At 39.5% G+C, this 72,089-nt stretch overlaps 2 protein-coding genes across 4 annotated transcripts; one reads left to right on the top strand and one right to left on the bottom strand.

The window, feature by feature from the left end:
* Nucleotides 1-4,760: 4,760 nt before the first annotated feature.
* Nucleotides 4,761-8,703, top strand: ECRG4 (ECRG4 augurin precursor). Its single transcript, XM_084306066.1, has 4 exons — nt 4,761-4,891; nt 5,334-5,381; nt 6,354-6,511; nt 8,440-8,703. Exons 1-4 carry the CDS (start codon nt 4,801-4,803, stop codon nt 8,599-8,601), a joined length of 459 nt encoding a protein of 152 aa, XP_084162192.1. The 5' UTR covers nt 4,761-4,800; the 3' UTR covers nt 8,602-8,703.
* A 4,858-nt stretch (nt 8,704-13,561) lies between these two features.
* UXS1 (UDP-glucuronate decarboxylase 1) lies at nt 13,562-70,177 on the bottom strand. 3 transcript variants are annotated; one of them, XM_084284622.1, is made up of 15 exons: nt 70,047-70,177; nt 58,670-58,697; nt 55,995-56,043; nt 53,976-54,019; nt 50,452-50,512; nt 45,608-45,788; nt 39,273-39,377; nt 37,794-37,853; nt 35,913-36,034; nt 26,230-26,349; nt 21,279-21,322; nt 20,024-20,084; nt 18,539-18,596; nt 16,404-16,507; nt 13,562-14,394 (listed from the first exon to the last, which is right to left on the bottom strand). In XM_084284622.1, exons 1-15 carry the CDS (start codon nt 70,141-70,143, stop codon nt 14,263-14,265), a joined length of 1,266 nt encoding a protein of 421 aa, XP_084140748.1. In that variant the 5' UTR covers nt 70,144-70,177; the 3' UTR covers nt 13,562-14,262. The 3 variants fall into 3 exon arrangements, with proteins under 3 accessions (XP_084140748.1, XP_084140749.1, XP_084140750.1); XM_084284623.1 differs by having other exon boundaries at nt 70,058-70,166; XM_084284624.1 differs by lacking the exons at nt 53,976-54,019; nt 55,995-56,043; nt 58,670-58,697; nt 70,047-70,177 and having other exon boundaries at nt 45,608-45,847; nt 50,452-50,507.
* Between the last annotated feature and the right edge of the window lie 1,912 nt (nt 70,178-72,089).

The following is a 72,089-nucleotide window of genomic DNA, read 5'->3' as shown; positions in this document are numbered from 1 at the left end:
GATGGTGCTGTGTCCCCGGACCAGCTTTCTGGTGAAGCACAAAGGAGGAAATAATGATCTCATGATGAGAATTTGGTTGGGGACCTGGAAGGACAGGAAGACCATGGCAGGTGGGACAGAGCAGCTATGTGGGGAATGGTTTGGTCACCATGAACAGTTAACTGGCAGCAAATCGCAGCACAACATCAAATGTTTTATTATATATATATATATATATTATTATTATATGAGTACCACCCACCCCATGAGTAAGTCCAGAGTTTTGGGGAAAGAGCGGAAGGGTGTACAAACCATTAAGACAGCATTATAGTGTGGGAAGGGGATGCTAAAGGCAAACCGCTAAAATTAAGACATCTAATACTTCGCATTTACTAATCTTTGAGGATTTGCAGTGTCTCTTCTTTTAACAGTGTACGTGCATTCTGGATGGGTATAATAAAAGAAGGGAATGAATATAAGTCAAAAATAGCTCAGAAATATGAGTTCAGAAAAAAAAAAAGTTCTAAAGCATTAAGAGAAGAGCCCTTGGAGACAGCAGTAAAAGAAAGAATGATTTGAAAGAGATCAGTCTGTGGTAAAAAGACACATTTAAATGTACTACAGTCTCTCTCCTTTCCTGTTAGACCCAACTTGCAGACTTGCTATATGCTTGCAAATATGTACTGGAGGCAGTGGACGAGAAAAAGGAGAATGATTTCTTAGGGAGAACATTTTTTGTATCTCTCTATTGTGTGTCACCTAACGAAAGGAGGCAGTTGTGGCCAGATAACATTGCTGAACTAACCTGTTTCTCACTGTGCTCATCATGAGAGCAATAAGGTTAATTTTATAGTGAGGGCAGCAAATTACTGTCAGTAAAGGGGGAAAGACAAACAGACTGACAGACACAACCTCATATCTGACAGAGTCAGCCAGAAGGTGCAGAAAGTACCAGCAGTAACCAAGGTCGGGGGGGATGGGGGAGAGGAATGAAATACTTTATTTTAATCTATTTTCTATAGAAAATATAAAGGTTAATGTTTATTAATAACATTGATCAAAGTACTGCTGCTACCAAGCAAGTTGCAATAGATCAAATGCTCTTGTTCCTATCAGTCACAGACCATGCATCAAGGCCAACAAAACTCGTAGCCAGTGAAAAATAAAATTTCCCTGAAGCAAAAGGGTTTGTCCTGGGACTTGGGGCTGGTTCTGTCACTGTTGGGAAGACCCTGGAGCAGGAAACGATTTAGTGTGAACCTCAAAATATTTTGGGAGTAACTGAATGATGACTTAAATGTTCTTCCTTCTGTTTGGCAGAAAAACACGACTCCTGTGGTTTTCTTGGAACAGGCTCCAGAAACAATTTGGAGTGCCAAGTGCCTCCATCCTAAGGCTAGCTACTGGGGCAAGATGGTTGGGATGTTTTGTAAAAAACTCATTAACAGGAAACAACAATTTTCTCAGTGTTGGAAAACTTTGGCTCTGCCATGTTCTCAATCCAACAGGTCTTGTCAGTGGACCATCAAAATTTTCGTGGTGCTTCTCTGCATGAGAAGAAGTGTTGCCTCCTGCAGTCCTTGGCCAGCGTCCACCCTGTCTATTTACCTACTTAGTTATGCTGAAGCCAGGTCTCTCCATTTTATCATGTCTCATTATATTTATTGGTTTTCCTCCTTGAAAATTCAGCCTCAGGAGTCCTTTGATTATAAAATAATACACTATATTCAAAAACATAACTGTGTTGAAAATCTGGAAAACACGGAGCCTAATAAAGGGAAAAGGAAGGAAACCAAGATCAACCTTTTCACATTTTTTTGTGCATTGTATTTCTGGATATCCTTGAATGGCAATACTGATGATCTCTCTTACATTTTAATGAACATAACGAGTTCTATCAACAGCTGCTGTGATGAGATACAAAAGCAGGGGTGTCTCTCTGTTATTCATGAATCTGTCTATACTTAATTTTAGTACAAATGTACAATAATAATAAAGGAATGTAGATGCTTTAAAACCCAATGATGCTTCATGACAGAGATATGTCCATGTCACGTTAGGTAGAAGCCGCTGGGTATAAAAACATTAAGCATAAATGTAGAGGTCACACAGATGAAACAAGGTCACTCAGACTGGTAGCAGACTTGTAGTGAGCTGCAGAACCATTATAAAAATAAACAGAAAAAAATCAGATGGGATCTTATTTGCTTACCTCCTGAAAAGGTACACGGTGTGCCACAGGCTCTGAAGAGAAGGCAAGCTGGCAGGAGGCAATTGGCAGGAGTTCCTCAGACTCCAAACCATAAGCTGGGCTGAAGAAAAGGGCAATTTAAAGAGAGCAGTGCTGTTGTTAATGAAGAGAACCCTGAAGAACACTGCACTGTCAAGGCAGCATGCAGGGTGATTGTGTTTTTAAATGGCAAATACCAGAAAGGGGCACCACAGGTGCATCAATAAACTTGAGTACTCATCTGAAGGTACACAATTCCAGTAATGTTGCAGTAGTCACAAGCTCAGCAGAAAAGTGTGTCTTACTGCAATGCCAAGACAACAATGTGTTAGTCCTTAAAACAACCTGGGAGAGAAATAAAGATTGCTGCTGGAAAAAATAGTGGTCACCTTTCAGCACTGGCTTTGAAAAGAAACTGTGTTATATTTTTAACAACTTTTTTTTTTTTTTTTTTTTTTAAATGTTGAAAACTTCTATCCCCTGAACTGAGAAAGTGACTTTTTCTGGAAAGATGCAGCATTCAGTTTAACCTTGAGCATTATATTCTTCTGTCAATCATTTCTTCCACCAATGGAGCAATGATTTTCTACAATAACCTTGTACTCAAGTCAATGCATTCTCTGAGTTTCACAAGATACCATTTCATCTGGGCAGTTTCTTGAGCCATGGTGATATATCCAGTGCACTGATGAGATTCACTGCGTTGTATTCCCTTGCTCCGGATGCACCAAGTACCTGAAATTCTGCAGAGAATCAGCTCACACGCAAGACTTGTTGTGAACTGACCAGCTGGACAAAATAGTGGTTTGCCATTATCGAATATAGCAGCGGGATGTAAATGATTGCAAGTTATTGCCCAGTTTTTATAAATTATCTACTTCATGTGTATTTCATGCAGCCCTGCATATGTACTCTGCTTGTTGTGCTCCTAGCTATTTTCTGCAGCCAGCTTTCCAAGAAAAGCCAAACGGTTTTAGTAAAGAGACCATCAAAGTTAAGCTACTGAAAGAGCATATTGATGCTGAAGAAGAGGCGCTTGCTGCAACACAGCCTTACGCGCTGAGAGCACTGAGGCTCAAAACATGGAGCAATAAGGAAGGAACACTCAAAGACAGTGATAAAATGGACAATAATTTTGGTTCTCAGCTGTACAGGGGGTGGCCCAGGGGACCTGGCTCCTGTGTCAGCACCTCGGTCACTGGGATTGCTGCTTGGAGGAAAAGCTTTAGCCCTGCTCTTCTTGTTCACCCTCTCCTTTAAAACCTCCTGTATTCCTCCCTGTACCCTGGCACGGCTTCAGCAGGCAGTGAGAAGACCGTGACCATCTCCTGAGAGCTGTGGGTCTCTGCTGCAAGTCAAGAGAGAGGTTTCTGTCCGGGGCAGACAAGGATTTCACCGCGGTTAATCTGACGTGTTTTGGACATTTGTAGAGGAAGATGCTGAGAGAAGCTGAGTTCACTGAGGGGAACTTAAGCCTGAAATGGGAAAATGCACAGTAAGCTTAGGAGCCATTACAGATCTGGTCCTGCTGAGTGGGGACTTCTGGTTAGTGAGTTTGGATTTTGGACCCCCAGTTCTTATTACACGCTAAACCTGTCTATCTGAAGAAAAATAAATCCTAATGGTTTTTAAAGCAGCTCAGTTTAAATGAACTGCAGTCTTCCATGGACCTGGGAGGAGGAAGGGAAGGAGGACAGGAGAGGACAGAAAGCAGAAAAAAACTTAACCTTTGGTTAATTCTGATTTATTTTCCCACCAAGACAAGCTCTCAGTTTCATCCAGTATTACAGGCAAATGACAAACTGACTTAATACATAGAGAAATATTAAATGACATGTTACGGCCATTTTTTTTTTTCATTTCCGCTGTAACAAAAAACCTGTATGAATAGCTGAGAAGTCTTTGTCTGCTAATACTGGATTACATGTAACCACAAAAATAAATGCGGCTGGAAACTGGCAAGCTGTGCAAAGCTAAACAGAAGAGTGCATGCCTTGTGCTACTGAAACACAGTTAACTACACGTTCAAGCACAAAAGACACAAAATCACGTAAGCCCTCAATTACGGCTAGCAGCTGCTCGCACAGGCTGGAACAGAGCCTGCTGCACACAGAGCAGGCAGCTTGGTATGGGTGAGGGGGGACTTGGAGTATAGCTAGGGGAGGATGTCCTAAGTGTTGCAGTGAGAGTAGCTTTGGTTAACAATTCATTGTTTTTAAATTAATTAAATTAATTTAAATTAATTCTTTCTTTCTTTCTTTCTTTCTTTCTTTCTTTCTTTCTTTCTTTCTTTCTTTCTTTCTTTCTTTCTTTCTTTCTTTTTCTTTCTTTCTTTCTTTCTTTCTTTCTTTCTTTCTTTCTTTCTTTCTTTCTTTCTTTCTTTCTTTCTTTCTTTATTTATTTATTTATTTATTTATTTTTTCCCCTTTTTCTTTTCCTTCTCAGCCGGCGGCGGGGCCCCGTGCTGGGGCGTGGGCGTGGGCGCGGCGTGTGCCGGGCGCTGCCTCCCCTCGCTGCCTCTCCCCCTCTCCCCGCTCTCCCCTCGCTCTGCTCCGTCTCGTCCCGGCCCGGCGGGGACTCCGCTCTCCGTTATGCCTCCACCGTGTCCCCGCGGGGCCCTGCCCGGGGCCTTCCTCCTCTTCCTCCTCCTCCTCCTCCTCCCGCTGCTCTGCGCGGCCCCCGGTGAGTGAGCGCAGCTTTGTGCGGGACGAGCATCTCCCACCAGCACCTTGCTTTTGGGGCTCACTGAGGGTTTTGGGGACTGGCCACGAGGACACGCTCCATGACAATTCCCCAGGCTGATCGTCCCAGCCCAGGTGTTGTCACTGCTGGAGACCTTCTGCTGGAAAAGGCAAACTTTGTGTCAGGCAGATGAGGTATTGGGGCTCCCTCCCCAAAACTGCTGGGGAAAGGGTGTCGGAGGGTTGGAGGCTTCCCTGTAGCTCGCGGTGCACCAAGGCACGTAAATGGGAGCACTGGTGGAAACTTTCTCCAGCCTTTCCCTCGGTGGAGGGGAGTTACGGCATCTCTCTGTGTGCCCGTTGAGATACGACTGTTTTGTTGTTGTTATTTCATTGCTAAATAGAGTGGGTAGCTGAAATGTGTTTTATTTTTGCTTCTCCAGACGTTTCGAGAGGAAATAAGCTTAAACTGATGCTTCAAAAACGAGAAGGTAAAGAGACAGCAAATTGCTTTCCCTCTTTTATTTATTATTTTTTCCCCTCTGATTCAGCTGTCATCAATCACAGCTCTAAAAGTGTCCTCACTGCTCTAAGAGAGCAGCCAGAGGAGCGCTGTATGAGCACCTAGCCCAAAGCTGGCCGTGCACAAGTATGTGTGATGTGACTCCTGCGAGCACAGCACCAGCTCTATGGTCTCTGTGCCCACAGGTCCCTGTGGGTCCTGCTGCTGTCCCCTTGGGACACCTTCCCTAGGTGTAGGTCCTTGTGTGTTACCTGTGAATAAGTGACCGCTTGCAGCAGCAGCCATTCCTGCACTCCGGCATCTTTTGGCTTTTCTTCTGTCTCCCAGTGAGAGGAACAGCCCAGGGGGAAGCTCTTTGCAGGCAAGATGTTCCTCCTACCTCTATGCACGCTCCTGGTTTCTCAGGAAGCCCACCCTGCCATCACATGGCACTGTGCCACTTTGATGAGAGGATCATCACCGTGCTTAGCAGGGGAGGGGCTGTCCAGCCCTCACCAATGCACGTTTTGGATATACTTGCGCTCCTCCAGCAGCAGCAAACCCCTTATTTGTGAGCCTGGCATGCTGAGAGCATTCCCCCACGTCCCCTGAGCTATGCGTTTCTCCAGCTGCTTCTAGCTCTGTAACTTCACCTCCTGTCTTCCTTCCCTCTCCTGTGGCTGCAGCACACAGAGGCCAGTCTCCTGTTCTCTGTGTGGGTTATTGAGTTAAATTCCACCCTTAACATGTCTTCGGGCTCAGAATAGCTGTTACAAAGTCCAAGAGAATAGGAATAGCTGTGAAACTGTACTGTATCGCCAGTCCCTGTTTTTATTACCGCTACATACTCTGCACTGCCAAGGACAGAGGTAATGAGCACAACGAAATGTTTACAGTGGGGTACATTTCAGGCTGATTAAAAATTTTCCTGGCGTGTCTTTTGGGGGGGAATTAATTCCAGCCCCCGCCGCTGTGAAGCCCGAGGTGTCGGTGAAAGAGAAGGCGGCCAAGGAGTTCCTGAGCAGCCTGAGACGCCACAAGCGGCAGCTGTGGGACCGCAGCCAGCCCGACGTGCAGCAGTGGTACCAGCAGTTCCTCTACCTGGGCTTCGACGAGGCGGTGAGTGAGGCACCCCAGGAACGTCAGGGCTCAGGGTGAGCTGTTCCAGGGGCTGCCCTGCTCCTGGTCACGAGTTGGATGCTGAGATTTTGTTCATCTGGTTTAAATAGCAAACGTTGCACAGAAATATAAGCTCAGTATTTGTTAGAGACTTCCACGTAGTTATATTAACAGACAAAACAGTGTTAAAATCCTGGCAGGAATTCTTGCCTTCTACCGAACTTAAGCTTAACATGTTACAGACAAAGCTTGCCTCGAGAAATAGTCGGCCAGACGGGGTAATCAATTGCGTCTCAGGAAATGAGTTTGGCAGGCTCGACTCAATCAATTTGCTTCTAAACACGCTGAGAAAGCCACACCAGGCTGGTCCTGGGTGGTGTTCTTCAATGAAATTGCACCACCGTCACCTACCTCGCATGGCTTCCGGCCCCTGCCAGCACTGGCAGCTGTGCCTTGACTCTAAATGCGAAAGGAAACCTGCCTGGCAATGTGCTCCCTTCAAATGATAAGGATATATTTCCCTACAACAGTTAATTTGTATAAACACTGGAGTGGAAGCAAGAGTTCCCAGCTGATATGCACGCTACACAAAGCCCCGCTCAACAGACACTGAAAGAGAGTGGAAAACGTGCATTTACTTGCAGTCCCATGTGTGGAGTAATTTGTACATAAATAAGAGGTAAAAATAGATATAGACTTTGAATTCCTGGCTTCTGTCAGCTGCATGAATGTGTTTAATGAGACTGCACGGGCACAGGCAAGCTGGAGTACATTTTAGACCTTTGTGTTACGTGGATTGCTTAGAAGATGAATATACTCATTTTCAAAGCTGGAACAATTAAAAACAATCCTTTGCTTGGACTGCAGTAATGAAGGCTACGTTTCTTTGTTGCTCCTGGACATTATGCAGATACAAGTTACTTTTTAACAGCATGGCCATACCCCTGACACAATAGGAAAAATAACAAGCGCAGCATTGTGGATCCCCAACTGGAGACTGGGTGCAAATCCCAAGAGGTTAAGTAGCAAGGACAAGCCACGCAGATAAGATGTATTCCTCGCTGCACGTTGCTGTGTGCATTGATGAAAATGAAACGAGGCCTGTTGTGGGACACAATGAATCCACTTAGGAGCTTTTCTGGAGTATTAAGACACAGTTTTAACAATGAAATAACTGTTTGTTCCAGCCATGCTTTAGCAAGGACTTAGGCCATACTTACCCATTGTGTATTTTGCAAAACTTTTTTTTTTCAAATTTTGGCCAAAAATATTTCCAAAGAGTCATTCATATGGAAAGGCTTTGGCTTGGCAAGTATTTGATATCCTTGCATACTGTTTTTCCACTGCTGTCGTGTACAGAATTGAACTGCCTACTGCCTATAGCTGTATGTTTGATTAAAAATGGAACGTGAAAAATAAAATAAGTGAGACATCAGAGCCAAAAAGTGAAGGGTTCTCTCACTCATTTTGCAATTGGAGGCCTTGTAACTAAGGACATAGGGGAACAGAAAGACAAATTTTCATATTTTTAAGTGCAAAACATTGAAATGTTTCTATAGTCTGCTGTTGAAAGGGTAGCAGAAATATTAATGGTGCTCAGCGTGTGTTCCACTGGAAGATGCTCTCAGTTTAAGCACTGCATAGAGGGCAGGGCTGTGGGGTGGTGGGTCCCAGGCGGGGCTGGTCAGGACATCAGGACCACATCAGGGTCTGGATATGTCCCATAGAGAAAGTTGGTGCAGTCATAAAACCTCTTGGACACAGGGATTTAGTTTTGTCAGATACGTGATGGATCTGAATTTCTGGAGGAACAAAAGAAAAAAGGAATCTGTCATCTTTTTGTTTCCTTTTATTCTCTTCATTGTAAAGTTTTATTCTTGGACAACAAGTATTTATATTTATTTCTTTATTATTTATTTTTCTGGCAGAAATTTGAAGATGACATGTCCTACTGGACGAGCTTAGGGCGCGGTGGCAACGAGTACTACGGTGGGTACTACCAGCACCACTACGATGAGGATTCACCAATTGGCCCGCGGAACCCCCACACCTTCAGGCATGGGGCAGGCGTCAACTACGATGATTACTGATGTCATTTCGCCTCCCTCAGCTGGTATCTATAGGGCTGTGATGGGCAAGTTGGGTCTAAGTGGCCCCGCTTCCCCTGCTGTTTGTGTAGAACAGCAAGTGTAAAGGAGCTGCCAGATTTTGAAAAGAGAAATATGACTTTTTAAAACTATTGTTACTTAGTAGTACACTATATATAAAGTGTTATAGAAATAAAGCTTTTTTTTTTTTTTGATAAAATAAACAATTTTCCATTATTTAGTAGAGCTGAGTAGAGTGAGTTTCATTGAGCTGTATTACTAGAGATTAATTTTTAAAAAGGCTTTTTCATTTGCTTTCCTACACCCAATTGTAAAATTACATTATGTCATCTAGCTTGGCATATAGAGCGTATAATATATGCCAATACGTATCAGATGTGCTTGCTGATTCACATTTGTGTGAACAAATACATCCAATTATTCCTAGGGGAAAAGAAAAAAGAAATCCTCTCAAATGAAAGCTGCCATGTTGCCTCCTCTGATATTTCCATACCTACTGCACACAGCCTTACAAACTTGTGTGATACGGCACCCTTACAGCTCCTGTTGGGGCAAGGAGAAAGACGTTCACAAAAGCTAATTACAGCATAGAGAAGCTTGCTTGCCTCCAAAGCTTGTGCAAGCAAAGGATTCTCCAGGACAAGGGCTCCAAGGAGGAACCCGACTTCAGCCCTAGCCTAACATGCTCCAGAAACTCCACATTCCCCTAGATCTTGGAAGACTTAGCAGACTCCTGGCCAGTTTAATCGGTTTGAACTGGTTTGTTTCCTAGGGTAGAAGACCCTTTACTCCCAATCGGGAACAATCCTGTTCCGAGCCAAGCACTCCTTCGCCCAGTTGGAAAACACCTATTCCTGGAAGAACACTTCCACTTTGTGTCCTATCAAAAAAGTGCAAAGGAGTTGGCAAAGTTTGAACCCTGCTGATGATTTCCATCATTTCCCAGAATTTAAAACAACTGGGAATTCAGACCTGCCGAGTAAGAAGAATTAAAGAAAGTGCTGTAAATAAATACCATCCCTCCCTAGGCCTTTGCAAGCCGTGTCCATTCCTGCAGGCTGACTCAGTCCAGCAGCTTTCCGTGTCTTGAATGCTCCCAGTAGAGTCAGCAAGATCTGCATTCTCTAGACAAAAAATAAAATAATCTTTTCCATTACATTGTGCCCATACTGGGCAGGCTGGAGTAGGCTAAACCATGTCCCTAAGCACTACATCCAACCTTTCCTTGAACACCCCTAAGGACGGGGACTCCACCACCTCCCTGGAAGAGGAAGGAGTGGGGGTTTTTGTCTTCCAGAGTAGCTGGGAATCAGTTGACTTCTTGGAAATGGTGGACAGTTTTTGCTTTACATTTTTTTTTTTTCTCCCCAAGCAACAGCTCTGAGGGGAGGACACTGTCCTTCTTGCAGAGGACCCACCTGACATGAAGTCCCAATGTTGCAAAAGTGCATGCAATAAAATAAGCAGCAAAGCAAGCAAGCAGGCGTGAGCCATCACAAGTTTAGGCAAAAGGAGGAAAAATATTAATAACAATTTGTCAACAATGCATGGAGTGCTTCACAGTTAAGTACATTAGTAAAGTCAATTGTTTCCTTTGAATATTTCTCTCCCCAAACCCAGACAAAAGTCTCCACCCTGTCCCAGATTTCCTATTCCATTGCACAGACAGTGCAGGGTATGCATCACTTCACTAGGACAGAAGAGAAAAAAAAAAGTGGGAAAAAAAAATATGAAATTTGCTATTATGGGTAGGTAAGTAAGAGAAGGAAAGGGACTGTGAAGAGGAGCAGGGAACCAGAGTTCGATTTTTGCAAGAAATATGAATTGTTATTTCAGAAAAACCTCCATGTTGATGCAGCATCACATTCGGGAGCCCCCTGCCATACAGAAAAAGCTCTGCTTAGGTCCAGAGATTTTGCTGCCGTTCGTTGTAGCTCTAGGGAGTCAGAGCTGCCAATAAGAACTTTGACATGTGAGATTTTTTCACGAACATGGCATAAAAACAGGGTCTCGAGGCCACTAAAGGGATTCAGGTGGAGACAGGGAAATCTTGGTCACCCTGGCGCACATGAATAGTGTCTGCATGCCAAGTCCTATCGCAGTCCTGATCTTTTCCATGCCATACTCTTCTCCCACCACTTGTGATCCCAGCACTGGGAAATATTTAGAACAAAGCCACTATGGATTTGTGCTGGCTGCATTTCCACTGATTTCAAGGGCAGGATGTATGGATGTTAGGAACCAGCAATGCTGAGTACACGCTTCCCTTACTGGTAACAAAGCATTCTTTTTCTGTGGACAAGTCTTCTCTGATCAGCCTCTGACAACCTACAGGGACTTCTTGGCCTCGAGTAGCATTAAACTCAATACTAATGAAGGCCTGGGGAGCAGCTCAATCCATCAGACTAATCAAAGCCCTGTTTTGCCCTCTTTAGCCTGTTCTCTAAGGGTAAAAAAATGTATGCAATTGCATTTGTGTCTTCCCTCCTCCCCTGCTTAAACTCTGAAAGACAATCCCAAACATATTCAACAAAAGTGAACTTTAAAAAATATATATGTGTTTCTAAAAATTTCTGGGAAAAAATAAAAGGGTAACAAAGACATACGTAGATGCCCAGAGGTGAGATCAATGGTTGCTAAACCAGAATCTTAGAGGAGCTGCAAACACCTCAGACACAAGAAAAGGGGGTTAGATGACTCTCCCCAGAGCAGAAAATCTAACCTAAAGACGCGAAGCTTCTTTAGACTGTATGTTCACAGAACTACTTACTTAAAACAACCGTCTGCTAGGCTCTCTGTAGCTGTTTGTGGACCAATAATGTGGTTTACAGAGCTTCTGAGCAGCCCTGTGTGTAGAAATAGGTGTAGTCCATGTGGGGAAAAAAGGTCCTACTGCGGACCTCACACTGTGATAACTTCCCAGGCAGCAAGGGTGGTCCTCCTGGTGAGATTCATGACCCTGGATGCCTTACACACCTCTCCTTCTGTAAAACTGACCTCACTTGCTAGCACCGAGCTATGCAGTACACCACACACCTCTGCTAGTGCTGCATGTTCTGTACTGAGCCAGGAGGACTCACACCTAATGCCAGCAAACTGCCCTCTTGTGCAGCTCACTGTGACTAAATAGGGACCACGTAACATAGGTCATGTTAGTTTAACCCTGCCTGCTTGCCTGGGTGACAGCAGGAAATCCCAACTCCCAAATTTCCTATTTAAAAAAAAAAAAAAAAAAGCAACACGTTGTGCTTGGGCATTGAGATGAGAACATGGCTTGGCTTACCGCTGTACTCCACCGTCCTCTGTCAAAAGTGGCTCTGCTCAAGTGGCAGCAGCTGTTTCGTACCTGTGACTCCCTGCACACCCAACGCCTTCCTCCTCCTCGGATGTGTAGCACCAGGTGGGGACAGAGAGCACCAACACACAAACCTACATGGCTTTTTTGAAGGCTCAGACCAAACAAAACTTGAAATTATCTTAGATTTTCAGTGTTCAGCACCAGCGGACTCTGTTTTAACACCCACGACTCATGCTTTTCAAACTGTCTAGAAAGCCAGCCACTGGCTTCAAACACAAAGGGCAACACCACCTCGGCTGCTGTTTCTAGAAGACAGCATACAGAAAGGATATGGGAACTGAACCAGGAACCACTGCAACAAAAGCTAGAAATGGCACAAGAAAAGTGACAGATCAATACAGTCTGTCACTCAGTCCCAGCGGGAGGCGTACCACATACTGACAAATGGGTTGTATCAGCACCAGGCATTTGCCCTCTGACCAATTTGCCCCTTCTGTGAGGGAGGTCAGGCTGTGAAGTAAAAAGCTTTTAAATTCAGATCTGTAGCATGCAAACATTCAGACTTCCTGAGGGATTTTTTTTGAAAATACACATTTTATGCCAGTCTCCAGATGCATGTTTGTTCCAGTGCAGTTTACGTATTTCACACTAAAGCCATTGAATAAAATGAAAAGCAGCCCTGGAAACAGCAGCTGGTACCCAACAGTTCCTGTTTCTTGCTCAGTGGCTGCTCTAAATGCAACCCTGCATCCAGCAATTCTTGTGCACCACCTCTTCATAGATGCTTTGGCGTCCAACAGTGCAATTTGAATGAGAAGTAATTATGAGGAGAAAGAATACCTTTGCCCCAAATTGTTTGTGGAGTCCTGGGGAGCTTTGTCAGACAGCCTGGATGACCCTCCAAGCCTTGCAACCAGGAGGTTCAGACAGCTTTGGTGGATGGCATGCTCAGACAGGGGGACCTAAATACCACACTGCCCCCAGAGCCCTCCCTGGGTTTGGGTGACAGGTCAGCCCAGCAGGTAACTCCCACCTTGACCATCAGTCTGCAGACCTCAAAAACGTAAAGGAGCTGTTCCTCAAAAGCTAACGAAACATCAAGTTTTAACGAGATAAATTCAAGTCACTTTGCTTGATGAGATTTAGGATTTTCGATTTTGAGTGGCGCTAAGCCAAAATACCTTTTAAAAGCCCTCTGCCAATTCTTCCTTCTAGGTATTCAGCCTTTGGTGTGTTGCGCTGCGGAACTGGACAATTTAATTATAGTTTATTTCTTTAGGATGACAGGCATAGTTATTGAAGTTGTAAGCATTTACTGGCAATTCAATAAATGCTTAAAATAGAAACATTTCCTCAATTAGGGAGGGTGAAGTTAGCAGCCATGGCTTAAAGAAAATCTTATACTACTGCATCACTATCAACTGCCTGAATTGAAATAAATCAGGATGTTTTTTTCCTATCTGTTTCAACATCCCACATCCCCTCCTGTGTAGCTATTAAGAGATGAGCAATGCAAGACAAAATGCTATTAACCTTGAGCCAATTATTTACAATTATTTATGTTACTTCCTAATTAATTACACATCTGCGTATATATTGTGTATGCCAGAGATGTGGCCACAGTGAAACACAAACTAGTAAATAGAAGTTTCAATATTTTATTAAAATAGCATATTCAACCACTGTAACCAATAATACATTAACTTTATTCCCAGAGTACGCACAACACAGTAGTGATTCAAAATATCCTTATCCATGGTAATCAATGAAAATATCTCAAATTCAAGTGTACAACTAAAACTAAACCTTTGAAAAAATCTCTCATTTAAAGAATACATAAAGCTCTCATACAGAATTCTCTTAAACTCCTCTATACTAGGCGTCAGTGTCTCTCATCTGACAATACCACTAGCTTTTTTCTTATGCATAGTAACATCTCATATTTTATAGTACCCATTTTATAAATAAATTGGTATTTTCCATCCCGTTTGTGTTTATCTTCAGCTTCACAAAGAAACCAGTAAATAAAACTGTCAAGGACAGTCACAACAAAATGATCTCACAGCAAGATATAAAACTTGAAGATACTAAAAGATGTTTCTACTCTATTTTACATAAAAAGACAGATTTAAAAAGTGCAAGGCAAGATTTGCAGGGGAAGGGGAATATTTGTTTGTTATTTTTAGGCACATCCACTTCTTTAAAGCAAGCTTCAGAATGAAATTCCAGTTTGTTCTTCATGATACCTGTTTCAAAGTCTCTTTCAAAAAAAAAAAAAAAAAAAAGAAAAGAAAATTACATCCGTCAAATGTCAAGCAGGGCATTTCCTGTTCAACCAACAGTCTTCAATTATGTCTTGTTCTTCCTTTTTTCATCCTTGCAGGTTTTGGTTTGGGAATATACTGATTGTTCGCCTGATATTCAAGTTCTTTACGGAAGTAATGAATTGCTTTATTCAAACCTTCTTCCAATGGGACCTGTTCCCAAAAAATGAAAGAATCATTATTACTCTGAGTTCACAACAGCACCTTCTTTAATACAGCTATTCAAGACCGCTAGAGAGTCCTGTAATTCTTTGCCAATATAAGTATTAACAGCACCACATACTGGTTACATCTCTGCACTGCTAACGCATCTGTTAGCTTTCAAACATTAGATGTATTTTCTAATGTTATAAGGCAAAAAAACTAACAAACTTAAATCATATCAGACAGTTATGTTTTGACAGATTTACAGAATTTGAGCATTATACATTAAAAAAGAGAAGTACACAGAAATCTAAGTCCTTTCTGTTTTTAAAAATTAAAGACCACCTTTTGCAGAATCTCACAGAATGGTATATACCCTAGAAAGGTATAAAGGTGGAAGGATTTGTTTTTTGCATTGATATAAAGAAAGAAGGGATACAAATTAGCATTCAGTGTCATTTGATATCCTTAAATGCTATTAAAATAATTATATTTTTTCATATTCTATGCCTGTATTTAAACACTGTGATCTGTAGAGCAGAACAACAGAAATATTATCCACTTTTCTCAGGAGTCATATGCTCTGACATGCTTGCTGATACCATCTTCGATACAGGAGGATAGAAAAGCAGCACAAAAACTATGTGCCTGAAACTCAATGTACCAATACTGTGCTGCTACTTCAGAGTCAATGTTGGTACTGACGGCACCAAAAACAGGTCAGAGGTATAAAAGTCCACTGCTTTAAGCCTTTTATGATCATAACACCTTTCACCCTCCTTGTGCTTTGAGGCACGGTCTGTTAATATCTGGTGTCTCTGAATAATTTCAGAAGGGTCCAGAGCTTTTTCTATTAATAGCCTTGTACTTACTAAATGGGTTCACAGGTTTCCTGTAAAGATTTTTGTCTGAAAAAAATCCGAAAAAGCTTACAAATCATTATGCTAGCTAGAATGGGGAGCTGGCTAAGAAAGTCATGCTCTTTCTATGGATTGAATAGGCCTTACCTCACCACCAAAACAGCTCTTATCATCAACTCTGCTTCGCTATAGATTTGCACAATTAACTTCACCAGAAAGGTTGAGAAGGAAAGTAACAGTGATCATGGGAATTTTGCAATTCTTACATACCAGCTGTGCAGAATAATCACTATCATGGCCACCTCAGATAACTAATAATCAAGTTTCAGAGGTGGACAGACAAACTTTATTATGGATGGTAAGACAAGTTCAACTAGCCCCGAGCATGTTCCAAGCTTATCTACACTGAGAACAAGCCTTGAACATCTCTACATATGATACCTGTAGCCCAAAATGAGAGCTTCTTATTCTGGTTTAAGTTCTGTCCACCAGAACTTCAAACAATAAGGAAGAAAAAAAGAGCATCAGCTCTCTCTGATTAGGTTCATATTTTGCTTTGCCCGAGTTCCACATAGTTCCCTTTAAATGAACTCAAAACTAAACAGAACATCCAATTCTCGTATTTCTCCCCAATAATCCAAACAAATGTTTTGGTTGCAATGTTGTTATCAATCTTCTTAAAAAGAGTCTTACTCTGTAGATTTTCTAAAAATATTCTAATGAAATTAAAAGCAATCTTTTCCTTCCATAATGCACGTTACTCCAGGAAAACAGGAATGAGGGCAGCAAACTCACTAGGCTCTCATAACTATGTACAATATATTTCAAAGAATATGTCAGGCTTACAGGAGGCAACCACTTTAGAATATACATATTAAAAAGCTAAAATGCCTATGATATTTTGTTCCTACTTAAGTTTGTTAAAAATGCCAGTACTAATATGCTCTTCTGCATGGCAAAGGGCATGCAATCTTACCCAGCAGTTCATCAATCATGAGCAAGGGCAACTTATGACAGACTGTAGGCACGGTACAGCCTTTAAAGAACTGTCCTGGAGATTGCATTAAGCAAATATTCTGAAAACTGAAAGATATCCTTATCACATGGTACGCCTCCTTGTGTTTTCGCACACAAAGACAGTAATGCAGCTGTACATACCACAGGTTCCCAGCCAAGCAATAACTTTGCTTTTCTGATGTCAGGTTTTCGTTTCTGAGGGTCATCCTGTGCTTCTGAGAGAAACTGGATTTCACTCTCACTGCCTATCAAACAAGAGACTGCGTATTATCATCTGCAATTCACGATGCTTTGCATTTATCTTTTCTACCTACTGAAGCATTAGGTCTTTCTGCTGTTTTCTGCTTCATAATTGTACCACTGAAACGCCTTCCACAGACACAGCTGCATTGTATGCAACAGCTGGGTAAGCCAGCTGCCCTACAACAGCACGGATTCACAAAAACATTTCACAAAGATTTCAGCATGGTTTCACAAAAGGGAAGTCATGCTCGATCACTTGAATAACCTTCTTTGATGAAATAACTGCCTCTGTAGTTAAGGGGAGAGCATCCACTTTGACCTGTGAGGCTTTTGCTGTTGTATCCTGTAAGATCCTTCTAGACAGGCTCTTGACGTACAGCTAAGTGGCCAGATCCAGAGGGTGCTGGTGAGTGACACAAAGTCTAGCTGGAGGCCCGTAACTACTGGTGTATCCCAGGGGTCAATACCGAGTGGCTGGTACACCAATACCGGGACTGTGCTGTCGTCCAGCATTCTTGACACACTAGAAACAGGCTGACAGAAACCTCACAAAGCTCATCAAAGGGATGCGTAGAGTCCCGTATGGGGGAGGATCTGATCAATGTAGTTAAGTATCTGAATGGAGGGTGTCAAGAGGATGGGGCCAGACCCTTCTCAGCCGTGCTGAGAGAGAGGACAAGAGGCAGCGGGCACAAACTGAAAACACTGGCGGTTCCTTCTGAGAATAAGGAAACACTTTTACTGTGAGGGTAACTGATGAATGGAACAGCTTTCCCCAAGAGGCTGTGGAGCCTCACTCCTTGGAAAACTTCAAAACCACCTGGACACAGTCCTGAGCAGCCTGCTCTAGGTGGCTCTGCTTGAGGAGGGGGGTTGGACCAGATGGCCTCCAGAGGTCCCCTCCCACACCTCAACTGTTCTGTGATGCTGTGAGCGCTTTTGCCTTGTGAAAAGACTTCACTTGTTCTTTGCCCATACTTCTCAGTCTGATTGTTAAACATCCACAGTACTTGTCTTACCTCATGACAACACATATAGGACAACTTATATAATGAAATCTAGCAAACAGTTTACATGCCACTCTACTGTGAGATTTTACGGATGTAGAATTAAATTGCCTCTCCAGGCAGATTGAAACAAGTCAAGCTGTTTGTGAACAGACAAGGTAAAAATTATTTCATCTGCCAGGTGGGTTTGGTGCTGTGATTTTCAATTTCCCTCCCTGATCTGTAAACTCAAGCATTTTCCAGTGGGGATAGTCCTCTATTAGAAACATCACATGCATCAGCTTCTGTACTGCATGTTTGAACCTGTTTTTTTCAGGCACCTTTAATAGATCCCTCAGAAGGGCTGGTAGAGTCTACAGATAAAAACCCCTTGGCTAATGGCACCAGCATGCTTCATCTCACGAGGAAGCCACATTAGAGGACTGCACACAGCCATTTGCTTCCATTCTTGAGAGCTCTGATTCGCTACAGATATCAGAGCAAGTCTGAAGAGAAAGCCACAGTATTTTCTTCCAAGCCACAAACAAGGGAGGAGCTGGCAGTGCTTGCACAAGCCACTGGTAGATCAAAGAAAAGTAGAGAAAGACTGTCACCACAGCATGAAGCTTTTTAATAGTAATTGAAGGAGAACAGCCTGCATGATTGTGAAGAACCACCTTGCTGAAGTATCCATATTTCAGCTAGGATGTAAGATGTTTTCACAGCATGCAGTGAGGAAGACTTCACTTTTGGGTAATTATCTAGTAACTTGCATAAACATTATGTAAAATTACTGGTATAGATCATACAGATACACAAAGAATGCGTTCATTCAACTATTCATGCAGTCTTTTACATTCAGCTGAGAGGATTTGGATTATCTAGTTAGTATTTAATTATATGGTCAGGATACGATTGACTTTGATAAAGTTATTAAGAAATCCAGAGCCCAATTAAATTATCCATATATTACATATACTAATCAAAAAATAATAATCTTAACAATGAGTGCTTCATGAGCTTCATTGAAGAATTACTCATACTCACCAACAAGTTTTTTAATTAACTGGGCAAACTCTAGGATAGTGTGCTCTTCTGGGTTTCCCTAGAAAGGGAAGGTATATTCATTAAAACCGCAAGTGAACACCTTAAGACACGTTAGCTTTCTGATATTACACATTTCTAAAACAGGTCGTGTTAAAATGGAAAAGCTCAACATTATAACTCATTTCTATTCTAACCTTGACCAGCTGAATATTCATTAGAAAAGCTGCCGTCCATCACATTTGCCTTGGTAATTCAATGTGTGAATTACCCAAAAATCGATACATAATGAAAGGGCAAATGGACCTCTTAGTCACAGTAAAGCCATGAGCCACAATTCTGGAGACCACAGAACCACATCATTGTTTCAAAGCATGGACTCAAGAACTTTGCTGAGTTGAGGACAGACAATATAATGAAGACTTCATTTAAAGAAGAATACCAAGTTCTCAGTTCACCCAAATTGGAAAAACAACCAATTTCACTGCAAACAATTGCTTCTTAATTCACTGCATCTTGCATAAAAATAATTATATGATCTATCTGCTTTCCTATACAACACTGCCCTTCTTAACTCTCACATTTTTTTTCAACAAACCTGCACATAAGAAACATCTCAACATTTCAGAATAAAACGCTGAAAGCTTCCTGCTAGCATTAGCTCATCTTCATCAGACTCAACTCCTAACATTTCTAGCATTCCTTGCTTTACCACTCCTTTACTACATATAGTTTGATCGACAGCTCAACATTTAGCTACACAGATCTAAACGTTGAGTTTTCTGGAGACAAAACTTGTGATGGGGCTCAAGAATATAAAAATTTGGATGGAAACACAGAAATGAATCTAAAGCCACAATTAAAAATAAAAAGAAAAAAAAAGAGAAAAAAATCAAGTGAAAAACTGTCCTGCAGAGTTGAGTACTTGATTTGGCAAAAATAGACATATGTAGAAGTGATCTGGCATATGCATCCTTTTTCTACTGTTATATCCACTGCTGAGGATAAGGTGATAACAAATGGCACAAAGCAAACATCCTATTTAAAAAAATTAATTTCTAAGCGACCTTAACAATATTAGAAAATTACACAATCAAATACTATCCCATTTTCCTCCAATCAAAGCTAGTATGAAGTGATTTCCATTTGTTCAGAGATAAGAGCTTCAGTGTTTTTAGAGTTCAATTATTTTCTTGGTTGGATTTGGCATCCTGCTCTATTTTTTTCTTTCATATTCTAATTATGTGAATTTTCTTGCTAAACCAAAAAACAATATAGCAAATTTCTCATCTTCTTGAAACTATCACATCTCAACACCTAGGTGCTCATTCTTCATATTTATAAAGCGAACACAGGGTTTATTCATAATGGAAAGAGATTTTTTGGTTTGTTTATTTCTTCTAGAAGTCAGCATCAGTAACAAGGAGGAAAACAGAGGATGTTGGCTCCTGTACAGTAAACACAGAAGAGTGGAGATCTCATACTCACCAAGTTGACAGGGCTGCTGACATTGCTGTTCATCAAGGCCACCAACCCATTCACAAGATCACTATAAAAAGGGAAGAACAGATTGAGGCAATTTCCACTTCCCTATAAATAATATTCTTGTCTAAAAAGAGAGCTGCCTCCACAGAGCTCCAGTAAAGCAGATCAGTCAGCTGAGAAATGCTGAAATCAGATTTACAGCATATATTTCAAGGGGTGCATGTTTCCTTAGTTATTTATTCCACAGCCCCTGTTGTAAAATATGCTGAATTACAGGTTATTTTCAAAGGGTGATTATGTCTCTGATATAATGGCTACAATTCCTCTGAGCACATGAAAGAAAAATCAAGAAAAACTACGTTACTCAGAAACAATTAATACCTTCTCTTTGCTCCAGTACCCAAACTTATTAGAAGCCCATTTCAAACAGAGTGAGTTGTTAGACAGTGGCACATGACAGCACCACTACTTGCTTTGCAGTTTGTTTTTTGAATCGTCTTCTCACAAATTTTAAGACAATTTTATTAAAAAGAGTATTTTGGTGTTACTTTTCCCCAGAAAAATAACCCAAAGTTATTTTGGATTATCAGCTATTTATCAGCTTGTTCCTTACAGCTTATAATCATGAAAGGAGTGGACGCTTTGAACTGATACGGGTTTCCATAGCTTCTATCAACACTGTTACTACTTTCAGCAGAGGGAAAGAACAACATTTCCACCGAGTGCAGCATGATGAAAGCAACCCAGAAGCCTGGCCCTGAAATTTAGCTAGCGAGACAGAAGATTCTAAGGCCTAGATTCACTTTTCATTAGTTCAAGTACATTCTGGCCTTGCTTATGCTACAAACGTTATCTACAGCAATATCTCCTCAGCCTGTTCCTTCCCGCAGAAGGGAATAATAAAGCATATGTAACACACACATAGCATGCAGAAAAGCACAAGGTGGCAGTATTGCATTAAAACCCAAGGACTTGCAAACTGCTCAGACTTTAAGTAGCATCAAAAACCTACCTACCAAGTACTTGCTCTCCCTCTATGGGAAAACACATTAATATTTTAACTCAAAGCTCTGAACCAACTGATGTGTTATTTCCTTATAGTTTAAAAAACTTCAGTGTCTCCCTTCTAAAAAGTAAAGCTTGCCTAAAACTGAAAATAATTTCTTTTGTCGATTTAAATGAAGTACAAACTATGCAGTCAAGCTCAAAGAATCATCAAGTGAAGCAAATAAATACCAGCAGCATAAACAAGGCTTACCTGACGTACTGGAAAGCCCTTGTCTGAGTTCCAGGTCCATAGACCTAAAGCCAGATGAAAATTAGAGAAGTTACAGAAGTATAAAAGTCCTCTCTAGCACAATTATCTTTTCCTGACTATCCTAGTAAGAAGTCCAAAGGAAAAGCACCTGAAACACAAGCTTTGCGTTTCAGAAATGGAAAAAGATGTGTTTGCAGAGTTTTGGCAAAGCATCAATTCTTTGAAGGTCTTTTTGTTCTTGGAAGCGTCTCCGGTAAATATACCCTTCTGCATCTCATTAATGCAGACTTCTGCATGTAGGAAACATTCTTAGCAGTTGAGGACAGAGTGATGCTTTGTCCTCTGCTGGAACGCTGAAAGAGGCTGTAGCATGCACTCAACCAGAAAAGAGCACCAAATATTTAAAGCAAACCTCAGAATACTATGATGTGGTTATGACAAGCAATTTATTTGCTCTTTAACAACAGCCAACTTCAAAGAGACCACCAAAACATTTGTGGTCTTAAAAAAAAAAAAAAAAATAGTAAAGAAAAAAATAGCAGTAAGTGTTTCAAGGAATCAGGACACCACCAAAAAAAAAAATCACGCAGCTCTCTAAATATTACTATCTGGAGGTGGAATAATTTCTAGTGAATATGACTCCCCAAATCATCTGTACCGATTTTTTTTTCCCCCCAAAACCATGGTATGTGTGTGTGTGTGTGTTTGTTCTCTGTTATGTGTTAACACTTTGGAGCAAGAAGGTTGTTTAAGTTCAAAACAGACATTAAAGCATACTTAAAATGCGCATAATAGTATCAGACTTTTTTTTGTTTACAGCTTAATTGTGTGCTGTACTAAACATAAATAACAAACATACTTAAATTCTGAAAGCTATGTGCAGGCATACATAAATGGTGAAAACACTTAATTTTAAGTGAGGACACATACATCTCACCACCAAACTGCTACAACAGAAAAGCTTTTTGGAAGGACAGAATTGAAAGCATGTTTGTTTTCTTAGGGGACGGGAAAGACAGTACAATTGGTATACAAGCCATCATTTGTTGCTTGTTAAGCCCACTGTCTGAGGCAGATTCAAAGTCCAAAGAATTCACATTTCGGTAGGCACTGGGTAAGATCCTGAGGACTTGGGGGTTTAAGCATTTACTTAATAATCCATTGAGAGAAATACAGCAAGAGAACACACCAACAGCTTGGTAGCCTCTCAAAGCAAACAGGAGTTACATTTTGTGTACATATAAAGCTTCCTGTTTGCCTTGTTTTGGCTCATGGGGTAAGTTTTATACAACTAAGTCATTTGTGCATGATTTGTGCAAAGTCACCCAATGTGGCTACCTCTCCTACATGCAGGAAGTGGCTGGAAAATACGATGCAGTTTTCCCTTTTTAGTTTCTCTTAATAAATCCTTCCTTCACAACAATAAAATGCAATGATGGGCATGTCTGCATAGGCTGTAATTTCTTAAAGGCAGGTAGTTAAAAAGACGCAGTTAAAAAGACTCTCACTTTGTGAGATCAATTTACTCCACTTGAACAACTGCTTTGAACCAAGAGATTAAGTACATGTGGTTTCTGAAAAGGTCAATACTAGATACTCCTGTCAGCCAAATTCTGTGATAATACAAGGATATACATATTTTTTGGTCTCAACTACTGCTCCTTGATAATAATTCATTTTATTTGACCTGGTTAGCTAAACAACTCTTCCCTTAGCTCTCTTCTCATGTACAGTCACTTTTAATGGCAGAAAGTTACTCCCTATTGAACAGTGATCCTAGGCAAAGTCCTTTATTTTATCCTCTGTTACCTTCTTGATTAAGTCTAGACAGTTTTGCAGTTACAACAGAAAAAAAGAAGCCTCCCAAAGAACAGCACCGACTCTGTCTGGACTTCTTGGTGGTCTGAGATATCCCAAGGATTGCATGTTTTAAAACATGATAACTGCTCTATATTTAGTAATGGAGTAAATTTCTAAAAAAAAAAAAAACAACACACACACACACAAAAACAACAACAAAAAAAAAACACAAAAAAAACCCTTCCAGGTAGTGTTTTCACTCAGTTCTGGTTACAAAAGATTACAGGCTTACTTTCAATAAAAGCTGAGCAGTTTGAATAAAAAAATGTTTTAGAGGCCAAATACAGCAACAGCTCACTACATACATGCACTACGGGAGCAAATGTAACAGATGGAAGTACCTTCTGATCCTTTACAGGCTAGATAAGCTTTCTAAATATCATTTAGTAGCTCAAACTTTATGCCCCAGGACGTTATCCTGGAAGCATACAGTACTGGCAAATAAGTATATGGTTACACACACATATTTTGATACAACCAAGTTAGGAGTTGGACTCGATGATCCTTACGGGTCCCTTCCAATTCGGGATATTTTATGAGTCTATGATTTTAAGTCCTTCAACGACCAAAAGTCTCAAAGCACAAAGCTCCATCTTCTTGTCTGCTTTCATTTCCTTCTTGTCTTGCAACAAACAGAACCACCCTCAACCTGCAGCTTTTTGGAGATGCCTGAGTGGGTAAGAAAATTAAACTCTCTACAGGAATTTTTTGGATGAGGGAATTTTTTGAGAGGGAAAATAATCCCATGTGGATTTTTGTACTGTGCACTTGCTTTGGTTTAAGTTACTGTGATGGATGTGGGCAGTTTGATATGAAGTCTGATGGACTGCCTGCTGCACTGTAACATCAGAAGGATCACATCAAGAAAGGACTGGTTCAGGGACTTGCTTTTTACATACATTTCTCCTATCCCACAAAGCATTACAAATCAGTCCCAAATCTAGGGCACCATCAAACAGATGGAAAGAACAAAGCAGTTTTCAGGCAACTAATTACCCTGGTGGTATGGTGGCTGGCACAACATTCATGTTTGAAAAATGTATTTCTGTCAAAGCCTTGCATTTTTCATCAATAACTAGTTGTTCCTGAGACACAAGGAATGAAATTTTGAATGCTGCAAGCAAAAACAAAAAGGAAGCATCCCTTTAATTTCTTCCAGACAGACAGCCTTGCTAACGGATCCTCCAATCCCAAAGCTTACTAATTAATACACACCCTCAGTCTAGGCAAATTTACTGCCTGGAAAAACATTTATTCCCAAATAAATTACAGCAGCTGTGCTAATGTACAGAGAGGAAATGGAGTCTCACTATATCATAATTCACTTCATTCTTGCCATGATCTGAGGTGTGTGAGGGGGATCAGAATTTATTGTTGCTGTACAACACTCACATATTTCAGATCATATTATAGTGCAGTTTTGCCACAAAAAGAGCCCATGGGGTTGCTCTCTTGACATGAGCTTTCAGTAGTACAACATGTAAAATTCCAGCCAAACAAAAAAAATATGTAAGAGTCGACTACTTATTTTTGATGATTATTAGCAAATAACATCTCCTTCTCTGATTGCTTAAGATCACTGTCCCAGCACATAAACAGCAGAAATTATGTTGGCAAATGCTTATTTCCAAATAGGTAGGGCATAAATTTATGTGGCAGACTCATTTCCCCAGCACCCATACTACACGTGGTTGTGCAATCAGCCTATTCAGTGCTGAAAAGACTCCTGTCAGTACAGGCTAGGCACGCTGACTCACAGGTTTGTCACCTACCCCAGACTGAGCCCTGGCATCCGCAGTCTCAGTGCTGGCTTATACGATGGTTTCAGGTTTTGCTCTACAAGAACCAAAGTAGCGGGAGTTGCCACAGAATTTTCATCCTTTCCCTCCTTGATTGTCTTCAACTTCCTAGAGGAAGTCCTGGTTGAACTGTGGATTTTATAGACTCCAACAGAAGGAATGCTATCTCAATCTCAAGACAGTTGTCTGGTGTGTGTGTGTGTGTATAACTTTTTAGTTATTTATCAGACATTTATCAGTTAGCAGGTATTTTCAGTGATTAATCAGAACAAGAGTTCAGAAGCCTTTGAGTGGTGTCCTGGCACTTCACTCTTCTAATCTAGGCAGCATTAAGAAATGAGCATGAAATTCTGTTGTATGTCTCGCATACTGCAAATGTTTCCCTGAGTTCACAGCCTATCTCAGATTCCAAATTACTTCTCCCTATTTCAGGATGTCTCCTCACACTTATTTTACACGTATTTAATACTTTATAATAATAAACTAAACAGGATTAGGACAAAGAATAATTTAGGTGGGAAAAGTGTTCTAAAATCATTAAGTCCAACTGTTAACCTAGCACTGATAAGTCTACCACTGAACCATGTCCTGACAGAGGTCAGGCACTGTCTGTATTGCTAAACTACCAGCAGCATCTTTGGCAGAGTTCTGGCCCGTGCCAGCTCTTACTCTCCCAAACAATGCTGTGATATAGTTTAAATATTATCAAGAGCCAAGAACCATTCATTGTAAACAGTCTGAATGTGGCAACTTGTTTTGAAGGCATGAAAATTCAGCTCTATAGATGCAGGCCATCTATACCACACCAGTTGTCAATGGTAACAAAACCCAGTTCTGGCCTGCTTTCGTGATGATGTAGCTTGAAGGCCTTCAATGTTACGTTACTCATAGAAAATTTGATGATATCCGAGCTTCCAGAAAGACATTTTGACACCTAACTTCCAGAAATAGTTCGGATACAGTTCTTCGAAAGGAAAAAAATATAAAACCATGACTCTTTAAACCTGACCACATGAACGAGTTGTGACAGACAAGAGATTCAAGTTCAGGATGACTAAAATACTTTCTCAGATTGCATCTGGTAGCCTTGTTTCTTCCTGGGAAAGCAATATCAATACAGAACACACCCTTGCACATACAATTCTATATGCTTGAGCTTGATATATTGAAAATTTGTATATTTGGCGGTGGGGTAACCTCCATGTTTTCTGAAATCCAGACTCCCTCACAGCACACCAGCTTACGATACACAGACACAGGACTCTTCACATCACTGACAGGTCATTACTTACTGTTAGTGCTTCTCCTTGGAGGGCCTGTAGGATAAAATTACTGACGACTCTACCATCATTCATATGCATTCGAGGGCCAAAGGTATTGAATATTCTGGCAACCCTGACTTCAACTCCTTCCTGTGGGCAAAGAAAAAAGAAATTTAACTACCTTCATAAGAGTCTCTTTCTTCCTAAAATGCAAATTTACTCTCCCCTATCCAAAAGATTTCCTAGAATCCTTCCTACAGTTTTAAAACCCATTGTTTTCTCACAATGAAAGACTTCTAACATCTCATCAAGGCTACTGGAAACTGCAGTGCATACAACAAGACAATTTATGCTAGTTCTCGGTATTTGTAATGCAAATTTTAAATCAGTGTTAGAACAGCTGATGATTTCAGCACAGGCATTTTCTTCTAACAAGAACTTTATGATTTTCATTAGTACTCGTCCAACAAATTATTCCACCTGGGTCTTATGTAGTTGTTGTTTTTTTTTTTTTCTCAGGTAAGTGGAATCTCACAATCATCAGATTATAATACCAGGGTAGCATTTCCAAAGATTAGAAAAATTGTGTGCCTCAGGTTAAGTATCCTTACCAATGCTATACAGTGGCTTTGTAACCACAACCATAATGTTGCTTAACTCCCTGCTACTTATTAAGCTGTGTAAATACATGCATTATAATCCAGGTCTCTTCGATACCTTCGTTGTGTGTTTTTTTTTTTGTTTTTTTTTTTTTCCTCCTCCAAAACACATTTCTATTTCCCAGAACACCTTTCTGGAGGATATTGGAGGATATTTCGCAAAGCTTCAAAGCAAAATGCAATAAACATGAAATTGGAAACCGTCTGGACAAAGTGTTTTAACAACGGGAGACTGCAGGTGAGAAGTAATCTCTCTCCAAGTATTTTCTGTTTATTGACACTTACTCACTTGGACAAGACACAGTTCATGATAAAGCCTACAGGAAGGATGCTTGGCCTTTGTGAGCTAAAGCAAACTTTCTGCTGCTGATTCAACCAAACCAGTTGCACTCAAAAGCACAAACTTCTGAGTTACAAACACTCAGTTTTTCCTTCGGATGATACACACAACATTTTGTATTATCTTTTGGAGTTCCAAGTGATTCATAACCAAATTAACACTCAAAACAATTCTGTGAAACCAGTAGCATTAACATTTTACAAATGGGAGAGTCAGAGGGGCAAAGGCACGTTCAATGCTTTAGATATTACTTGGTGTTGACAAATGGGAAACACCAAGTAGTAAAGGCAAAGCCCAGCATCCCTGGTATGGAGAACGCCAAGCAACATCAAGCTCTGCTTACCTGCAAGTAAGGTTTCATGAGCAAATGTTATTTATATTTGCAGGCATATTGTAATCTAACACTAACCAAGCAGATAACTTGTGCCATATGAAAGGCTGCAGTCTTGGGTCTTGTTACATGTCAAGCTTGCATCCACAACAGAGCCAAAAAAATAGCCTCACGACACCCACTTCACCCTGCTGAGATACCCTGGGAAGAGCAGAGTCCCTTTCCACACATAATGCATTTTCTGGGAATATGTTCTTCATTTGCAATTATCAAATAAAAAATCATGTCAAAAATATACCTTCAGCAGCATGTTACAAAGCCATTGCCTCCACTGTATCTAAAAATATACTCTGATGGAGTTTCTTGTTCTTCTGCTTTCCCCAGCGCTCAGTATTAAAAGGAGACCGACTCCTCCAGGGAGGGATTGTATTTCACGTAGGTTTTCCAGATATTGCCATTACTACCAAGTACTGAAAATGAGACACTTGGAAGCTAGTACTCAAGATAAAAATAACTCATTAAACAATGCTGCCCAAAAAGCCTCTCTTGTACAGCACAAGCTACAGAAGCAGCCTTGTTTTCCAGTATTGGCTGGTAGCTAGTGAGGGATCTAGAAAATGAAAACAACACATGCCGTATAGGCACTTACTCATAGTCAAAGCAAATCCAGTACTTCCTCTCCCTTCTATTTATTTTTTTCTCCACAAAAAACTGTAATGTCTTTTAAAGTGAGTAACTTTTTATTTATAGTGTCATCTCATAAAGCTTTTCTCAGCAGCATACGGCTCTGAAAATCTCTTTTCTATGCAGCAGAACATTCATTTGTGCCTGTAAAACTGCTCTGTCTTCTCAAAAGAAACTCTTCCACAAATAAATTTTGGAGTCAATACCTTAATAATTGTCCTAAATTTTCTTTTCTCCTTTGACATGATCCTTTATTCATGTTGAGTACTTTTTAACCCCTTTTTGTATTAATTGCCTACAAATACTCGTGGTACTCTCTTACCTATGTGCTGTTACTTTGAATAGCAACAACATAGTAATTTCAACTGACTACCTCCCACAGTATTCCCACCACCAAAGTCAATCACTTCCCTGGAGTTCTGGCAGTAAGTCAGGTATAATTTTTTATTACAGCCTAGAGAAAGGAGAAAACTTCTTTGTCCCGTGTTTATACTGCTCAACAAAAGAGAGCTTGAGACTAATCCCTGACACCGAGATCAAATGTGGTCAATTGGCTTCTGTCCTTACTGCTTAAGACCATGTCTTCTGCCAGCAGATTATTCAGAGAGCAAGTTCCCTGAGCAATCTGAAAAGAGCCTGGGAGCAAACTTATCAAATGTAGCATTGCGGACTATCAAGACACTTCAGTTCACTGTATTATTTACCATCACAGACACAATCACAGAGACCACACCTCTAACAAAGGCAAGAGAAGACAGAAAAAATGCAGTAAAGACTGTTTTGGCTGACAGAAATTTCTCCACTGAATTGATGTAAAAGCAGTGGAATACAGAAAACCAGGTGGGTACAAGCTAATCATACTGAAGGACCCACCCCGAACCAAACCTCAGACTGTTTTACAGCTGTCAGTCAAAAAGCAGCATTAGTTATGCAGTTCCCCCCAGACACGAACAAACTTTTCCATAGTCTTCAGCATGAGTCTTTGCCAGTTAGTTCTGGAGAACATTGCCCCAGAAAGTTTCAAGGTATCAAGGATGCTACGATAACAATTTAAAGAGGCCTATTTTAGTTTTACAAGCCTTTTAAGAAAAGTTATCTCCCTGCGTTGACTGTCTCAGAAAACAGATCAATACAAAATGTAACTGAAATGCCAAGAGGTTCTGTTAACTGAAACAAATGCTGTGCCCAAGTTCATAACAGGCAAACTTCTCCCACTAAAAATGTCAAACACTTTCTTCTTTGTGAAGTCTGTGAATGTATCTGAACAGCAAGCATTAATTAGAACTCCCTGCATATTAAACCAGGGGAAGGAAAGCTGAAATTGTCTTCTCTCCATCAGACAATGAGATTCACTGACAAAAAAAATCTCCCAGGGAAGCCTGGACAGTTGCACAAATACCACTGTGACCTGACAGAAGTCTTTACCAATATTTCAGTTAAAATTACTAAAATTGCTGCCTGCATCCCTTGTTTTATTAGTCGCTTTCTTAGTGATTCTTTTTCTCTCTCATGTGTTTCAGAGATCATTAAACAACTCTGATTTTTTTTCCCCAAGACCTGAACTGTAATCACAGCACAGTAACTAAGAGAGCTCACCACAGTTCATCCAGGATGTGTTTTTTAACTTCTAAGCTACCTTACATTTACGTATTTATACGTGTTGCCTACCGCATGAACAAAACGAGGATTGTTCCTGGGTAACAGCAAGATTTTTAACTGTTTTGCAAACATATACTGATTCTGCCATCTGAATTTAATGAAAGGTAAGCTCCTAGATGAGCTAGGAAGGGCAATCACAATCATCTGACTTGAACACAACCAGGGCACACCTTCGGTATGGTTGAATATTATCATGTTTATAGATCACTTCCCATACTAGAGAAGCTACTGCATCACTTCAAGGTCTCTTCATACCATTATTTTTTTTATTTCCCTGATACACTTTAGCTTTAGTCTCAGCTTGCATACCTTTTGTATGTAGTGTACACGGCCAATGTAGACACAGGTCTGTTCTAACATTTGGATGGGAAAGATTGCCACTGAGAAGAGATGTGTACCCACTGAAGTGCATTTATTTATTTAGCATATTCCCTTCAGACAAGGATTTTAACTTTAATATTTTGCTGAACAGTGTGGCTTTGGAATGTAAGGAAACAGTTAACAAACACTGAAGTAAAATCCAGTGAATGAGAGCTTGAACACAGCTGCCAATAAGGATCAGAAATACCTGCAAACAAGTAACACTACATATTCCAAACAACTTAATTTTAGTTTTCTGCTTGATGGAGAGTTTTGCAGAGCTATGTTCATGAATTAGTACAACAAGGACAGTTAACAGGTAAAAGGCTTGTCCGTGGTTTCAGAACAATGGTGACTGAAAGAGGAAGATGCATCTTATTGGAAAAAAAAAAAAAAAAGAAAAAGAGGTGTACCAAATTGAAAAAAAAACACATCAGAAACAACACAGTTTGCATCAAAAGATGAATGTTGCCACGGATTTATTCTTATTCAAACATTCACTAAACCTATTGATGTGAATAGATCTATAAAAATAAATAATAAGAAAAAGCTTAAGGTTTTCCTGACTTCAAAGTTCAGTTTGCACAACAGTGCAACAATAACAGGAACAAAGGACTAAGTTCTCCAATTACCTGAAGGAAATCAGAAAATGGGACTTCTTACAGCACAGCAGGGAAGGGAAAGGAAAGAAAAAAAAAAACACAAACTTTGAGCACAGAGACCACAAAAAGCGTTCAGACTTTTCTTAGGAAACTGCTTTGTATTTGTTTAGTCCATGGCTTTGACCTTGTCTATGGCACAAAGTTATTTTGTAATTTTTACCAGCAAAGAGCACATACAAACAATAAGGATACCACAGCACTATCGAAGCCATTTTATGTGAACAGGAGCAAGAAGACCAGACAGTTTTTTCCTGCTTTATTTTCATGTAATCTGGAAAAATGGTGTTGTTGCACTGACAGAAAAAAACCTCCTACTGTATACATGCTGCCTGTATAACAAAGTTCTGACAACTCAGATGGACTACTATGATTTAGAAACATATTCTATGAAACTCTGCACTTACAGAAGAGTTCCCTACTACTAATGATCCGATGAGAGGCCAGGCTGCATCTTTATGAGACTGCTTTAGCCATGATACGGTTCTTCTCCTCTTTTCACCTCACTTCCCCTCAACGGATGGCCAGAAGGAATGTAAGACGGTGACATTAACAAACAAACAACAAACTCTTAGCATTATTTAATCTCTAAAGTATTACTTCCCAGGACTTGTCTTTATTGGAGCATAGGAAAGTTATGATTATTTGTGGTTTCTCTTTTGCAAAGTAGAAAAGCCTATTTGTGAATCACTCAGTTACAATGGTTGAAAGCAGCAGTTTCCTCTTTCACCATGTAGTTGGTTAATAAAGAAGACAGAAGCAACCAACTTGAAAATTTTCAAAGGAACTGCTGTGCTTATTGAGAATATTAATACAACCATGAGTGTGTGACCTCTCAAACTTTGCAAAGGAAAGGAATTGGGGATTTTTTTCCTTTATGAATTTCATTGACTTGGTAGAATATAGGACAGTAGCTGCAGTGATGACACCTGCACTTTGGGGGGTCTATCAGCAGTGAGAATAGCTGTAGCATTTCACCTCTTCTTTCCTACATTTCCTTCTTTCCTAGAGGCAGTGCCTGAGGTGGCTGATTGCCTGTATCACCTTATAGACTGCTGCGCCAACCTTTGCCTCACTAGTGTTCCTGCATGTGAAACCCTTCTGCATGGCTTCTAAAAACGTAAAGAGATCCATGATATTATTTATCAATACAGTTCAGTATTGGCCTAGCATACAACCACCAGTAACCATCATCTGTGGTATTAAAGGACGATTCTCTGGGCTTTTAACTGTTGACCTGATGATATCCAACGATTTCTCTTCTCTTTCTGTGGCCGAGGGGAAGCCTTTCTCTTTGGCAAGCCATAAGTCCTGAGGAAGACAGCCCCAGAAAAGGGGCCCTCAGACCCCCCAACCCTCCTGCTTTTACCACATGAGGGCAACAGATGGCAACATGGAACCCATGGATGGAAATCAACCGGAAAGTGGCATGGGACCTCGGTGGGGAACTGGACGACCCCCTGGCTCTGCCCCCTGGCCCGAAAACATTCCCAATGGAAGGCATCCCCTGTGGACAGTCCCAGGCAAGGACTGGCTTGTCCTTCTGCCAAACACCATAGAGCCCATGGAGATGAATCCACCAGCAGACGTGGACGAACCAATGGAAGTGGATCCACCGCTGCCAGAGCAGACCTGGAGCTACCCCGGCACATCTTTGCTCCCTACCATCTGAGGGCACCAGCAGCGTTGCGGCAGAGCCCGGGCAGCTCCCTACTCGTTGCGCAGGCTCCATCACAAGCACTAGCGTGGAGCCGTCAAACACCACGGACATCCCGCAGGCTCACCTGCAGGATGTCCCGGCAATAAACAACTCTTGCCAATTCTCAGGGGTTATGAGTGTGCTTCTTTCCCAGCCCAGGGAAAATGTCACCCTTTCCCAGGGTGACATGTGGCATTCCTCCTCTGTCCAAGGAAAGGTTGGATGTGGTGCTTATGGACATGTTTTACTGGGTGACATTGGTAGTGGGGTGATGGTTCGACCAGAGGATCTTGAAGGTCTTTTCCAACCTTAATGATTCTATATCCCTACGGTTCTCTCTTCCCCTCATGCTGGCAGAACCACAATTTCCTGTAAATCCAACTCCATCAATCCACAGAAAGCATCAATTCTGCATTTTTTCTTAAGCAAACTGCTAGCAAACTTCATATGGCAACATAAAAAAAAAAGAATGCTGAATGCTTTAAAAAAAAAAAAAAAACACACTATAATGAGTATCAAGGAAAGAAAACAGCCAGCAATAATTAGAAAATGTAGGATAAACTCCCAGAATACATTTAGAAGAGAACTTCTTTATTCTAACATAGCTACGTGTTTTCTGTCTAATTACTCAATAACTACATGGTTATTCACTATTGATTGCCTTTTCAGTTGCAATTCAATCAACAGTTTTCATTACCCCTACATTTCACATCAAGGCTTTTTATGATTACTAAAACCAACTCATTTTGTGAATTAAAGATTAGAGAAAAAAGTGCAACTCAATATACAACAGGAAATCACCCTAGAGTTGCAATTGCAATGCACTTCTATAATTGATTTCAACATCCGTTTGTGTGCATTATCCTCTCACATTACTAAAACAAACTTTACCTCTAGTTTGCCTTTTTCTTCTTGAATCTTCACAGTCCTGACTAGAGTATTATATCAAGTAGACCACAGCCCTCAACCACTTAAAGAAGGTAATACTTAATATTTGGTTACCATAATTCAGTTCACTCTATACTCTGAGGAGGGCGTTTGACAGAATTCTTAATTGGAATTCTAAGTTATTCTAAGGCAATTTGGAAACTATCATCATATCTTGTAAGCTAAGTCCATCTGCTACCACTGAAGCTTGTAAAGTTGCAGTCAATATGCAAAAAAAAAAAAAAAAAAAAAAAAAAGGAATGAAACAAATGGAAGATGATTAAAATTTTCCTGCACCACTCTACAGTGAGCTGAAGTAGAGCTTCAGATCTGGAGAATTTCCTACCATATGAGTAATATAGGAGGAGGTATTAAATTTAGTTCACAAAACACCCTTAATATATTAAGCATTTAAAATGGTACGTGTTTGTATTTACAACATGTTTAAGCAAATGTACCAGATTCCTGCCATGTAGATAGTGTCAGATTCTGACTAGTATTTAAGTCACAGAGTTGGAGCTTTCACAAATTTAGGACTTATAGGCAGATCCATAATTCTAACCATATTTTTATAAAAAAAGTTAAATGCACACTGAATGACAACTCCTGAACAAAGCACAAAATTTACACTGCAATATTATGTGCTTAAACTTCCCCCTGGCCTCTTCCCCATCCATATTTCATCCTGAAATCCTGTAAATATGATTGTTTTACACTAGGACACTCCTACCTGACACTCTTCCCCACAAAAAGCAGAATGCTCATTTTCATAGTAGAAGTCAGACCTTTCCACTAGCGAAGGATATTTCCAAAACTAGTAACAGTGTATTATCCAAAAAAAAAAATCAAAAATACTTCAGAATATTCAGCAGGTGTGACATGCTTGGGCAGAGTGCTAATCTATAATAGAGTACAAGCTATATCTCACAGAGCTAGCCACGGGGTAGAGAACTTAGGTCATGAGTTTTCAATTCGTGTCTGTGCGCACTGCAGTTCCACTTTACAAACCTTCATAACTCTTTATAAATCCTGCAAAGAACTTTTGGGATAGTATTATTACTTATCCTGTGGCTTTAAGATGCAAGACCCATGGTTTTATAAATGACCGACAGTCTTGCCCTTCGAAAAAGAATACTGCAGTGCATACCACAAACTCACAGAAAATTCAGTACCTTGCAGAACAAGAATTTCTCATTAAAAACTGTAATATTCATCATTTCCAAGCCCATGAGGAACATTTTTCTACAGTGAAATATAGATTCTGAACACAAGCAGTACAACCACACTGTACTTTGATTTAATATTTTAAAATGTTTAATGATTTAAAAGAGAGCAAAGTAGACGTGAACCTTAAGAATTTCCTTTTGTCTGGATTAAGAGTTAAGTGAAAATTGCTATATCCTCTGTACTAAAATATCACCTTTAAATTCTTAGCTTTTAAGTTTAATCCTGTTTTCAAGGTGTTTTTTTTTTTTTTGTTTTTTTGTTTTTTTTTTTTTTTTTTAAACAGCACTTAGAATTTTCTTAATTAAAGGTTTAGGACTCCAAAGAATATACTCTGATTGATTATTTTTACCTTTGTATATTAAAGCTGCAAACACCATGAAACCGGGGTACAGTTTTCTTTAATGTGCCACATTTTCTAATTGAATAATCTCCCAGAGAGAAGTAGAATAGCAATTAAATAAGATTCACATGCACGTAAAGAGTCAATGCTGGGTTGGTTAGTTAGGAGTTTCTACTCATTGAGTATGAAACCTAGGAAAAATGCCACGTCATTTCAAAAATATATTTTAAACTCCATTTTAATCCTCATGTTACTGTATTTGGCTGAAATAAGGTCTTACATAACTGAGTATTCCTATCTTTCATTAAGGGCTATATTAATACCTACCTATTTTTAAGGCATTTCTAAAGCAATTTAGAATATACTGCTCTTCTATGTGTACCCATTAAAGAACTTCCTAATTTTTACCCATATATTCTGATTTCAATTATGCTCACTAAACGTCCCACGTTTATCAGTAATTGCCCTATTCAGCAAAGCATTTCAGCACAAGACCAACTTAGAGCCACTCTTATCTGGCTCCCAAATTAGTAAGGTCATCTTAGTTTAATCTGTCTAAAAACTATTTTACTAAGAGACATAATAAGTCTATCAAAAAGACTAAAGCACATTTTCTTGAAGAACACTGCTCATCTGAAATAATAGAATATGGAAACAATAAAGCTTCTGCGTTAAAGAAAAAACAGATTTTGTAGCCACACAATGAACATTCCTGCTCAAGACATTTTATTTTGCGCTCCTACACCTAAATACACATACTGGAGTTTTGCCATACATTTGGTCTTCATTATTATAGAAAGTCCACCAAATCTGATACAAATTTAATACCTGCTTCATGTACGCATAGCACATGGTCTCTGCAACACGCTTTCCTTCATCATAGCAGGCTCTTGGACCTATTGGATTCACATGGCCCCAGTAATCCTCATTTTGAGGGTGAACTTCAGGATCTACGGAGGAAGAAACACCTTAAATTATCTTCTACCAAAAAGGTGATTATATATAACAAAACTTCTGGTGGATCACTGATGTTAGACAGTTTAACAGATTCTCTCTGAACTATGCATTAAAAAATATTAAGCTTCAATTAAAATACACTCATTAAAAGTGTATTGACTAGAACCATGAAAGATGACAATTACAGAACATGCAGGACTCTAGTAAGATAACCAAGCCTAAGCAAACAACAGCCCTGTGCTTTTCGATAGAAGAATGAGAACAGAGGGTTAAATTTAACTTTTCTGTGCAAAGATTACCCACCTCAAAGGCACAAATAAGACCGTAGAGAATTCCATGAAAACTTTATAGGTTATACAGAGAGAATTTTTTTACTGTATTTGCAAATAAATAAAGCAAAGCAACTTCAAGTTTTATAAAATAAGAGAAAACACAAGAAACAAAAAATTGGCAAGATGGAGAAATATTACATTTTCTAAAGAAAGAGTACAGTGATATATCACAGGGTACATGCTACGTTTCTTTTAATTTACCCTAAGCACTTTTTTTTTTTTTTTACTAGCCATCAATGGTCACAATCAGGCTAGACAATCCTCTGGTTAGATCCAGCATAGGAGTCAATTACAAAAAAAACAAACAACAAGAGTGCCCTGGGAGGCTCCCAGTGTGTGTCTGCCTGTAGGCTCTATATATTTGAAACAATCCAATCACTTTGTTCCATTTCCCCACTTTGCTATCTATTACTGACTTACCCTTTTGACTGGGTTTGAAGTTTGCATGCATTACTACTGAACTTTCAAGTGTCGTAGGCCATTTTGCCAAAAAGAAAACTCAAACAATGATGGTCAGTTCTGATTCTCTTCAGTTCTGATCTCTTGCTTAGGTATATGCTTTGATTCTTCTTGACTGAAGTTATTCCACCCAAAGCGTACACCTTGAGGTATGTTCTTTGTCCTGCTGTTTTTCCCCCCCAAATCTGCACTTCATCGTTGCATCTTGTTACGGAGATGAGTACTTTTTGTTTGCTTGGCTATTTTTTAAAGTCACAACTGCTAATGTTCAGCAGGTGCCTGTGCTTGGTATCTCCATTACCCTTGCAACACTGCTATTAGCCATGAAGCAGGAGTTCACAACAGCAGGAAGTTTCTCTGTTAGGCATACAGTCTATTGTACAGTGTAAGAAATTAAAGATTTTTGTTGTATCCAACTAGCAGTTCTATTGGTAATTCTCTCACTACTTTACTTCTTAGTAACAGCAAAAGGAAGAAGAAGAGATATGATACCACTGCTGAATATTTTAGGAAACACTGCAAGAGCATGTGCACAATCATTGTTTTCTCAAATTGGAGTTTATACCCTTGTCTGTTGCTGAATACTAAGAATATAATTTGTAAGTACACTGGGAAAAGAAATGCAGGTTTGCTACTGAAATGATCTTTCTTCACAAGTTTTCACTATGGCATCCGGATCTTAATTAGGGTTCAACACTCAAAATTCTCCTACAAGCCCCCTTGAAAAAGAGCCATAAACAAAGACATAGGAAAATTGCAAACAGCAGTCCAAGCCTTCCTCCACTGCTCTTACTAGAGATATTTAAAGCAGGTACTAATGCCCACATTTTAAACTGATAAGTACATCTGATGAAGAATTCAAGCTAAGACAGTGATAAATATTTATCATTCATCAAAAGATCTGTAAATACTCTTCAGTATTTGCATCTCAAGAGCTCTGATTTTTTTTTTCCTTCCTTACCTCCATACACCTCTGATGTAGAGGCCAGTAGCAGCCGTGCTCCAACACGTTTGGCTAATCCTAGATTTTGGGAAACAGAGAAAGAAGAATGCAATTTGAGCAAGCACAGGAATCTTTCAGTCATGTTAACTGCTTTATTGTGATCCCAATTTGCATTGTTTTTAAAGAGAATTCGATTTCTCTCACTAGATAAGTCTAGCTGTAAAACACATTTACAGCTCCCGATCTCAGGCTAGGAGACTTGAGAAACAGCAAAGCATCCACATGTGATGGGTTCAATTCTGGCTAACTAAAGGTTACACCAAGCTAAGATCCAAGAACTTAGTATATCACACCTAAATAAAGGCCAAGGAAGCATAAACCATTCCAAATATGAAATCAGAATCTAGAAATACAACACGATTAATGAAATTGAAAGTTAGGCTACATAAAGAATCTTATACAGAATAACGTTATAGAACAAAAACTATCAGTTTCCCTCTTCCATTTAAAAAAAAAAATATATATATATATATATATATAATTACTGCTCCATTAAACAGCCTGGGTGACCTTACCCAGCTATTCATATTACTCTGCATTCCATTTCAATGGCCTTATGGCCTTCAACTTGGCGTGGCCAAAGATATCTTTCATCCATGCTGTACAACAGTCCAATACCACATAGCATCTAAATCATTTAATTATCTTAATTGTACCCACTAGCATATCAAATGTGAGATGGGCTAGGGCCCAGCAGTCTTTTTTGTCTCACTCTCAGGATCACTGACAGCCAGTTCAAGTTGCAGCACATGCCAAATGGACGAAAGATGGGAGGAAAAAGTAGCAAAGGCTTGATGCCTTCTTTTTACAGGCCCATCCCCAGCATCAAAACCAACAGAGAAAGCTGAAAATATTGCCTTGCAATTATCTAGTATGAAGCTAGACATTAAATGTCCTTTCAGTATTTGCTAGCCAAGATGTGCAGAAGAGGATCCAGTGCTCTTGAAATTTGGGGCTTACAGAGCAAGCGCAGTTCCACCTACTTCAACCTCTGCTGTGGTGGAAAGGTCCAGTCACTTGTGGCCAACGTGGGACTGTTCTGCAGTCACCAAGGTGAGAACTGCAGTCACTGGCACAACTTCACTACAAAAATCCCACGCTCTTAACTGCACTTTTTGTAATTATGGCACAGGTATTACTCCATAGCCAAGTTACAGGCATGAAGTTCTGTTGCTCTGCCAGCTGAGCTTGCTTGTTGTCAGGGTTCATAGAATCATAGAAAATCCCGAGTTAGAAGAGACCCATAAGGATCATCAAGTCCAACTCCTGGCAAACACAGGTCTACCCAAAAATTCAGACCATGAATTCATTTGCAGATGTCTTTAAAGGAAAAGCACAAAAGTCACGTTTGACTCAAGTGTTTCATCCTCCCCCTAATACCAATGTACAGGTTATATTAATGCAATAATCTTAAGAAGAAAAAAGATTTCCACTTACCCAGCATGTTTAATGTCCCAATAGTGTTGGTCTTTAATGTCTTTATAGGATTATACATGTAATTGGGAGGAGAAGCAGGAGACGCTAGATGATAGATCTGGTCCACTACAGAAAGAGAGGGGAGAAAATATTATTTTTCCGTGTGATATATTAAATGAGAAAGCATTAGAGTTGAAATACAAATACTTCTTTCTGCATTTCCTTGCATTGGAACTCACCATTTCAGATGTTGCTACCTACAGATGATGTGTTTGCAAACCTGTTGTACCACATCAAGACTTAATTTTTAGTAAAACAATAACATATAATGCATACTAACATTGTTGACACAAAAAACAGAAATCTGTTGAGATTTTTCACTTCACAATTTTAGCAATGAGTACTTAGTAACATTTAACAGCTGCAGAAGTGAATGCATTATTTTCTTATTCTCAAGTTTTTAAGTGACTACCAACTTCAGATTATTTTTTTTCATATGGAATCCCAAACAAAGATGGCAGAAACATTTTTTAATACTATGAGGAAATTCTGGGGAAAAAATATTTTTTGTAAGCCACTTGTCAGTGAAATATTATCGGAATTAGTATCACATTTGTATTTTAATAGTTACACAGTGAGGGACATGCCTAGATATGGGCATTTATTTTTTTCCATTTTCCACTATCCACTGCATTTGTTCCACAAGCGTTCTATGCTGTACTATGGATAACATAGGATTTTAGATTACATTACATTTAGATTACATTAGTATGTGATTAACATAGATAATGATAGAAGTCTTAGCCAAATCTCCTAAACCTGAGACCAGCTTCACCACACCAGGCTGCAAATTTCACTGCTGAAAATAAGAACACAAGGTTGGAGATATTACAGGGGTGAGAGGTCAATTATAATAAAGACAGAGAAATAAAAACTGGACTCATTCATACAAACAGTACCCCATAGTCAATAAACCTCAGTCAGCAAGCTTTTCACAACACAGCTAATGTAAATAAAAAGTGTCTTTCTGTCGTCTGTGTAACATGAATCACAGTTAGTTAGTGCTACTTAAAAGAGAGAACATGGATAAGCAAATGCCAACAATATTACGATCAAGTGAGAGATAGTGATGCTTAAGAAAGAAAAGTAAGTCCCCTACACCAAGCTCATCCAAGTAGTCAAGAAATGAAGTAAGAATTAGAACGGAGGATGGAAAAAAGGTAAATAATCCCTTTTGTGTTACAAAAGGAAAGGTTTGTTTGTTTGTTTAAAGAGGAGCCAGCAGTAAAGCACTCATTTTTTTCAAGCAGGTACCACAAAATATAATCAGTTCTTATAGAATTGTAGAGTGGTTTGGGTTGGAATGGACCTTAAAGATCATCTAACTCCAACCCCCAAATATGGTTATGTTGCCATGTTTTGATTTTTTTTTTGTTGGCTACAGACTTTAATATCTACAGGTGATCAGCTGCCTACAAGATGTCAAAACAGACCAGAGAACTAGAAGGATGGTATTTTGGCAGATGTAGTCACAATAGTGAGGACTTACTCTCACATTAAGAAATGGAGAAAAATACAACTTCACGTAGCAGAGCTATTTGCTCTCCTGTCAATAAGTATTTCCATTCACTAGCAAATCCGGTGCAGTACCAAAAGAGAACTTTCCACAGCATGCAGCCTCCAGCAGCAACAAGAATAATAACCAAAGATGGCCTGACACAGCAAGTGCTCGGGGACAGCGAGCTCCCACTTCAGGCTTGATTCAAAGCCCTACCTGTGCTGCTAATGCTACTGACATTTTTCGGATGCTGCCTGCCACATGCATTACTTCCCGAATACAAACAAAATCCATGAATGTCTCAGAACATAAGCATCCCTTCCCTGTAGCACAGTACCACTGCAATACCAAACAAGTGTAGACTGAAAGCTTATGAAAGAAACACCCAGAGAAGCCATTCACTGCTGCTCTCAGCAGCATGCACATTGCTTCCAACAAGGTGGCTTGGAGAAATGAAACCAAGTGACAACTAAAGTCGCCACGAGACTTGACCTCTCACCTCAGTTTGCTATTTCTCTCCACCTTATTCCTTCACAACCCTTTCTAAGTCTTTTCAACAGGTTTGGTGATATTGCTGTGGAGGGAAAACAATTTCAAAAGCATGGAAGTTCCATAACTTACTGTTCCATAACTTTCCTGCCTCCCTACCTCCATACATGCTTTACAACATCCAACTGCGTGGCTACAAAGCCTTGAGATGACTTGGCAAATAATTCAGTGCAATTAATTGAAAATGACTGGGTGAAAGAATATGCAAAGCTTTACGTAAATGGGTTTGGACCAAGAAAAAAAAAAAAGAACAAAAAAAAGTTAAGTTCTGCAAGTTTTTTGTAACTCACATCAGGCGTTAGAACTCCATCAGCAAATGTGAGCACAGCAGCAAGAAGTATTTTGGCAAGCACTTTACCTGACCAGTGATAAAATAAAGAAACATTGACCAGGAAAGGCTTAAACTGGAGAAGGTATGTTTACAAGGTCTGAGTTAGTTTGAGTTACTTTGTGACACATGAATTCTAAAGGACAAGTTTCAAATTTCTAAAGACCAGATTCTTTTCAAGCAAAGCAAGATATTGCAAAATAGAAATGCCTTAGTTACAAGCGTGTCAACTGAATAAAAGCTTCACAAAACAAATCTGTTGTGAACAGGAACTGCACTTACTCCAATTAAAGTATCTAGAAATTTAAGCTCTGTTTCAGTTCAACTATATGCTTGAATTTGTGTCAATTTTTAATTTTCACAGATTTTAATATTTATATAACATATATTTTGGGGAGACAGTGCTGGATTTAGTCTCAAAATGACATTTTTTTTGCCTTGCCTCTTCAGGGCGAAGCAGAATATGTTGGTGGTCACTGAACAGAGAACAGTGTTGGAGACAGCGCAGGAATGACAACCCCAGCCAGTACAAAATATTCTGCAGCAAAAATATGTTGGTGGCACCGGTTTAATAATGTGGGCTAGGATCAGAGCCCCACAAAATCATTTTGCATCTGATGCTTGTACAGTAAATACATGGCTCTAACCAGACCTGTCTGATTCATTATTAACATTAAGAAAACAAGTTTGTATTTCTAGCCATTTATAGTTAGCTGTAGGAAGTTGTTTGTATGCTTGTTTTAAGGCTTCCAAAGACTGCTGAGGAAGCAGGAAGAAGAAAAGCCAGTGGGAGAAGGATACGGGTTATGCATTCCTGTCTAATGTTTTCTTATTCAACTCCTATAGCTACTGTCTACAATGTGTGTGTACCTAAAGGCAGCTGATAATGAGACCTCAATCATGAGGATGGAAATACCAACTGCTTTTAGGTTCCCAGTTTGTGGTGGGACTAGCATCTTAACTTCACATTGAAATCAGCTGCCTCTGCCCCATTTACGCAAGTAAAATGATATTTCACAGCAGAAATACATACTTCAGAGAATGAGAGAAATCATTTAAAAATTACAATTTTTTTTTCTGCAAACCCACAGTCAACCCTAGTGCAAAGATGAGTATAGACGAGACAGCACTAAGCCTCAAATCCCCACGTAAACTAATTAAGTACATTATTTCTGTCCTATACACAATTAATCTAAAATTTCATTTGGTGGTTTTTAATGCAATTCTGTTACCAGGAAGTGGGATAGGTCGCAGTAATACCAGCTCATGCATTCATTCTCTTTTGTTCTCCAACTAACAGTTATGTCTCTTTACACTAAAATTTACAGGAAGATGATCCACAGTGCTCTCAAGTAAACATCTTACAGAGCCTGTAATATTAATGAATGTAAAGCGTAAGAGGCCAAAAAATTAAACAAAGATGAATTTCTATATATTTTTTTTCATAGAACAGAAAAGATTCCTTTCTTTATACATAACCCTTTAGAAAAGGCAGTTGTCATCTTTGACTAAAAAACCCACATTTACTAGTGGATTAAACCTTGTTATAACAGTTCGGCTGAAAAAAAAGTCTCTTTATAATTCCCAGGTACTTCATGAGCACACAACTCAAGTACAATAAAAAGTGTTCACGCAATTATTATGCAAAGCTTTACAAATTTTCTTTTCAGATTTTGTTTTTGATTATTTCTTGCCTTTCAAGATTCTTAAACTACCTTCATTATGAAATTCAGCACCTTTGCTTTTCTCCTTGAAAAGGTCAAGTGAAAGCTACATGGTCCTTTTGAGTTCTCTGCTGACACCTTTCCCAAACACTACAGCAACAAAAATTCTACTGGAGGAATACAAAGTCATTCAGCACTAAAGTTAACAATAGTTATCACAGGGCTATGAAATGAAACATGTATCTTGGTGGTTTACCACTTTGGCCAGCCCAGATGAAGATCCAAGAACACTAAGTGCCACCTCATGTGTCATGGATCAAAGATAATGACTTACAGGTACTACATAAGCATCACTATGAAGCTAAATAATTCATCAAGATATTTAATGAAAGCTACACATCTTGAAACTAAATTCACTTTCCATGTCAACAGCACAGACATTGTTCTTTCTAGATCAGAAATGAGGTCTCTTTCCAAAATAAAGTACCTATTACTTTTTCTGGAATTCAAGTGTTAAACATCCTTATATAAATTTGTTCAAACAGGACAGCATATTAATAGGAGTTCTTTAGCTGAAAACCTTCAAGACTTCTCACTCATTCCAATTTCTATTTCCAAGTGAAAAGGACTACCAGGGACTAAAATAAGAGGTATTTATCCATATGTTAGAATAAAAAGAGACGACTTTTTAATCTGTGACAATAACTATTCCTCATTGCCTCAACTTGTTTTTTCCCCTCCTTTCCTATGCTGGACACCAAACCCCAAACTGTTTTTAAACTTGAACAAAAATTTATCAAGTTGCTATACTGATATACTGATGTTAATTTTATCTTATTTTTTAGCCAATTTTATTTTAATATTTAGCCACACCAGGTTTAATTTATGTTGTTGGAGGATAAGAAGAAATTCAATAAACTGCCTACTGAATAATGTTATAACTTGTTATCACTGTAACAGGAAGAATTAATACTTCTTTATTACACAAAGAATGGGACATGTAGCAAAAGGATCACAGAACTCACACTCAGTGCCCAGTGATTGAGCATCTGATAACTGATAGTTTTCTGAAAAGTTCTTGAGTGTAATCAGTTATAAAGAAGGTAACATAGGGGAATTAGGAAAGCCATCTGGCTGAGGTATAAACCACAGTGCCTGGAGCCAATAATATCTTAGTCCCATTATCCCACCAGTGGAAACAAAACTTTGAAATAAAGTAACAGACAGTAACTGAACCAATGTGTTATCAGAACAGAGAAGGAACACGTTTGCAGAACTGTTTCAGTAGTGTCGTCAAGAATTCATCACTAGCAGTAGTACAAGAGATGCAATTACTAGAGGTTTTTCCTGTGAAATTTGACCCATTAGACTACAGCATGAGTAATAAGTGGGGAAAAAAAACAGCCTCAGATCCATTGTTTTAACAAATGAAACAATTACATTGCTACAGAAGTCTAAAGGAAGGGAAAAAAATCAACAGATCTCCAGCAGAATTACAGTAACTTTCTCGTTAACTTGCTATACATTGATATATTCCCAAAGAAGACTACTAACACATATCTTTTAAATACTGCTGTGTTAGTGTCATCTTACAGTTTGGCATAATAGTTTGTGGCTTATAGTAAGTTTAGGTGTTGAGTTACTTCTACATCTTTGAAGCACCACATTTTTACATTTTTTGTTGAAAACTGCAGGAATTCAGTGCTATCATTTTCCTATTCCACAAGCTGTGAAATGCTCATACCTATACTAGGAGCACTACTTTCCACAGAAGAAGCGTAAGGCAACTAATAAAAACAAGTTGACTTGCTCTGTGAAAGAGTTTATGTTCCTCTTAACTGACCATTCACAGTTGCAGATATATGCAGTCTACAGTAACTACACTCCTGAATTAAGCTTCTCAGCTCATGAGACACAGACCCCAGGTTCTGTGTAAGCGTGTGCATGCACACAGGGACATGGGGCAATGGATAGGAGAGACAGACTGACCTACTGGCATCTTGTCTTCTCACAAAATCAGTCATACAAAGGAGATATTAAAAACTTCCTCTTCCCATCCAATTAGAAAGGAAGGATTGATTTCACAGACAAGTGTTCTTAACCTCTCACCCCACACTGACCATAAAAATCAGGCTAATAAGAAAGTATACAGGTAACAGAGAATCCAGAAGTCAGTGCACAAAATTAATTTCTTTACAGGCATGCTTATCATCATAAAGCACAGCCAAGAGCAAATACCAAGGCAGAAACTACTCACCTTCAATGTACAGGGGCTCAACGACATCGTGATTTATCAGTTCGAAGTTCTCATGACCAATCCAGTGCTCCACATTTCTTTTCCTGCCCGTAAAGAAGTTGTCCACAACTGTAACCTCATGGCCATCCATCATTAGTTTGTCAGTAAGATGAGAACCCACAAACCCTGCTCCTCCAGTTATCTGCGTTAGGACAGTTGGTATAAATTTCTTTTTCTTTTTACAGAAACACCAGACAAAGTCTACAGCATGAAAACAAAAGAACAGTAGCTTTCAGATCCTTGCTTACTCCAGGGGAAACAACTCCATTTCCATGTTCTTTTTTTTTTTTTTTTTAACCCAATAGGGCATCTAGAATTTCAAGAAATGCTTGACATGCTTCAACACTGTCAGCCTACAAGTTCAGCTAACTATTCATATCAACAAAGTCACTTTTTGTCAGATTAGAACCTTTTCCTTTTTTTTTTCCTTCAAAATGGATTGTGCCCTTTTTATGAGAAAGAAATCTAAAAAGACACCAAAAGGTAAGAGAATTCTTTACTATTCCCATTTCTGAGAAAAAAAAAAAAGTCCATGCTATTTTTTTGTGAAAGATCTATAATGTTAGAAACATCAAATCCAGCTTCTGTCTGCTTTAAATGGAAGGCATGTTGGGTGTTTTAAGTACTACAAATTCTTTCACCTCTCAGAGGCGCAAAAAAAAAAAAACAACAACCAACAAAACTATTCCTTTTCTGTTCTAAGGCATCCACAACCGTATTATGACAGAATGTGTATGCACATCCTATCATTCTATTTGCAGCCTCTCATACCACTTAGTCCAACATACAGCACTTGCCTGTCTTGGAACTTTATGATATTTTACTGTAAAGAAATAAGCAGAAATAAAATATTTTAAATATAGTGGTCTTGTTCCATACCAGAGCTAAAGTATGCAAGTTCTTTATTTCCCCCCCCCCTTTTTTTATTAAGAATAAACAGCAACAAAATCACTAACAGAGTAATCAAGCAGTCAACATTGCAAGTAGTAGGCCTCTGTGTTGCATGACACATCCCAACAGACATAGAAGCAATCACTTTCTCTGCACTTCATAAACTGTTTTTAAGAATACACAGAGATAACAGACAAACACTTTCAAAGAATGAAGGTAAAAGCTCAATGTACTATCAGCTATATTATATGACTACATGATCAAATTTACATTTTGAAAAGGTGATTCAGCTGTTCATTTCCACTCTTCAGTTGCAGTGAAAACTAGCCAAACAAAAGGACACGGTGAAACTGTCAAACAGGTATTTAATGCACAAATGGTGTGCTACAACAATCAAGCCCTGTGCACATGATTATATAAATGCCTTAAGTTCTTAAACTTTGACTATTGCAAAGTGAAAATGTTTATCCTACCCACTACCCCCATCCACTGCTGAAAAAGCCAGATGAGCAAATTTTTTTAAATTTTATAATAAGGAAAGAAAAAAAGACAGATAGAAAAGTAACAAAAATTGAAAAGGAAAAAAAGAGATTGACATCTGTTTTCTTCTCAAAAACTCAGCCTTCTACTTCTTATTTTCCCACACTTGTTTTTTCATATTTACACCAATAGCCCTGAGTTTTTAAAGACATTGTAAGTACCCATTAATAAAAGAACCACTTAATTGGCCTATTTGGTATTCTTTTGGGTTTGTCAGTGCTTCCAGATTCAGTATGCGATTCAGTTCCTTAACAAACCTGAAGGAGAAAGCAGATTCAGGAGAAATCCTCCTTAAAACAAGGCAACGATCTCAGAGCTCCCACAATCCCATAACAGACAGGAGGGAGGAACAGGTTTGTGGCAGAATGCTATGAGCACAGAAAGGGCTGTAACTGACCGAGAACAGCCCTTTGCCAGGTACTACCACTTACTAAGGGGAAAAAAAATGCACAGAAAACCTACTGCCATAAGCTTGTTGAACATTTCAAGGGGTTTGGCTTTTTTGTGGTGCCCAGGACCAAAGTTTCTTGTAGAATTTATGAACCTATTCCTTCAATTGAGACCAAACAAAATTCCCTGCTGCACTTCTATTTCCAGCACTCCAGAGAAGACAAATTTAATGTTTGCTATATACCTTCAGTGTAGCAAAACATGCTGAAGGTGTCTTCTTCCCCGTCTCCTAACCCAACCAAACACTGCATGTAGCAGCACTCTTCTGTTATATGCAAGCAAAAAAAAAAAAAAAGAAAAAAGAAAAAAAAGCACAAACCAATTTTGTTCGGAAAGAAGTTTACAATTATTTTAAATCTGTAAGTCATTTTTATTATAAATTTGTATTAGTTTTATTAACATGCCAATTCCATAGGTATTGGTAATGAACTACCTGGAAAAGGAGCTGAATTTCCCCTGGAAAAGTAAACAACTGCACAGATTAATTTTTATCGTTACTTGAGGCTATGTTAAAAAGATGACTTTTCACTGAAGTTCTCAACATAACCTTCCTGTAATTGCTTATAAAAGCAAGGTCAATGTACTTCATTTCTAAATATGACTTCCTGCAAATTACAATGACATTAATCTTCAAAATCATATACTGTACATGAATCATTTCCATATCAGAATTGAAATAGCAGCACCTAGGGCATAAATGAACATTCTTTAACAAAACTTTATACAAAAATATAATTATTCAATAGTGCCAATATGCTTTTTAACTTCAGCATCTGTGGAAGGGCACAAACATTACTAATGATTTCCTGCAGTAGACGTGTTTAAATACTCGTTTATTTCCTAGACAGGTTTATTTTTGCTCTCCGCAATCAGATTTAAAACATGTAGTGTCCCACATGGAAATTGCATTAATTTTGTTGTTGTTTTGTGTTTCTACTGGTCTACCATATTCAATTCAGAAAAACAAAAAAAAACACAACACACTGAGCCTGCGCCCACTCTTTCATCCATAATATTACCAGAAATCCTTCTCTTGCATAGGAAAGCCTGTTGCCTAGTCACTTCAGAGAAGTGAGCAATCAGAATAATTGCACACCCCAGGACAAAGTTCAATAAACTTAAGATCTTTTGAAAGAAAGTGCTGGAATATCCAGTCTTAGCTGAGATACCACTGCTACTAGCAATCATCTGCAAATAGATTCAGAATAAGCAAAGAACTCCTAGAACTGCTCACATCAGTGTTGTGGGTATCTGCAGGTTTGCAGCTGGAGACTGCATTCAGGGAAAATACAAATTTAGGATAGTTTAGGAGATAAAAACATAGCATCAACAAAATATGAAACAAGTCATCTACCAAATGTCACTTGGCTCACCAGTTCTTTCTGTTTACTCCTGACAAAGTTTGAAGTGCCATGCAAGGTCTACACAAGTCTTCCATATGCTGAATTCAAAATTTTTCCTACATGACACGAACATTATAAATGAATGAAACTGCCAACTTGAGCAGGTTTGTGAATGCCAATGAGTGCACATTGAACTAATTCCCAACTGCAATACATAAGAAATGACTATGCAACTCACTCATCCTTTTGGCCAGCTCTCTCTTTAATAATTTAATCTCTACAGAATGCAGACATCAAAAAGCTGTTCACCTCCAGGTCTGCAGAAAACACTCCTGTTCCAACTACTTGCCATCTCTGTTGAATCAACGAACTTCAGCAAAATATCCAATATCTTCAAGTGGCAAAGTTAAAAAATAGTAAAGAGCTCCACAATCCATAACAGCTTGCACCGATAATTTTCTTGTAAACACCTTATCATACCAAAAACAGTACGTTGAGGTAACATTGTTACAGTTGTATGCATAAGCACACTATTTAGGACTTTTCAGAATTAACGCTGTTACTTTCCTCATTGCACGTTCCAATTTCAACAATGAATCGGGGAGCCTAAAAATCTATCCCCTTCAGGCAGCCACAAGCAAATGAAATTAAACTAAACTAATAAAACATAGTAACACATTCTTTACAAAGTTTTTCAATAGCAATGAAGTCATTTGTTTTTACTTATTATTTACGTATCTTGTCAGTATTCTGTCAAATTTTTGAAGAATAAAGGCAAAAGAGAACATCACAAAACTTAAGCACTTTTGTGGGGATTTGTCGTAGATTCTGCTCTCTACTACAGAGGCAGAAGCTCTTAATACATATCTTAGGTAGCTATACTTCCACTACCTCTCAGAAATGAGGACATTCTTTTTTTTGCCCAGGACAGACAAAAACAAGAGAAATTTTAGGATGCTGCTAACTTCAAAAGTGTTTGTAGACAAAACTGCAAAGCTGATGTCACAGCAGTTTACTGAATTTAAAGATGCCTTGTCCTGACTTAAAGGATGCCTTAAAGATTCCTTGTCCTGACTAAACCTGTCCTCCTCTCCAACCTCCTAAAATGTCTGTGATGATTCAAAATATCAGAAATAGGGAAGATAAGAGATACACACTCCCTAAGTCTAACTGCTTCTTCTTAACAGTACTGCAGAGCAGCTACTCTTCTAGCCTTATGACTTGTTCAATTCAACCATACAAACTTTCTGCCAAGATGGGCCTGAAGTTTCCTAGTCTGCAAGTTTAAGCAACCTGGGAACAATAGCAATGCAGGTCTAAGTTGCTAGAAGCAGAGAACAGTAGCTTAATCAGCAAGTCAAACCCCTAAACCACAGCCCAAGTCTAAAATCTATATGCTGTGTTTGAGAACATCAGCACAGGGTAAGCAAAGCACTAGCCTATACCCTGTGCAGCACATACAACATCCAAAATAATTTACTTTAACCCTGCTCATGGTTTTAATTAATTCTGTAAGACTGTATGTAAATACCACCAAATGCTTATTTCCCAAGCACAACCCTTGAAAAAGTTCAAACTTACCAGGATTCTTTTACGATCTTTTTCTGATAAAAATTTCACCGGTGGGTATTTCTGGGTGAAACTAGAAAAAAAAACAATTCGAAACAAAGAAGAAAAATTATGCAAGTTTCAGCTTTGCTTCTTTGAATTATGAAACATTATTCTGACAACCCCCAATACTCAAGGTAAGGTGATGCTTACTCCTTTTATTTAAGGAAGAATCTAGACCAACATGAGAAATTACCTATGTTTTGTTAAAGCACCATGAAAAGATATAAAAACTGATCTGCAAGAAGTGCCTTTAAACTTAAGCATAAGTGATTTTTGAGCATGAATCACTTGGCTTCTTCTATCTGTTGAGAACAGGACTAGAGCCAAGCATGACATCACAAGAGAAAAACCATAAAACGTGAGCAATTAATTTTTATTTTTTTGAAGTTTTAAAAAGCAAGTAACTGTCTAAAAAAATCTGGAAAAGAAAGTAAATTCTATTAACTTACCACATTGATTACACAGAAACTTTAAGAAGAGTTAAGTCAATGTAATGTTTACAAGCAGAACACTGATAAAACTCTTTAAAATACTTCAACTTTTGTTTCCAAATGAGTCTGAAAGCTAATCTTTTCTTCTCAAAAATTACTAGACTGATGTTGTTTTAATGGTCTACAAGCTATTTTCACTTTTTTTTCCCCACAATCTTTAGAATAATTCAATCAAAACTAAAATATTCTAAAATAAAATTATGTGACCTATGAATCACAGGTGTTCTTTTAATTTCAAAATGAATGCTCAGAACCTTAAATGATTTTACGGACACAGTAACAGAATTATGTTCTCCCACGCCCCGGCATTAAAAAAAGTTAAGTAAATTAATTAAAGTTAAGTAGCATTTTAGTCCCAGCAATATTTCAATAGCTCATGTTATTCTTACTAAATACCAGTGTGACACCTGATAGAAATCAAACTGTGGTTACTCTTCTCCAGGAAGCCCACGTGCTAGAGATACAATCAGATGTAGCAAGCAGGAGCCACTTACATCAGAAGTTCACACTGAGATTATATTTGCATGCCCTCACAAAGACTCTGATTGAACTGACTCTACGCTTTCTGATTCTGAAGCATCTCCTCTGGTTCTAGCTTGCAGCATTGGCCCAATGGAAATTCTTCAGTGAGAGCACAGATGCTTCGGTATTTGTGACAACTTTTCATCCCAGAGTTAAAGCCATTTTCAGTTTCGTGAATAGGTGACATATGCAGCAGAATCTTCCAACATCACCCACGCAGGAAAACTGAAAGAAGCAGCTACCTATGCTTGCTTTGTACTGTATCACTATAGAGGTCAATAACAGCAACATTATTTCCTTTATTTAAGGTGAAACAACGTATTATGCTTATGCACGGCTGTTTCTCAGACATGTAAAACAGCCTCCCAGTGAGAGAAGGGCAAATCCACCAGTAATGAGAGTTGAAAACACCTTGAAAATTTACCATTTTTTTAAAAAAGTTAAGTGTCAAGTTAACTGGATGTGAGGCACGAGTCGGTCCCCTCCATTTTTAAGGCCAAGGTTACATTAGCCTGATGTGAAGTCACACCGCTGCCAAAGGAATGTCCCAACCATTCTTGCACCTTCTGTTACACCAGGAATGGCTCAGGGGCAGCATGCAGGAGTCTGGAACTGATCCAGCAGAATGCTCATCTTTTGGCAACAGCTTAAGTGTAAGATTTGCTCTGATGAATACACTAGGCCTAGCAATGCTTTCTGCTGTGCAAATTATTACTAAAAGCTTTCCAACTTTAGCTTGTTAAACAACCTTTTGTCATGAGACTAGCATTAAGGAATTCTTGACTTTCCTGCTTCCCAAATGCATGAAGATGGCTTGCTTTCAGATTCTAATCAGCTTATGAGGTAAAAGAAACATTGACACTAGAGAATAAGTTCTGCAAGCAGGATCAGCCTTCGGGCATCTCTTAGTGAATAGTTGCATACCACCTCTTTATGTAGATACAAAATTTGAAAATTAGTACCAGCAACATCTCACATGCAGTTGAACCAGCAGATAATATAATTATATAAAAATAATTGTTTATTATTATAATTCCCAGATAGTTCCTGCAGAGGTAAAATACATTTTCATTCTTTCTGTTCATTGCTAGTGACTTGCTAGACATTTGAAATAAGAATCATTAATGCACTGCACACGCTACTCAAAGTGAAAAGAGCATTAAGATGGCTCCTGACAAAAGCTTGAACTTAATGGTTTTACCCATTGCTCACTTTGAAAAATGCAACAATTACAAAATCAAAAAAAAAGCCAACCAGGATACCCCTACCACAATGGCAGAAGGAAATACCTGAATTACTAACAACTGAAATTGAAGATACACTGGGCTGTCAGTAAAGATTAACCAAGTCAACTGAACAGAGACAGTGCATCAAAAATTTAATCTGAACACAAAATCATTTCTCTCTAATTTCACCACTCACTGCATGAATTGTTTTGTTTGACCCATAAAATCTATGCTTATATAAAGAGATCAATGATCAGGTGTTCTTACTGAAATGAAACAGCAGATAACCACCAGTATGCCATATGTAACCATCCAGGCTTACTGGCACTGGTTTAGATAAGGCCAGACCTGGCTCTTTGCAATGCAGCATTTTCAGCCAGCTAGTTGTTTGGGATACGGAGGATGCCACCCGAGAAACATTATCACTGTCAAAAACACCAGTGTCCTGCTGCCAACAACTGCCAGTTTTCCCAGACTGGAGAACTCACCTGGCTGAAAGGCAAACAGGTTGGAGTGTGAGGGACCTACTTGTGAAGAGACACTGAAATGCCTAGTTTCCCCATCCAGTTTACTAACAGCATTCAAATGGCTCTGGTGCCACAAGAGGGAGGAAATGGTATTGCAGAGTGGACACAAACAGCACAAGAAGTGGTGGAACTAGAGCATAGAAATCTACCACATTTACCATCTGTGGTTCACCAAAAAGCTTGTCTGCATTTCTCAATTGTATTATCTAATTTAATTCAAGATATCACATTCCTTTACAAATCCTAAAAGAAGTCAGTCTGTTAGGCTCATCCAAAACACATGCACAGAACAAGATTCAAAAGCAAATCGTTTTACGTTAGCTGAACCATGGTAAGTGATCACAAGCAAGAGAAATGTAAGGTAAAGCATCTCCAGTTCTTGTAGTTGAAACCAACGTATTTAAGCACATACCTGTACGAGACTTACTAAACCATGGTAAACTGTTCACCGGTAGCACTAAAACCTGCAAATTCCTTCACAGGATTTTACCTGGACAAGAATTTAGTACTCACAGCTGCTTTGATGGGATTATTCAGCCCTGACTACCCAAAGCATTAATGTCCTTTGGCATTCAAGGGCCCATCCTAACGTAGATATGACAAAAATCCAAAAGTATTGAGGGCATATGCAAAATATATATCTCAAACCTACAAGGTACCAAATTCAATCGTACAAAGCAGAAATTATGCTTTTAAACTGATTCCCAAACCAAGAAAAGACCACATACCTTTTTTCTAGATCTCGGATTTTCTCCCTTAGAGGTGCAACAGCCTAAAAATAAAGGAATAGTATTTAAACTTCAAAGAAAAGGTAAGATTTATATCACAAAACATTAATATAGACTTTAGAGCAAAAACCATGGCAGTCTTTTACAGAGAGCTTCACAGAAGATAATCCAACGAACTTGAATCTTAAAGCATTCTTTATGTCAAAAAATCCTTAGACAGTTTTCACCAAAAATCAAATCACCTAATACCCTTAGCTTACCACTAAAAGCAAAGCATCTTCAAAGCTAATGCAGCTGCTCAAAAGAACATCTAGAGCTATGAGTACCATAGCCTTGTGATATGAACATCCAACATTATGATTCCTATTTAAGTGGATGTAAACACAGAAGCAGAGACATTAGCACCATTCCAAAGGTTACAATTCTCTTAGAGCATGCGAATTTAAAGAAATATCATGTTTTACATTACAACTTGAGGAAATGTTTTTAGTTTATTAGTCGTTTAAAAATGTTAATAAATGGAAATTCATTAGAAAAAATAAAATTCACCTACTAATACTTCTGTTTGTATTTTCATTGCTTTGAAAGAGGGAATCTTTAAGTCAGCATCAGTTTCAGGTTCTTTATTACAGGACCTGAATTTCTAACATTCCTGCCAAATATCAGCAAGCCCCTGTACTCCCATTATTAAGCTTACTGAAAGTTTGTCACAAAATTTACCATGCAGGGACATATGTAAATTGATAACTATCAGAGGGTTATCATTCAAAAAGGTATTAAATAGAAACGTATCATCCCATTAGTTTTCCACAGATACTGACGGTTAGAGCTAGACAACTCAGGAAATTCATGAACTGAAACAATCTGCATATTCACGTTAAGAGGAAATACTGCATGGTGATTTAAGCTCCTCAAGCATCTGGCTCTGTGGAGCAGCAAATAGCTCCTGAAACAGCCATACTTATTTTGACAGTTTAAAGTACTGTGTACAACTACAGCTTTAAAAACAAGATCCAGACAAACCTCACTTCTCAGAGAAGTAACTCTGATCCCCAAAAATGTCACCCACTAAATTTCAAGCATTTCACCATTCTCAAACAACTGAGATTTTCAGAATGTTTGTTGTAATATTTACCAGAATTAAAAACAAAACAAAAAAAAGGAATGCAACAGACATGACCTAAGAAAACAGTCCTTCCCCAAATTTTAAGCAATTTCATTAGGCTTCTTTCTGTATTCAGAGGAACAATTGCTATATAAAGCTGTAGGAATACAAGACACTACACAGACCAGACAAGCATGGTCACACCCACACACGCGAAAGGGGTGGCAAGTACTAACCTCAAGGTGAGTATCACTAAGATATATATAACAGATATAACTGTTTAATACTTTTTGTTATTATATTGGAAGCCTAAACTCACCTGGAGAAAGATCTGTTTGTGAACTTTCATAGTATTTCACAGCAATCTGAGGTTGAAATAGAACTTCAGATGCTGATGAAGAAGTTCAGAACCACCACCATGCTCAATACCCATGCCTATTTTAGTACTTGTATTGCCAGTACTTGTCCTTAAAGCACTGTCAGTGTAAACTAGTCCCAAACACAAATACAGCCACATTTGTTCATGAGTTGACAACAAAGCAACGTATGTTTGTAAGGTTTCAAATTTTGACTTAAACTTACATATAGTTAATATTTTGGAAGGGTGATAGAGGAAAGAATCTCTGCATGTCCTATACTCAAGAAATTCAGTTCTCAGGAGGTCTCTACGAAGTCTCTGCAGCACACAAGACTACCTCTAGAGCTATAACTTCCAGAAAGATTTAGAAGGACCCTTTTTATTTCCAGGAAGTCATATCTACATGAATCTGTAAGAGTTCAAAAGCTGTTATGCATAAATCTAATGCTTTGATTGGTTTTAATGGAATGGAAAGTAATGACAGAAATAGTCTCTTTCAATATGACATGAGAAATTGAGTCTTCAAAAGAGAACAAAGAAATATTAGAAAACTAACCTCCTCTATCTTACTTTCCACTTTCTGATCCCCATTTTCTTGGAGAGACCTGTTAGCAAGAGAACAAGAAAACATAATTCATACCAAAGCAAAGTTAGCTCCACTGCACGAACATCAAGCTTTTCCTGTTAAAACAGTATCTTCGGAGCATCCTAAGTTAGTATTATTTTATAGGCATACTCAGAATAAATGGAAGTGCTTGGTCCAATTCCCACTGAAAACAGCTACAGTCTTGTCACAAAATTTGGCAGAAACAGAACCAAGCCCGCAGGAAAAAGTAATAAAAATAAAGATGACATTCATTTTACAGAGAAAATTAAACTCGAAAAGTGTCTAATCATTGCATCAAGGTAGCGTCAGCAGAAATGTTTTCGTGTAGTTTTACAATCTGAATGCCTAAGATGTTTTCTTGAGGGTCCAAGTTTACTGTATGCTAACAGAACATTTCCTCTCAATGCCACAACTGCAATTTCAATCTAAAAGAGAGAAGGGGACATGTGCCTAGCTTTGACTGAATCTTCACAAAACAAAAAAAAAACACTATTGTTTAGGTTTTTCCTATAGGAAAAAACCTATACTGAAACTTACCTTAAGTGACTATTTGATGGGCAATACTAACTTTTTGCACATGCCACTCATCTGAAATGAATCCAAGCTTATACCTTGCCATCCTTCAGTGTAAGTTGTGAAAACAGAGGATTGCCTAAGAAGTTGATGTCTTGCATAAAATTATGTGGTCTTATTTAGCACATAATTGTGTAAAATATCTTAATTAGTGTATCCATTCTTCAGGTAAACTTCAACAACTGTAGAATATTTTACTTCTTGCATCTAATCTATATAATTTTCCTTAAGTTTGCATAATTCCTTTTTTTTTCCTCCCCCAAACTAAACTTTCTGAAAGGGGAATTATTTATCAAGCCTTACAGTAGTAATTTTTTGCATACTAGAGGATTCATGGGCATCCAACATAAAATGGAGTTCTTTCAAATAAAACAGAGCTCCTTTACTTGGGACCTGCAGTCATAACACCTAAGGAAACAGAAGGCCCTTTGTTAGGCAGATATATATATATGCCACACCATTAGAAGTCGGAGCAATGATTCCCTTCATAACCTTCGTTAAAACTCTGTTACTAAAGTCAGTTCAGGCTATTACTAAGGCAAAAACCTCACTGAATAGATGTCGTATCAGTAGAGTGCATTAGCAGGCTGAGACACAGTCCCTGAAACATATTTTCAAGATTTTTTTTTTTTTTTTTTTTTTAATAGCAGCAAATAATATATTCACACTGTGTTACCTGGAGTGTTTTTATAAATTCATGTGAATGCTTCAAATGTTTTCCCAATGAAAAAAAGGTACCCAGTATTTTTTATTCAGAAATCCTGTAGCTTAAGGATTGGCACTCCAGTTTAGTTTTTAATAAGCTTTTCCCCCCGTAACAAAGGCAATGTTATTGACTGAGTCCCAACATTAGATCTTATAGAATTTTTTCTATAAGGGACTCCTCAAATAAGAAGGCAGATGCAGATAACTGCAGGATTTCCGAGGACAGCTTGTCAGGGAATCAACACACTGGATCCCATGGCAGCCTGTCCTCCTCAAACCGCAGAGGTTTTGTCCTTCCTTCAGAAATGCTCAGCTGCTCACCTAACAGCTGCTAAGCTGCCATAGTTGGGTGACCATGAGTTAACATGGTAATCTAAATGATATCTCCATCTGCAAGCCACAGCAGCTCAGCAGCTGTTTGACTAACAGCTGAACACTTCTTGTAGCAAGGGTGGGAAACTGCAAGAAAAGTAAAGTTGACAGCCTGGGACAAGAACAAATCCCACAGCAAGCTTTCCTGGGTAAAGCAGAGTCCACAGAAAACTCACTGATTTTCTTAATTCACCTCAAACTTCCTTTATTCTCTGCCACTAAGCACAGTAACTGAATAACTAAGCCTTTTAATAGCAGAAAAGCGCATTGAAATATTCTGTCCCCTGTGAGCAAAACTTTGCTGTAGGGAATGCAGTGTCCTCATATCCTCTTCACCTTTTCCTTTTGCATCTTCCAGGAGGACGCCTGCATTCAAGCAGCAGTACTGTGAAATCTGCATGATTTGCATTTGTATGTTATGCCTTCCTATTTCTAAGGGCATAAATTCTGAGGGACATAGAACAGGATTTTTTGTTTTTCAGCAGTTAAACCACCAGCTTCTCTCCCCAATAATTATGGATGGGAGAACATCCTCAAAACTAAATTTCCAATTCTAGGCACAGAATTATGGTAAACAGTGGATGACCTGCTACTTTTCCATGCTTAAGCCTGTATTGTCACTAAGATATCAGGTCTATGACGAAGGAAAGCAGAATCCCAGCCTATGTGCCTAGCTACGCTCATCAACTTGCCTGAAAACATCTCCCGGTTCAGAAAATGATCTCATGCAAAGGAAGATGTTGAAATGTGAGAAGACCCTCGGTGAGGTTTTCAGCAGACATGCACTGCACCCCTTTCTGAGACTGAACACCCTGTATTTAAGAAATGGTATCAGCTGCTTAGCAACCATCCAACAACAGCCTGAGCTGCTCTTCTGTTTTCTCCCTGCTTGACATTAAGTGACACATTTTGATGGGAATGGTACCCGTTTTATTTCAGTTAGGTATATTAAATACAAAAATAATAGACATTACCTCATATTGACAAAATTTCCCCACACAGCTGGAAAATAAAAAGAGGGAGAACATTAGTGTCATGTAACAGTATAAGGTAGTTTTTTCCTATCATCATCAGAAGGAATTTAAAACAATATTAAGTGTGTTCACCGCATCATCTAAGTAAGTTACATACATATGCAAGCCAAGTGACCAGAACACAGTTTAGGGGTATGGGAAGAATTCTGATGATTTCATGAGACTACAAAGAAGGAAAATAGAATATAATTTAAGAGGACTTGTCTATTCCAGTGCACACCTGGAACTGTCTGGCCTACAAATCAGCAGATACACTTATCTGATAGTTTTCCCCATACTGTATTAAGTAGACAAAATATACAAGAATTCTCTAATTTGTCACTGCAAATGAGAAATACGTTTATTACATATATTGAAAGAATGGCAACAGCAAGAAAGAAGTCCCATAAACCTGAACCACGAGAACTGGAAACTGCAGAATGACAAGGATAAAAGGACTGGCCACTACAGGCAATAGCTGAACCAGTTCAAAGAAGTAGCACAACAGTCCTGCACTAAAAGTAGTTGCAAGTGCTAATTTTGTATGCTCATTCACTTTCAAAAAACATCTAATAGTCATGCAAACTCAAAAGGGACATAACCAAATGCCTCACTATGCAGCAATGCTTTTATTACATTTTTTGTATGGAAATGTTTTAAGAAAGACAAATCACGGTATAAAATGATGCAACAAACAAGTATCAGCTGTTTCTCCGTGTTCATGAAAAGATTCATTTGCTGAATCTATTCCCTACTAGAAAACATCTTCTGAAACTATTCAGGGTTTAAGCGATTACATGACCACTATCAAAACACAGACTTTCCTTTTCACTTCCAACTAGGACACAGAATGTAGCTTAAAGTGGGAGGAAAAAAAAAAAAGCTATAAAGCAGGCTACAGAGCTGCCAACTTCAGAATGTCAAGACAAATAAGGCTAACGTGGGACAGTTACATAAGGGACTCTGCAACAATAAACAACACAGAAAATACACCCCAAATATCTTCAGAAATTCATTTCACAATTGTTGCAGCCTACATGCAGTTACGGTATTAACATACATATGGAAAGCTTCTGAACTGACCTCAGTTTTCGCAAGCTCTGCTTCAGGCCTCAAGTAGCAGCTCAGTGAAGTACTTTGCCTAGATTGTGGCCTTGCAGATACACTTTCATGCTTATTATTTAGCGATCTTAAGCAAAGACGTGTTACAGAGATGAGAACAAAAATACAGCTACAGTCAGAGGCACTTTCTGGGCAACAGAAGGAACAAAATATACTTGGGAAAGAGGCACAGGGGAGGACACAAGTGAGAATTCAATAATGCAGTTACTGTTCCACCCTTCATGGGATGGCAAAGCTACTGGACTGTGTTAAACTACTGAGAGCTGCCGAGTAATTCAAAGAGAATTTCAAATGAATTTTTGACCATCAAACTATAGGAGGGCACTCTTATATCAGTGGTGGTATCATATCCCTCCTATCTTCTTTGGGGGAAGAGAGAAGGAAGCTTCATATTGGAACAGGTGATCAATACAAATAAAAAGCACTGTGGATTTTACATTGATTAGATAGAGTAAATTCTCAGTGGGAAAAGAGACAGTTTTGGGCACTAATGTTAAATTCAAGTTATTTACTGTGTGGCTAGGATTTTACAATTATTCCTGATAATATTAAAGGCAAAGCTTTTTTTTATTATTTATAGCGAATGATGATAACTCTAATAACTATAGGTACAGAATTCTCAAGCTACACATCACTCAGATATACTTACAGTTGGTTATTTTTCTGGGCAACCGAAACCCATACAAGTAATATAAGGTATTGTTTGTGCAATGGCAGGAAACACCTGGGCTTAGTTGGTGAGGCAGGAATTGACAACAAAAAAAGTCACCAGCTGCACCACAAATACCATCCTGCTGGTTTTGTTGCAGCAAAAACAGTGCAGCTACACTGCATACAAGAAACTGGCTTCATAAAGAAACCACGTTAACTGTGCATGCTCGGTTTCCACAGCAGGGAATGGGAACTCAGAAAAGCATCCACCTACTTCCAAAAATACTACGCTTGATATCACAACTCCGTAGGACTAAGTGACCTTCTTACAAAAATAATCAAACTTCCTGGAAGTTTTAACACTGAAACAAAAATAAAAAATACAAAATGAACTACATAAAGGAAATTCCACGCAGAGGGATCTGAAGAACACTGAAGCATCTCTCATGCACAGAGCTGCCACAGAAGTTTGTGTGGACCTACTGTCCTCACAAAGGGTTCTGAATGTACGGCTCTACAGAGATTTTCTTTTGCTGCTGGGCATTCACATCTAGCTTATGTCAAGTTTGAAGAGATCACAGGTATGGTTTTGCAGCATGGATTTATTTATTTTTTAAATGCACATCACAGCTGTTTATATATCGGTCTTTTACAGCTGCAGAACCAGCAGTATGGTTATGGCTTCCAGAGGATTTCCTGGACTTGTCACTTCCTTGCCCTAAAGGTTACTCCAAGGCAGGTCTGACATTCAGCAAGGAACGTATTCTGAATGAGGAAAATATAATAAGGCTATGGGACCCAAATCCATGATGCAGAATTACAAGCCTAAATCTGAAACAAAAATCAAAGTCATCATAAAACCCATGCCAACCAGGTTTAGGCACCAAAAGCTGCAGATGTGGATCATTAAAAACGCTTCCATACCAGGTCATGAATCAGACAATATGCACAAACCTAGCTTTCAGAAGCATCAGACTCCTAAGGGACATAATCTGAGCAAAATCTAATGTAACTGAGCACTTCAATGTAAAAGCCAGCCTAAAATAAAACAAAAATGAACCAATGCCACCGCACCACAACAAGAAAAATCTAAAGCTAGATCTCTTAATTCAGGATGTACTTATCCAGGATAACAGATGCCAATTCTCAAGCCGTAGAGATTTAATATCCTCTCCCTCAACAGCCATGCACTCTGTGAAGAACTTCCCATTCATCCAGCCAGAGAGCATTCATAGTCTTCCTGCCACCCTCTGAAACTCTGACAGAGACAAATTCATGATTCACTGGACTAGACAGACAGGTGCATGACTTGTAATCAGTGTCTTAATTGCTTGGTTACAAGAGAGAAGAAAAAAGTTCCGCTTATTTTCTCAAAAGTCCATTTTTAAACCTCACCCAACAACTGATTGAGGCAATAATAAGCAGCCATTAGGCAAGAGATCTGAGTATTTGTATTGCTCAGAGACGCATGAAAGCTAGGTTTAATGGTCTGTAGGAGAAAGGTGCAGTCCTATCTTGATTCCATCTGATCTGCAACATTTCCCCCCCCGCCACTTCCCTTCCATAAAAGGACAACAATCACTCTTATTGTAGGGGTTTTGCAAGGATTAATTACACGTACCATGAAAATTAAAAATACATTGGAGGCATTAATCACCCCCACAGATATTACACTTTTAAGTCACAGCTTCCAGAGAAGAATGTCATGACTTGGATGCGATAAAGAGTTATAGTTTTAGAAAAATAGGATTTGTGTTTTAAAGCCTTAATCACCATATTGTTACTAAAGAGGTCAGCTAGATTTAAATATTAACATTAATCACTTGTGGTCCCCCCCCCCCTCCAGCCCCTTTTTTCTCATCCTGCTGTTGAGAGATAAAGCTGCAACTATTTGGCAAGCTTAGCCTTATGGTAAAAACTGTTGAATATCTCCAAGGCTTCTTGAAACTACCTTAAACAAAAGGCAGCCAGTTACAGATGAATAAAGAACGGCTTTCTTCCTACTATGTACAAGTGTATTCCTGGAAATTTAACAATTTGTTTAGTTTTCCTGAAGAAGACCATTTCTGAACCTACACTGGATGCAGAGCAGTGCAATGATTGGGCTGCTTTCACCAAAGCAACATTTCAAGAGCCATTCTTCAGACACATTATGCAGGCAGGGTTAGCTGGAATTGAAAAAACAAAAACCTAGTAAATCAGGCACAAAAAAAGTACAACAAATGCCAAGCATTTTATGTACAGCATCCAACACTAAATGGACGCTTCTCTGCCTATCATAGCCTTTTGGCTCTAACCAGTTGTTTCCCACAGCTGGCAGAAGTCATTCTTTTAGATCCTGAGAATATGGGAACAGGATGCACATTATGATTTGATTGTCCTTTGAGTCTGTCAATTGCAGTAATACTTACTGTATACGTTCTAATAAAACACAGATTACTACCCTGAGAACTTTGCATGCCTTAATTAACTCATGGACAACAGGCTGAAGAGCCAGAAGAGTAGCACTAACACAATCTGAAGGCAGGAAAAAAATCTCAAAGGAAATTTGTGCCTTCACCCCAGGATGATCTTTCTTCCCTGGGTCTCTTTAAGTGACATTAAAATCAAGTCATAGTCTATCACAAGGCACCAACAGTAATTAACACTCATAATCTTAAATTATTAGTGACAGCTTTATTTCAGCATCATGTGCATTTTAAAATAAATGTATTTAAAAGCAGGGGCCATAATGCCTGTGAAGATCCATTTGCACTACAGGAAACAACACATGCAACCCTTTTAAAACCACTTTCTTCACACTGTTTGCATTTTCAAGACACTTCTCTAAAAAAACTTTTATATGAGCTTTAGCCCAAGTAGATTTAGCTGAAAACATGAGAATTTTCCCCGTATTACCCTCCTTACATCCTCTGTTCTTCAGAATAGGAATAAAAGAGGATGTTGGTTACAAAGGGATTCTGCAATCAACAGAATCAACATGTGGGAACACTATGAACTGATACTCAGTTGTTACTTGAATTTCTAGAGCAAAATCTCAACCTTTGAATGTCCAGAGTGAATTGCTTCAGCCAAATTTATTTCAGAGAGATGCAATGACATTAAAAAAAGGATTTTTTCTTAAATCATTCTCCATAGTTACTCAGCAGCTTCAGTCTCCTGGTAGAAACAATCTTTTTCTTTATAGAGGAATACTAGATAGAATGGAAAAGTATGCACAGAGCTCATGAAATGTTGATTGTTGCAGATGCTTTGAAAAAAAATCTTAATTATTCTGCAGATCTCAGTTACATGTGGAATGATATAATGGATACAATTATTTGGCTAATGTATTTTGAACTGCATTTTAGAGTCAATATTCTGTAACAATAAAAAATTGCAGTCATATCCTTACTGTAATTCCAGTAGTTTTTAATTTGCTGTAGGAAAGTATCATATTGATGAGAATACACTGCAATATTAGTAGATATAACACCACACAATTATTAATCACAGCTTTGTATTAGGAAATGTCACCTGGATGAAATTTAGGATTATGCTTTTGGGGAATGTATGATGTATTTTTTTTTTTTTTAGATTCAAACTATTTTAAAAATCTACGACTCTAGTATGCCTATACAGACTTCTGTACAGCAAGTAATTCTTCGCGTTAGATTCCCTGAACCAAGGTCTTGTCAAACATCAAAGTCCCTGCCCCATATCAAAGAGGGCAGTTAGGAACTTAGCTTTCCCTACATGGGAAGTTCCCAAGACAACAGGATAGAGCATACAGCTCTTCAGGGACTTTACCTTCACTTGGGTAACAACATCGTTCTATGCCATTCCTCAGCTATTCATCCCCTAGCAAAAGAACTCATCACAGTTATTAAGTTTCCATCAGGATCTTCCATTTCAATCACTACATATATTTGAGTGTACCTGGACACCACAAACTTTTCCAGATCTGAAGTTGTTAAAAAAATAAATAAATAAAAAGTGGTTTACAGATACATTGGTTGCCTCCAGAAGGTAGGAATTCCCCAGGGAGCCAACAGAAGGACTTTCACCTATACCTAACTTGGTGCAGTAATTACATTCCAAGTAAGGTCAGGATTGTTTTGACAATATGAAATTTCAGTGATCTAAACTGCTAGTGCTCCTGTGCCCCCTTTTCATCTAATACTAGAGAAAGAAATGAAAACCCGTCTTTCCTCAAACAGCAGCTGCAGCTCAAAAAAAAAAAAAATCCCTATGAAATGACATTTACCTCTAGATAAATCTGATCTACACAATTCAAAGGCATATTTTTTTTTTGATAAAAACAGTTTCTCCCTTTGCTTTAAAGCAACATGTCTTAACTGCAGGTTAAAAGCAAAACAAAACACCACCAAAATCACCAGAAAGGATAAAGGCTAGCTTTCTGTTCCCACAACACTCTACCTGATACACTTTCGAATTTGATGAAATGCTTCCTAAACTGTGGCAACAGTTTTTATGAACTGTACCTGAGTAGGATCATTGTCTTCCTTGGTAAAGCTTGGCAGATCTAGGAATAACTGTTTTATACACCTGAAATATGCTTAAATAAATGAAATTACAGCACATCTAATATAAATGTGTGCACATATATTCAGTGCATTTTAGCAAGTTGTTCCAGTTATTTGAAACTGCCTTCCATCTGCTTTCCCCCCTGAATTTCTGTGAAGGAGAAATGCTTGCTTCTTTTTAACATTGCTCATTTTCCTTCTTAAAGGCTGATTGACCAAAGCATAGTTTAGCTTAAATTGGTGGTTTTCAACTTCTGGTCTCCCCTATGGAAGAAGAGGTGGGGGTCACTGTGTCAGCTTACCTTAACTTACAAACCAAATTCTGCTTTGGTCAACCAACCTTCAAGAAAAGAGATAAGCAACATAAATGACAGGGAAACACTTTCCCTTTGAAAAACACAGAGAGAAAAGAAGATGAAATTCCTAAGAGTGTTTGTCCTGGTGTAGAACAACGACAGCATCACTCCTGCACGTGCCATGTAAAGACAAATACTAAATGGAGATATGTGGGGAACTGTACGGGTAAGTTTCTCTGAGATACCAAAAAAAAAAAAAAAAAAAAAAAAACCCACAACACGCTAAAACCATCACGGCTAGCAAAGCAGAATAGAAATCCATCTATTCCTGACTTAAATTCACAATTGCTACTGGACCACAAATACATTTTTGTAAGGTACACGGCTACAGCTTGCTGGAAGCCTGACGAGCAGGGAACTGGAAGCTGCTGAAGACAGTAAACTGATTTGCATAAACCCATAAATGAAAGGCCGCTCTGCCGGACATAAAGCCAGAAAGCAAATGTTTATGGTTTGTTTTCATTTGCTGAAGAATCCGTGACATGCTGACACAAAAAGCAGGCGAGCCTGATGTCACATCAGACCACTCCTGAATCATCCTCGGCCTGTCAATCCTGCTGCCTTGTAAAACAGCTGGAGGAAGAAGAATGGCTCCTGCTATTCTCAAAAGCACCGCTAAATAACTTTCAGACAGCTAGCCAGAAGCAGTAAAACAGGACCAAATTCACAGCTATTCTTCTATCATGAGAAGTGAAAGTAACAGCTTATCAGAATAGAACATTAAGTGGTATTTCAACTTCATTTTGAACAAATGCTATACAAACAGCACACAAGAGCCCAGTAAGATTTAAACCTAGAAGCTCCCCCACCCCTTGATATTCTGAGAAGGGGACATCACGCTCTTCCTAACTGATGAATATCTGACAAAAACAAATGGCTAACCTTATAAAACAAAGCGTAACAATCGTGGAAGAACACAATGATGGAAGAAGGCAAGCTACTACACCACAAGATGCACTTTACAATATTTTGACATTTTGTTTTTAAGTTGTTTTAGTAGCTGTTCTTTGATTTATTTTATAAAAGTAGCGAGGTCTTAATCTCAGATCTCATGACAGCACCCTACTATTCATTTTTTTTCCCTTGAAAAATGAGCAAGGCTACTGACATACTTCCAAAGAACTATTTGATCTGTGAACATGCAAAGAAAACCTGCTCTACTTTAACAGAGCTCTTCCTTTATTTTCAGCAAGAACATGCAACTCCCTTGTTATACCAAGACATCAGTGGACTATTTACAGTAGCATCAAGATTAAAGCAAACCACGTAGATTGACAAACTCTGGTCTTTAAATCCTGGCTACAAGATTTTAAAGTCTACATCCACCAGTTAAATAAGGGTCTGATTCTATGAAGACAGCCTCACTGAAGCACCTCAGCATGCCTGTATAAAGCTGAATGACCATTTAAAACTTCAAAGGAAATGAATTTAAGGTATCTATGTATTGACATACCAACCCACAAAAAGGTGGGCCTTTTTATTTTATGGGCCTTTTTATTTTATTTTTAAATTCAGTCTGCACGTAAATAAATTGCTCAGTGGTTACACTGGATATTTTTCCAGTACCTTTTTAATTGCTTGCTGTTTTATGATGCGTACGTTTCTCTTGCTATGGACAATAAAAATCAATTAAATCCATTTCACTTGCATTTATAATTACCTCATGTTCTTAAGCTGTGGTTTCACAATGGCTTCAAGATGATGCAAGTGCAGCCTGTGACTGAAAGGATTCATTCTGGGGCCACCCCCACATTCCCCCCCCTCCTCTCTCCTGGCTGGCACTAGCACTCCTCCAGTACCTTACAGGGGATCAAATAGGAGCAAAGATGTAGCAATAAAATTTTGTTCCTTTAAAAGGGCAAAGACAATTCAACCTTCAGGCAAGGCTTCCCATTATATTTAGCACAGTATAGCAACACTGTTCACAGAAGGAGACAGCAGTGCAAGTGATTCAAATAAGCTAATTCTGAAATAAATAAATAAATAAATAAATAAAGCAACATTCTACCAGATTCCAGAGTGATTCAGACAGCTCAGTAACTATAGGATCTCCAGATTTATCACTTGTGTGATAGGGAACAAAAATCACTTCTTTCACTAAGGACCTACAGATGAGATAAAGTAACAGCAGTGTTAGTTAAACTCTGTTCACTTCAGTTTTGCCAGAGAACACTTGCTTAAGCTACAGGTTTTTAATGCCTGCTGCTTAGGAATGCTCCATTTGGGTTCTGTTTTTATTTATACACAAAAACTGTGTACAGCAGGCTGTTTCAAATGAACAATGATTTTTTTAAATTAAAATAAATTAGACTTATAAAAATGAGACATCAAACATGACTAATTCAAACCCAGATGGAAGGCAAAGACTGTTCTTGCTTAAGTGGCATTAGGGAAATCACTGCAGTCTGTAAGAATCCAAGGTAACATTGGCCTGACTGTGCACCTCACATCAAGGTAGTACTTTAACCAAATTCAACCAGACTCCTTCGATAAGACACTAGTTGTAGAACCTGCAAGGTGTGTGATGGCAACACTGTCTATCACTGCTCCCAGCTCCCCATTTCCCCACTGCACCACCTCTCAGCTGGGCCAAAACATCTGTCTGAATGTCCACTGGGAGCTGGTTATAACATAAAAGGAAAGGCAATGCTGCCAGGTGACCTTACCCAGACCAGTTCCTTTACTTGATGCACAGGACAGGAGTTTTAAGCTCTTGTACATGGAGGAGACTGGTGGGAAGTGAGACTGGCAGCAGGGTGGAGGAGACTAGAGCAGGGACACCTAAACCAGCCCAGGCATCCAACACCACGAGCTGTGAACCCACCAAGAGAGCCACCCGACTCTTGACAGCAAGAGAGCTGAGAGCCTTTCAACCACCTGTAATAAGCTCTTGCCATAATTTGCTAGCTCCCATGAAGAAGTTATTCAAGCACATTTTTAACAAATTTGTATTCAAAGCAGAAGCTTTATATAAAATAAGGCGCTCTTCCAAAATACACTCTCCAAACACTCTCCCAGGTTTTCACACACAAACTAACCAAATGGCACTATCAGAGAACTACCTCCTAGTTCATAAAAAATTAAGGTACTTCCAAGTATTTAATTCCCTGAAACATAATGTGCTCCAAATCTGATTCCCCATGCGCTAACACTGAATGGAAAATCATTGGAAGGATGTGCACAGCCTGAAAACACTTAGTCATTTGGAGAGCACTTGAGAAAAGAAGGAATGTACGAAGTGCCAGCACATACACCTACACCACGAGCTCAGTTTTCTCAAATTCTATGCTATTTTAGCCTCGCGTTATCTGACAGCATGCAGAGAACAGTGATGATTCAGTAAGATTGCCAGGAGTACACTGTCAGGATAGGGGGCTGGGATCCCACTCATTCCCACAGAAAAGATAACAGAAAATAGTCTCTCTACAATCTATTAGATCAGTGGCATCTCTGCCAGCATAACATACTATGCTGAAGGCACCAGAGCCGTAACTAATGATTTTACTACACTGCTAGTGAAAAGATGGAAAAGCACAGCAACTACACGGTAGATTTGCAAAAGCAGATTCCAGCCAGACACCAATCTACTCCCTTTTTAAGCTACTCTTTGCCACGCTGATCTGCAGTCCCTCTCCTGATTTTTAACCCCAAAGAATCACCAGAAATGTGCACTGAGAAGACTTCTATGACGTACAACAAAAATCAAATGGCAGTGTTTCCCTTCCTCAAGGCTAGCTTTTCCCCAGAAAGCAAACGTTGTTACTGTCCACAGATCTAATCAACAGCCAGGTCCCAGTGGCCATGCCAATTGCCACTGATCCCTGGTATTTTCAGAGCAGCCTAGTGACTTTGTTTTCATATTAAGTTTCATTTCTGGCAAGATATTAAACCTTTTCAAAATAAGAACAGACACTGAGCCGTTCCGGCTTTAGCATGCAGGGAACCTGAAGTCACTCGGACAAACTGTCCTAACACTCAGGTCTGGCGTATAATTGCAACAATTACAGCCGTAGGTAAATAACGAGGTCTGGCAAACAACGGCAACATATGGCAGCAAAGGGAATTCCTGTCTTGTGTTTGTGGGGTAGAAACAGCACCTTTTTTTCCGAAATGCTGTAAGTTGTAGCTCTCCATACTCCCAAACGTGCAGAGAGGGTCCTAAAAACACCCCGCAGGCACCCACCCCCGTTCCAATGCACGTGTTTGAGAGCATCGGGCAGGCTGCTTGGCTCCAGCCACGCTGCCAAGGCTCCCCAGCTCCCTCCCCACAAGGCGCTGCCTACCCCAACCGCCTGAAAACACCCGTGTTTGGGGCCAGCCCCAAACACGCCGCAAACGCCACGAACCCGGGCGGAGGGCGAGAGAGCCCGAAGCCTGACTCCCGCCTCGCAGCCCCCGCCGCCAACAGCCCTGTCAGCGCTGCCCACAGCCCCTTCCCCAGCACTTTCTGCGCCTCCCCTCGGCCTCCGCAGCCAGGCAGCCACCGGCCAAGCCCCCCGGGGGGAGGAGGGGGGCCAGGACGCGAGGCACGACCCCGCCGCCTCCCCTCAGCCCCGCGGCGGACAAAGGGCGACCCCCCCCCCCCCCCCCCCGTCGGCCGCGCTCCCCTCAGTAACGGCTCCCCTCAGTAACGGCTCCCCCCAGTAACGGCCGCCCGCAACGGTCGCCCTCCCGCTCACTCACAGGCGACGTACGCGACGAAGGCGAGCCCCGTGAGCAGCTTCATCCTCCTGCGGTTGATGGCGGTCAGCAGGCGCAGCAGCGGCCCCTTGCTCACCATGCCCGGCGGCGCGCAGCCTGCTCGGCCGGGCTCGGCTCCCCTGCCCGGGAACCGCCCGCGCAGGCGCAGCGGCGCCCCCCGCGCCCGCCTTCCCCTTCCCCCGCTCTGCCGGCCAACCGCCAACATGGCGCATGCGCCGCGGGGCTGAGGGGAAGGAAGGGGTGGGGGGAGCGCCCGGGTGCCTCATGGTGGCCCCGTGTGGGTGGCTTCGCGGCCCTGTGGGTGACCTGGTGGTCGCTGACGGGCCTGGATGTGCACAAGCATGGCCCAGCTGTGTGGCACTCTGTTTCCTGCAGTGCATTCTGAAAGCTTCTTCATGTGTCCTCATCATGTTCTTTTCCTATCTCCACACATCTCTCATCTGTGGTACATGTAGAGCGCTCTGCATTTGCTTTCCCCGAACAAACAGTTAATATTGAGTTGCGTTTGTTCAGGATAATGAGATTTAAACTACCCTAAAACAGCCTACATGTCCCCCTCAACTTCCACCTTGCAGCCTGTTGCAAAGTGCTGATCTATCTTAGAATGTAATGGCAGGCACCTTTTCTCGCATGTCAAAATACGTTCTCTCAATAAAATACACTTAATCTGAAAAAAAATCTGACAAAAAAACAGCCTCCCCACTCAGTGATATGACCTTCAAGCAGTTACTAAGGGATATTCTTTCTCACATTCATCACCCACAGGAGAAGACTACGAGAATGAGTGTTCTTGAATTCAGTGATTAGTTTCAATCATTTACTGTCCATGTAGAAATGCAGCTGTTTGCACCAAAGGAACTATGACCTCTGTCAAGCAAAAACCCACCCACCCACTGAATTAGAGTTTAACCCCTCCTTGTTACGAAGGGTAAAAAGTGTGAGAAGTTGAGCAGATGTGTAAGACTTTGAAGGATAAGCGTGGTAAGATGCTGTTCAAGGTGACAAAGAATATCACCCTGTACCACAGCGAGGCAGTGACTTTATTCAGGAAGCCTCAAGAATCAAAATTTCCTAACTCCTAACCCTGGTTGCTGTTAGTATAAAGCCACTCCTTTCCTCTTGGCTTTTGTCTCCTCTGATTTCTATTTGAAATACTTTACTTGCATGCTTATTCCACTGCTTATATCTATGTGGAGAAAAGGGTGTAAAAATAAAAATCATCTAAAACACAATCTAGGGCTGAATTTATCCGTAGAGCAATCACTCAGATAGTAACGCAGCTTTATACCAGGAGTAAATTTGGCCATCAAAAAGCTGTAGCTGAACAGTGCTGCATGAAAGCTAGAGAATATTACAGGAGTATGACTGCATCCATTTTATGAGGTGAGCCCGGCAGCTCAGACTCACTTTGTTTTCAGACAGAATTTTGAATAATGGCATCCACATGCACAGCTCCTATTCCACATACCTTTAGGGATAGGCGAGACGTTTTTAAGTGCCTTGCCTGAAGCTCAGCTGCACAATCCATGACTCTATCAGGCTGCCTGCATAAGGCACCTTGTTTGGCACCGTGTGCAGCGTTCAGGCTAATTCTGCTGCAGAAGCGTGTTGAGACTGGCTGCAGTCCGTGAAGATGGGAAAAGGAGAGTAAGGGAACAGAATATGCTCTGTGGAAGCTCATGATGGAGGAGACTTGAACCCCATGGGAGGCAACCTGACCGTGCTCTCTAAAGGACAAGCTTTTTGTCATGCAATGCACCAGGGCCAGCTGTGTCCTTGTCATTCCCCAAGTGAGACAGATCATGTCTAACTTAACATAGGCTGCAGGAGAGCGTGCTTAAATCCCTCTTACCTCAACTATAACTATAGGCACATGTATTATTAAAGCTATAAAGTTCTCCATCCACACAATAGACAGCAGCAGAGATGCTTATTTCAGGATACAGCTGGTCACAGTCACAACCTTGTGGCAAAAACTGGCACCAATAGCAGAGGTCTTGGTATATAGCAGCTGCTAACTGTGCC

The sequence above is a fragment of the Netta rufina genome (assembly GCF_964035555.1).
Source record: "Netta rufina genome assembly, chromosome: 1".
Taxonomy (NCBI): domain Eukaryota; kingdom Metazoa; phylum Chordata; class Aves; order Anseriformes; family Anatidae; genus Netta; species Netta rufina.
The sequence above is the reverse complement of the archived record's forward strand: the minus strand, read 5'-3'. Positions and strand labels throughout refer to the sequence as shown.

Coding starts and splice junctions, on each gene's coding strand:
- UXS1 (XM_084284622.1), bottom strand. CDS start 70,143: ATGGTGAGCAAGGGGCCGCTGCTGCGCCTGCTGACCGCCATCAACCGC. Junction 26,350..35,912: donor GCTATGCGTACATGAAGCAG/GTATTAAATTTG, acceptor CTTTGCCCACAG/GAAGGAGTTGAAGTCAGGGT. Junction 18,597..20,023: donor TCAGCAGCCCTGTCAACTTG/GTGAGTATGAGA, acceptor TTCCCTTTCTAG/GGAAACCCAGAAGAGCACAC.
- ECRG4 (XM_084306066.1), top strand. CDS start 4,801: ATGCCTCCACCGTGTCCCCGCGGGGCCCTGCCCGGGGCCTTCCTCCTC. Junction 4,892..5,333: donor GCTGCTCTGCGCGGCCCCCG/GTGAGTGAGCGC, acceptor TTGCTTCTCCAG/ACGTTTCGAGAGGAAATAAG. Junction 5,382..6,353: donor GATGCTTCAAAAACGAGAAG/GTAAAGAGACAG, acceptor AATTAATTCCAG/CCCCCGCCGCTGTGAAGCCC.